Genomic DNA, 72,089 nt, shown 5'->3' on the forward strand with positions numbered 1-72,089 from the left:
TGGTGCATCAGCAGGCAGATAGATACAATAATATGTACAGTGATATAAAGACTTCCAGGTCAGTCTAATAAGATGTTAAGCAATACAACACCAGTGATAGTAACGTTGTAGAGGGTGTAAGAACAGTACTCTAATAACAGAATGATCCACAACATAGTAATATGAAACAGAATCTGCAGTGATAGAGTTACAAGCACAGCAAAACTATCAGCGCCTCTTCCCATCTGTGTAGAATCGAGAGCCTTTGTCCATTCATGCAGCCACAGGTGCCTCCATCTGGGCAGACTGTGGACCCAGCCGGGATTTAACTTAGTTCAGCTCTTACTTGTAACGCAGATGCTCCAGAATTGATTTAAGTGTGCCGATTGTTAGTTTGGGCTGAACTCAGATTTTGCTGAGGATACATTCACTTCTGGATCACTGGAGAGCCATCTTGGTTGCCTCTAGGATAATTTTGTGAACCCCTTTTGTAGACATTGCAACATAGAATGTGACAGCGGATAAGAACCACTCCGCTCGTCTAGTTTGTCCATTTATTTCCTGTTATAAGAGACACAAGCCTTTTTTTGGCTTCCGGTCTTGTCTTATATTAAGGATAGCCAGGGCTGGTGTTAGCACCTGGTGTCCCAGGCATCTGAATTGTACAGGTGACAGGCAATGGCATAGTCTTCCTAAGAGAGAGATCAGCCCTTGGGCCATTTTACTAGTGGCAGATTTCTTTATTGGGACAAAATCTGCCTCTCTTACCTATCCTGATGTCGTTCCTTTCTAAAAGATCAAAATATCTTGTGTAAACTCACAATGTCTTTGTGAAAACATAAAGCTATCTAATTTTCAGAAAAATGCCCCTGCCCCCTAGATCTTTTTTTGCATTGAGATCCTAGAGGTGCCTTTAATAGCATGATTAGTGCATTTCATTACAAACATCCAAAGCTTGTGAATGAAGAAGGTATGATGTGATAAACTCGATGGCACCCATCTGGGGAAGATGCAGAAAGAAGGTCATGTGGAGTTCGATAGGTTAACATGTAAGGTCCACTGAGCAGGGGTATCATAATCTAATTTTATATTTACTCCAGGGATAACTTGATCAGGGGTCTCTCAGGGGAGGTTTGTAAGATCCACCATCAGCTAGGAAGCTGCCATCTGCTTTATTTGTAAATAATAAAACACAATGTCATCCTGATCTTTTCCTCCAAACTTTTCCCCAGAAATAATTATTTAATAATCATTTACGTTTGTTGTCAGAGGTCCTTAGTCAACAGTGATACCTGTTATTGGACCAGCATGGGAAAAGATTGTGGTGTCAAATAAGCTTTTGGGACCCTGGAGGTGTCTTCATCAGATGAAACTGAAACTCGTTATAGATGATGAAAAAACGTATAAAAATATCTGTAGTGTTTTACTTGATTAAACCCTCAGAAGAAATAATAAACGTTAGCAGATCGGTCATTTTATTTTCTTAACATGTTGGGGAGAGCGAATAAAGTTTAGTGGAACAGCACCTTTAACTCTCCTGTGTGGGTTAGAAACGATTCGGTGTAAACAGAGTGAGTCAGTCGGTCTATCCCCATGAGCAAGATGTTTTCCAATCAAAGTCATTTTTGGATTAAGAATGGTGCTGATGGACCTGAAGCCGAAGATCATACAATATGCCCATTGTCTTTCTTTAAACCGTATGTATCCATGTGAAAGCTTCAGTTGGATTCCCTTTAGAGCCAATCTAATCTCTGTTTAAGAGTTGTCGCCTGTCCCAATTTCATCTACGCAGTCCCGAGATAAAGAGGTTATTCCTGGGAAATGCAAAAGGCGTGATCACTGCTGCCCTCAAAAACCAGGATGACCAGGAACAGTCCTGAAAACTGGGACTGTTGGGAGGTATGATTTCGCTGAAGGTTTAATCCTATCAGCATACCCGGGAACTTTCTCAATGACCTGTCCCTGCAACGTCTGAAATATTAACCCTTTAGTAGCCCACCGTGAAGAGCCTAAATAGTGACTCGCCAAATGTGTTAACCAAATGTCTCTAATACCGGTCCTGATGGAAACCTCTATATGTCATTATTATACTCAACCGAGTCACCTGTATTTACAAATGAGGCAAAGTTTTACTTTTTTTTCTGAAAAATAATTTAGGCTTTAGGAATCAAAGGTGTTAAATTTAGCAGGGTAGGTGGAACGGCACCTTTAAATAAATACCTCCCAATGTAAAAGGCTGTCAAACTTGTCCCATAATCCTATATTCCAAAAATATTAAATACACTTTTGTGTTTATTTTGGCAAAGTTAAGTCAAACTCTGCTGAGGGAGACGACAATTCCAGATGAATTCTTGTATTTTCCTATTTAAGTATTGAATGTCCAGTTTGGTTATAAAGAGAGGGAACATTTGGATTTGAGACAAATACTTAAGGAATGATACCATTTTCACTAAGTTTAGCCTGCCAGTAAGTGAGAGTTGGGTTTCAAGCTTTGCAGTTTTCCTGTGAATTTATTGGATACACTGCATATACAATGGAATGTTCATACTGATTATCCACTTTAAATTAACATTTTTATTTATTCATTTGTTTTTATTTATTTGTGTTGGGCATTTCCAAAATATGTTATTGTAATCACTTTTGTGAGCTCTTGGTCTTTTATTGGCTTTTCTTCATTTTGTAAATCCCCCACTTCAGTTTCAAAGAGCTGCTGAATTGGGTCTCTTGGACTTTTCATCAGCTTCTTCAGTATAGATAACATAAGCGTTTTACTATCTTGGGCTGAGTGATGGGACATGTACAAGGAGAAGACCAATGCTTCTTGTCTGCTAGAACTAATAGCTAGAACTAATATCCGTCTTGACCAGGTTCACACCCCACAGAAGTTCTTCACCCAGATACACTTACCAAGGGGTTCCGTCTCAAGATAAGAGGACAGGAACTGCCATGATCCATATAGTATATAGAGGCTCAGGTATAGGCATATATATTGGTACTGAGTAGTGGGTGGCAAAGCACTTGTTGGAGGTGTCAGTTCCCTGTATAGGTAATGCCACAGGTAGATGCCCTGGACAGGTACCACAAGATGCCAGGTCAGGTATGCAGTACAGGTAGTTAGCCAATGCCCAGTTCGGTACACTAAACGGGTAGTCAGACATAGCCAAGGCCGGTAAACAGACCAGCTTTCAGGAAAGGATACGTAAAACAGGCCCACATGCTTCAGAATAGATGTCCCAGGTTTTTAAATTTGGCGCTGCCTGACACACATCCAGCCTCCCCCTCTGCGGCCAGCATCTCCACTGCATTAAAACCAGTGAGCTGGCAGGAGGTGCCACTATGAGGTTTTTCCTACCAAGCCAGTGTATGCGTTATGGAGGCGCTAGAAACAGTTTTTTAAAGCACTAGTGGTAAACAATGAAATACCCTAAGGGGGCGTCTGATCTAATGGGGGGGGGGGAAGCTTCATCTGATCTGCCAAAAAGTAAGGGGTTGTTTTTGAGAAGGTGTTGGAACGTAAATATCATGTGATTACCCACAAAAGCGACCCCCTTATCAGGAGACACGCAAAATAAATGGAAAACCTGAAAAGTAAGAAAAATACATCTTTTAAAATACACATTGCTATACTACACAGTATCAAACGTTCATAGAAAAATACTAGATTGCAAGCTCTTTTCAGCAGGGCCCTCCTCACCATTTGTTTCTGTAAATCCAAATTGTTACGCAATACACTACTTGTTATGTCCTATTTGCCCATTCTACAGCACTGCAGAATATGTCGACAATTAATAATAATAATGATAATAATAATATAATTAATAATAATTTTCCCGTGGCTGCTGGATACTTTATAACCTACTAACCTGTGAGTTTTAGTACACAGTTATATAATTGTATTATATAAAGACAATGTTGCAAGAGTTTTCGTTTATTTTGTCAATTACTAAACAATACGTTTCTTATGACCATGCGTCACTAATCCGGTTTTAATGTACCGGTATGTAGTATTCCCTAACACGAATCCAGGCCATTTCTTAACAATGGGAGTGAGTCCAAGTTCTGTAAATCACTAAATAGCTATTAATTCCCTTAATATATGCATGCCAATAGTAATGTTGAACTTGGATAGATAGAAGCCTCCCATAGTATCAATATATATAGACACACATTGCGCAGGTATGCCTGTAATCCATAGGTGATGCAACTACTTGTGAAATGCTAGGAGTTACCAGTTAACCCTTGGTAGGATGAATGGGCATTCCAAAATTCAGATTCTTATATAACCGACCAAAGACATACTATACTTGTTCCATGACTGTGACTTAAAGGCAAATTGCCACTGTCACAGCATTTAGCATAAAGGAATGTGTTTATTTAAGATATTATTAGCTTCAGCTCTTTGTTTGTCATTATTCTGTACATATTTAGTTTTAAATTTATCTCATAGAAGCTGAGATTATTGGCAGCCTGTGGCAGAGCCAGCATTTCTATACCTTTTTAAGAAGAGGGGTGAAAAGGGGCCTGGGTACCTAAAATGTTGTGGGGTAGGGGGTTCTGTGATAACAGCATTGTATAAGCAAAGCTGAAGTATGTCCATGATGGAAAATAACTTCTATTAAAAGGAGAAAAGGTTGTTTTTTGAAAGGTTTACTGGCTCTTTAAGCATACCCGTATTTCCATGAGGACCACCAGCTTTTGGATACACATTGTTACTATCAAGTCAATATACGTACTACCCAGTCTACATCATATGACAAATGCAACCTAGCCAGTGATCTTCACACGGTATGGACCTCTTTATCAACCATGCTGATGTCAGGTCCTCTTTGAAGAGACAAAAAATAGGTAGAAATCCACAGGATGTCTTGGGGTTCTCCTTGTTTCTTCTTATCGGTTGAACCCGATGCCAAGTGCCCCTTTCTTTCTTTAGTTGATTGGGTTGCCTGCTTCTCTGCAAGAAGGCTTTTACATTTCTTCTAGGTATCTTCTATCTCAAGTAACAGCTCATTAACTAACATAAAATAGAAAGCGGAGCAGGAAACATCTTTTTAGGAAGGCCTCGTCTAGAGCATGCTGACTGTCCTCAAGGAACCTATTTCCCTAGAGACCTAAAAAGAGTACGGTCTGAATTTACAAAAGTGTTCAATTATGTTTGTCCCAGACAAAAAATAATAATAATAAACATCAAAACACAATAATATACTGCTTCATTCTGAATTTCTATGATTTTGTTTTATGTTTTTTACCTATGCTTTGACCCAGTAGTCCATTGATCTACAGAATGATGCAAAAACCTTTCGCTCTTAATGGGTAGGCATTCAGAGAACGATGATCAACGGGTGGTCTGTTTATTTGGTTATATTTTTTATATGTGGTATTTTTTTTGGAAACTAGATGGCTTCCTTATTCAGTAGTAATGAAGAAACAATTACTTTGTGTCATTGTATTGGGTGAGAATTATCTGGTGACGATTTACTGAAGGTATTTTGTGTTTTGTTGAAGTAGGCCTGGTATAATCACATAATAGACGTTCCACTCGGATGTTAGAGGGACCCAATGGCTTCTCCGGTGGATCCATGTATACCACAACAATGAAGGTGCAAGTTAATCTATGACTTTTCCCCAAAACCTACATTTTATGGTCTATCCACTGAATAAAGCCATGTAATCATGTTCACAAATTCTCAAGATCTGTACGCTTATCCAGCTCCCTATAAGTTATCCCTCCACAAATCTCAGTTTCCACTTATCTCCAAAACAATTTGACTCATTTTAGTTATGCGAAAGGGGGGGGGGTGACATTTCCCCTTTAATATTTTATATCACTTAACAAACCACATCCTCAAACTCTTGGATGGCAGACAGAAGTAATAAAAGCTTGGAATGTGCAGAATGGGTTGACTAACTGGGTCAAGTGGATCTCCTCTGCTGCTATTCAATGGACCATGTTTATGGGACAAAGTGCTAAAGGGAATTAGTCAGAAGGCGATGAAGTATGGAAAAAATGGTTCAACGTTCAGAAAGTCATCATATCGCCCTAGTAATCAATAGAATGGCCTTGCAGATTGGGCCATTCCATTATTTCATTCCATCATCCTGGTTTCTCTGGAAATTAAATCAAAATCTTAAAATAGGCAGAAATGCTCCGTAAAGTAAAGTTGTTTTTGGAAATTTAATACATTTCTTCTATGATCTACAATGCGGGGAACCAAAATGTTTTTGGCTAACTGTTCCCACAAGTCGTACCTGTTTTTCAAGGTTAATCTCAACTTTAAAAGAATTTTTAAAGGGTGGCTTTGCAGAAACATAAATTGCTCTTTTATCCCGCCTCCCCACATTTTAAATGCCTATAAAAGGATATTTTTGCAGTAGAGGGTGTGGTTAAACATGTGGCTAGGGGCGGGGCTTTACCAAGACATTTTATGGGACTTTGTGATCTATTGATGGCTATCTACACTGATAGTTTTCACATTTAGATGAATATTGTATTTTTATTTACACAATTTCATAAACATGGTTTGTGATTCCTGAGCTTGTTGAACACAGTCACAGACCCACCATTCTAAAGTCCTAATAAAGAAGGAAATCAGGGGACGAAACATAAACACTTATATGTAGGATGCAGGAAAAGTGATGGATGTGCTTTAGCCTGGACTTAAGTAGACAAAGCTCTGGTCAGGATCTCGAGACTTTAGCGTGACCCTGAGGACCTACCCTAAACTTGGTCCAACACTTAGAATTTACAGGTATTCCCTTGTCAGACACAAGCTGATGGTCCATACACGTGTCTAACTAGGGTGAGATATTAGCACCACTTGACAGCCTGTGTGTGGTTGTCTGCCTGGCATGAGCAGTAGTAGATGACCTATGAGGCCATATTAGTGATCAAAGGGGGCTTCCAGGGTGTGCGAGACAGACAGACAGACAGGCTGGTCTTTATATCAAAGCCACCAAACAGCAGGTGATTATCTGCTAAGCCCACATTTTGTTTTGTGTGTTTTCTTTCTCTCTGCAGTCTGCCAGTAATCTCTTTATCTTTTTGATGTCACCCTCTCTATTGTCTGTGCTATCTCCCTGAAATGTCAGTCTGCAAAGACTGTAACACTCGCAGTGATGTCATGTAATACACCGAATTCTGTCCTTGTCCCTTAACCTAACCCCATTCCTGAAATTCCTCACTTCCGAGTTCCTTGCCACACTTCCATGTTGGCGCTGACATAATACTTGGTGAGCAGCATCACCAGTGCAACATAGTAAACAAGCCACTCTCTGATGTCATTCACTGGATATTCTTGTCCTTCTGTTAAGTCGATTAAAAACGCGTTATGGTGGTATGATAAATGTATGCTGACTGACGTGCTCGACTGGTTAATCCTATGCAGACACAATGTGACTTTATGACAATAATGTGCTTACAGGGGTATTAGCAAGGGACAGAAGTGGAGAGGGGGGAGTGAGGCAGGGGTTTAACGCTAGAGGGAGCATTCCTGTTTCGAACATTGCATCACCTGTGGAAATTGAGACTTTGCTTTACTCATTGGAAATATGTTATAGCAGGGGCGTCCAACCTGCGGCCCTCCAGCTGCTGCAGGACTACATCTCCCATCCTCCTCAGCCAGTCCCTTAGCTGAAAGAGCATTATGGGAAATGTAGTCCTGCAGCAGCTGGGTGGCCGCAGGTTGGACGCCCCTGTGTTATAGGGTCTCGGTTTTGTTTTTAGTTTACAGAAGGGGATTGGGACAGGGCCGGTCCTAGACCACATAGCTCCCCAGGCAAGAAGTTGCCCCACGTCAGTATACCCCATGTTTTTTTTTTAATGCCAAGGTAGCCATAGATCTATGGTGCTTGTCCGTCACACATTATGAAGGTCTCCATTGCACCTTCTACACCAGGGGTTCTCAAACTGCGGCCCTCCAGCTGCTGCAGGACTACATCTCCCATACTCCTCAGCCAGCCCCTTAGCTGAAGGAGCATTATGGGAGATGTAGTCCTGCAGCAGCTGGAGGGCCGCAGTTTGAGAACCCCTGTTCTACACATTAGGGGCAATTTCTGGGATGACGGTCGGCGCCCCCTGGACTGGTCCTAGAGGGGGGTGCTATTGGATATTGAGGTTGTCACTGAATATGCGATATTAATGGGATATTGTGATGCGTATTAATTACTAAATCATAATGATTAATACCAGGCATTCTCAGTATTAAGGCTGCAGAATATGTGATATTCTGTACAGGTTTTGGTATTCTTATTCCTGCTGGTCATACTGGAAATGGTGGATGACCTGGCCTTGTGATTTGCTTTAGAAGTTGGGTGACCTTTTAAATCTCCGCAAGGTGAGTGTGAGATTTGGAGCAGAATAAAGATAGTGAAGTGTTTGTGGAGAGGAATAGGGAGGGCTGAATAGTGTTGGGAGGGAGTGTCAGGGAGGGAGGAGGCAGAGAGAGAGGCTCGCACAGAGTGAGTGTAGAGACTGCTGGGTGTGTCAGACTCACAGGGCTAGAGGAAGAGACAGACAGGGCTTCCAGCACAAGGTAAAGCATGTGGGGAGAGAAGCTGGGGCTGGGCAGGGACAATCCAGGGATATCCTGGATCTGAATGATACAATCTGATTTATATTGTATGTCAACAATACCCAGTGTGGGGGAAATAATGCATGTGAAAGATACAATGTATCATATACAATGTATCACATGGATGTGTGAGTGTTAGGAGGTATAACTCTCGCAGAGATCAGCTGATGAGTTATTGCTGACAAGCTGCCAGTGCTCTTTAACATTATATATATATATATATATATATATATATATGATAGGTCAGGGTGGGGATTGGACACAGTATGAGAGTGAGGGGCAGATATCCCAGTCGCAATAGAGACAGAATGTATGTGAGAGAGACTGGGGGAGATAAGGAAACTCTGGGACAATGAATGAGACAGCCTGGGTGTGGAGGTCAGACACATTCTGCACTCAGTCTGTCTCTCTGGGACACAGCCAGACCTCTCTCTCCCCCCTTGGTCTATAACTTAGTCCAGCCCTTTCCTAACTCATTTAACTCTTTGAGTCTCAAAATGGTGAGCAGTCCACTACTGTAGTATTACAAAAAATGTTAACCTTAGTGTGTCTGCCACTAATGCCATCTCTTGCTATGTGGTTCTTATCACTTTAATCTTATGCCAGCCTGCATGACACTTTTTTAACCATATGCATGTGCATTATATCCCCTTAATCATCCCCATATTACCCATGATTGCCAATTTTACTTCTTTATCTATTTCTGACCGATCATGCCTCTCACCCCTTCCTTTCTGACAGCACTCTGTTCTATTTTGTACTCTACTGGCCGTGTCTGTCTCTCCGTCTACACTCACATGCCCCGTCTCTGCCTCATGTTCCATGACATCTCTTGCTCTATACCCGCTCTGCTCTCTCACACGCCCTTCTCACAACAATCTCTGCCTAATCCCTCCTTCTCTCTCACACCCTCTGATCTCAGCACTGAAGTCTCTTTTATTCTCAGCTGTGTGTCACAGGCAGGACCTGCTGCGGTCTCATCTGGACCATGGGGGATGTAATATCGAGTCACCTGGATGAAAGCAGACGCCACTATATCACAGGTAAGACCCTATAAACCTTCGCCGCCGTATGTACATAATGTATGTCTTGACAGCCATCAGCTCATGTTCTGGGTGGCATCCCTCGCTGTATAGTCTTTCTAGAAGCAGATGCCTCAATGCAGAGTATCCTTCTAGAGGAGAAACTTGGGTTGAGAGCATCTCCCAGGCTTAGGACCTTTGGCCGTGGTGTGTTCTAGGCTCTGTCTTTTGTGTTTGTAAATAAACAAATCGTTGTGATAAATAAATCCTTGTCTTTCTCAACTTGAAATCTGGCATGCGTAGAGATAGACTAGAATAGCACAACCTAGTTTTATTTGTTAATGAGAGAGTACGAGAGAATAATAGCATTTAGCGAGGTGGGGGTTGTATAGAATGGGTTTACATCTCTTTACAATTTTGTTAGTTTACAAAGCACCTACATGCTTAACTGAGAGACAAAGGGAATCGAGAGAGAGAGAGAGAGAGAGAGGTCTCATTCAAGATGCGGCTTCGGAAATATGGAAAGGAGAGCTCGGAAAGAGAGAATTATTACATGCGATCATATTCTTTATAATTTATTTATTATCATTATTTTTGCGTTAAACATAATAGGATCCAGAAAAAGGAAGACTTAGAAATGAAACCTGCTGATTAATTAAATCCTTCCCACCTATACCAGTTACAGTTTCTGTAAAAATTAATCATTATAGTTTCTGTTTTCTGGATTAATTTATCTTTTATATACCCCCCCCCCTCCCCCTCCCCAGCAATTTTTATTCAAATGTATTTTGGCTGTCTACATATCTTTATTATACGATCGCTCTGTGTGACCTGGAGAACAAGGTTGCAGTAGTCCACGTGGGAAACAACATAATAGTGTTTTGACAGCGATCAGAAAAAGAAGCTCAACTGAACATCATCCTAAAGTGAATAACCATTTACGTTCTGGAGCAATTACACCCAACTTTGGTCCTTAATCAGGAACCGGCATCAGAATTGAATCTGGCATTAAAAACATCTACCGCTTGCGCAATTTTTAATGAGTGTTTTTTAAGACATGACCAGGGCATTGTATGCAAATTTCAAAAATTTCCCATAATCCTCTTGAATCATATTATCCACCCACACATGGTATTTTCATAGCACCGGCGCTAAAGATTGTTCACATCCATGTTGTTGAGCTGGAGATTACTGTACCTTTAAGAGGAAGAATACAAACTTTGTAAGTGATAATCCGTGACTTTAATTGAAAGATTTTGGAACACTTGCGGTGGTGAACTAGCTGTATTCGAGGTGTGATAACCTTTAGCTTATTGGTACATGCAAATGTGGGGGTTTTTTTTTGTTTGTTTTGTTATATACCTTTTAAAAATGTCTTATTTAAATTGTACAGCTCTACAGAATACGTTGGCATCCCACATGTGATGTCTAGAGATGACCATTAAACAGCATGAATATATATTAAAGATTTTTGTATGTGGGGTGAGAAATAAATTGTGGTTGTAACCCCAATGCACCTATAGAGGAACTTTACGATTATGGATCTTTATTTAAAGCACCCACATATTCTGTAGAGATGTACAACAGGGGCTTTAAAAAGTATGTCAAAACTAACCCCGCGCTTACATACAGATACAAGAGGAGCCCCTTACGAAAAAATTACTGCAGTTTTTCTGAAGTAATACTGCTGTTTTTTGGACATGAAAAAACTGCAATACTGCACTTTTACTGCACATTTACTGCAGTTGTACTGCATTTGTACTTCACTGTACTGCAGTTATTTTTGTACGGAAGTACAAATGCAATAAAGCTGCAGTACATTGAAGTTCAACTGTAGGTTTGCAATAAAAAAAAAAAGTGCAGTAAATGTGCAGTAAAACTGCAGTACAGTGAAGTACAAATGCAGTACAACTGCAGTAAATGTGCAGTAATACTGCAGTAAAAGTGCAGTATTGCAGTTTTTTCATGTCCAAAAAACAGCAGTATTACTTCAGAAAAACTGCAGTAATTTTTCGTAAGGGGCTGGCGGCCCTGCCTGACCTTGCAGGGGTTATAATGCTTTAGGGACACCTGGGGAATGTCTAATCCTCTGTGCGGATGTCAAGTCCCATCATAACTAAGCTGTGGGAGCGACTGATGTGCTTAAAACTTCTCTCTCTTTATCCCTTTTTAGTAATATGGGGGTTGGTGGAGAGGAAAGTACCACGTAGTCACTGAGAGATCGCAGAGGGAGGGCGGTGTGGGGGGAGAACGACCGAGCCAGTTATTTTCGCTGGTTATGGCAGGATGCGGAGGACGGAAATGCCGGGGGTATGGACGGGGAGGGGGTAGTAACAGCACTGTGAACGGCTCGCGTCTTGTCAGGTGCAGGAGCTGCGGGTAAATATCTGTTATAAATACGTTGTGTATTTGGTGTCTTATCCACAGACACAGCGGGATTTAGTAGATCGTGCCCCATGCTGTTGGTTTTTGGCTGTCCGATTTCCCATGCACTTCCCGCTCTGTTGATGAACGTCTAGGTGGAAGTGCTAATAGCGTAATACCGGCACAGTGGTCAGCTGCTGGTAGTGGGTGTGGGGGGTGTGAGATGTACTCGGCTTTATAGTGACATAAAAGCACATCGTCGGTCTCTGTAGATAATTTCGTTTGTATGGAAAGGTGTCTTCCGATTAGCAGTATTTGGTGTCCCAGGGTGTCCGCGTTGCCCTGTCCGTCCGCCATGCGCTGCCTCGGCGTGTGGAGTAGCGTTTTCTCCGTTGCTTGTTGAGTCAAGGGCCGTTTCTCTATCGTGCCCGGCATCAGGATGCATGGAGCACAAATGTTCATATCCTCAGGATGTGCCGGGCCTTGGCAAGGAGCTCCGTCATGGACATAGCTGGGAACTTTCTTAATGAGCAGAGCCTGAGGAGACTTTTTAAATACTAACCCTTTAGTATCCCAAATTCTCTTTGTGTTAATCAAAAGGCTATAATATCAGCTCTCATGGAAAGCCTTATTTAAATATACACTTAATTAAGTCACTTGCATTCAAGCATGGATATCACCCATGACGTACTTATAGGAAAAGCACAAACTGGGAGTCTGTATGATCACAGCAGCGTAGAACGGGAAGAAGTCAGGTCCAAACTTTGTGACTCTGAGAATAGGCCCCTTAACCTTAAGATTGGGGCAAAAAACCCTGAGACTCGGATTCAAACCCTGAGAGTTCCCAGGTATCGTCATGGGTTGTCCTGTGGCATGTGGCTCCTTTGCATGCTGTATTTGGATAAGTAGCTGCGTTACGAGTGGACATGTAGCACCGGGATACACTGCGCCTGGTCATGTAACTCCAAGGTGCGCTGTAGCAGCTGCATTGTGCCCTGCGCCGGGGCATGCACTGGTACCAAGCAGTGCCAGAGGTGGGACCGGCGCATTCCACCGCAAGCTCACACTTTACTCACCATGATAGACCATCACGTTAAGGAACTCCGGAGTATCCGTGTTAGATGTTGTCTCAGCAGAAGCTTCGGAGGCCTGTTGGTATACCGTCACGCATGTTTTGACAAGCTTGTACACTTCTGCAGCCTCGCAGAATGCATACACTGTATCAGGACAAACCTGGAAGGACTTTTGGGTCCATCTTCACTAGGCGATGATTGTCGTCGTGTGCTTATAAGATGATTTGGACGCAGTGATATCTTTATGTATGTGCAGCTGCTTTGGATAAGGAAGGTAGATTATACTTTAATGCTTATGCTGTTTCCTGCGTGCTTTCCTCTGCCAGTAAATGGTTAATTCTGGTAGTCTCGTGTTTGGTGTAAACTGGTTGTGTTTGTTTTGCGAGTCCTTTAGATATTTGGGGGAGGTGACAGTCCTGGGTCTGGCCCGCTGGGTCTGTCACAATCCTTGGTGTCACAATGGCAGCTCTGTTGCAGGCGAGAGCTGTGTGTGAATGTATGGCCACGTGAGATAAATCATTCTAGAGGGCAGCCGTATAGAATGACTTAATAGACGCATTATCTAGAGATGTACAGTATGTTGTAGCGCAGGGTGAATTCGGGAAAACATACCTCCCACCCCCGGCGAATCGGTAGAGTGTCTGCGCATGAGCCGTATGCATTCTCCGATGTCCCAGACAGAATGAAATCGGGACCACTGGATTGTGGTCCTGAATTCCAAAAAGGGGACGGAGGCAGAACTCAACAAGAAGGGCAAAATTAGGACTGTCCCGCACAAAGTGGACTGTCACTAATGCAAAAGCCCACATTCCTCTATAAGACATTTCTCTCTCTCTTTCTCCACACCTTATGCTTCTCTACACGCCATCCCCTCTAGATTATAAGTTTACGAGCCGGACCCTTTTTACCTAGTGTATCGGCTCTCTAATTATTTAGAAGGCCTTCTTCCAAGGTCCACCTAACGTTAATGTTCCTTCAGCCCCTAGTTTTGCACCCAAGTGTTAAGCTTCTCTTGATGTATGTTGGTGTTATACGTGCCCCGTGGAAGGATACCCTTCATGGACAAACACAATTGACATTTTCTGACTCCCGAATCTTGGAATTTGTCTCGAGGTTCTCTGGCCTTTTGGAACACTCAGGACTATGGAAGCCTCACCTTTCTGGTTGTTCCTTCAGTATTATATTAAATAGCCGTCTCATGAAGTCACGTTATTTTGCTAGGTAGAAGGAATTTTCCGAGGACAAATATTAACTGCGAGGAGTTACAGGAAACGTTTGTACTGAAACATAGGAGGCGTTGAATGAAGCAGTGAGAGGACTCATAAGGATGCTTTATGTTCTATGTAGGGTTATATGGAGCAGCAGGCGTAGCTTAAGGTTGGGTTCCTGTAGTAGTAGACATTAAAGGGTGAGGCTACACATCCGTATGGTTTCTCGTTGGCCGTAAGTAATGCCCGTTGAGGCTCAGGAGGAACGAGCCTCTGTTCTGTCTGTGAATTGGGAACGGAAAGCATGGTTCCCGTCCTCGAGGCTGGGCGTGCGCGCTAATTGAGGGCTGTCGTCATTTTAATGAGCGGGCGTGTGTTTGGGCACCGGCACACAGTGTGCTTTTCATCTCTCCCTGACAGGATTCAGGGTGGAGAGCTGATCTTGGCTGCATATTTATTTATTTTCTTCCTGGTCTGGTTGGGTAAGATTCTCGCTGTGCATGTCCCAGCGCAGGCACATGCATTGCGGGGCATCCGAGCCGCAGACGCATGCTGTGTATTACACACATGCTGTGTATTGTTGCATTTCGTGAAGACGCCGCCATAATCGTGAACGTGCATGCTGTTGTGCTGCACGCAGTGCCGGATGGGCCTGTTTGCACATATTTGAGATTTAAATCATCCATTGGAATGCTTTCCGCCTGTATTGGTCGGAGTCTTTAATGCCAATGGCTTTACCAGCTTACCACATGTGCACACCTATCATAAGAATGCAGTCGGGCGGCTTACATCCTGGTAACACATACACACTGGTGGTGCCAGCCCGTGCCAGGTATATGTTATTCTGCAGGTATGTGTTAACAGAAGAGGGACAGTTGGGCTCATCTCCACCCAATATGCACACAATACCTGTCCTTGATCCCTGCAGTACTGGCACAGGTACCTGTGGTTATGAGTGCTCTTAGTATTAGTAATACATTCCGGCATGATCTGCAATGCTGTGCAGCTGAACAGTATAAACAAGCCATGGCGTAATGCATCAAAAAGCCATTGTAAGCCCTTCCCATGGCTCTGCTGCACTATGGATGGTGTTAGCGTGTGTAGCGGAAGGCTGGCAACATTCAGCTTGGGGGTAAAAACAAATCTTCAGATCCGAGCAACTGGGGGGCAGTTGACACCCCCTACCAGCCCTTCCCTGAGCAAATCACCCTCTTCCATGTCTCTCTGGGCCTAGCATCTCCCGTTCTGCCCGTGATGTATTATGCCTGCCAATATATTAAATGGCCGATATTTTAGGGGGTGTGGTTAGGGGTGTGGCTCAGGGCGGGTTTTACTGAGACTTTTTACATGACTTTGTGACCTATTGCTAGGTATTTATTCCAATGTCTGGCATTTAGATAACCCCTTTTTTTTACGCAATTTAATTTATAAAACCCAACCCTGCTGTTTCTATACATGTTATTGTGACTTTTTGGCCTGTAGAACGCTGATAGAAAAGAGGGACATCAGAGGCGGAATAAAGGACAGAGGGATCAAGGTCCCAAACAGGGACTGTCCCATCCAAAGAAGGATGCTTGGAGGATAAATAAGTGGCACACCTGGCTCCTGCTGGATTATCTGCTGATCTCTCTTGGCAGTGGGTCTCACTCTGGGGTCTGGAAGACACACACACACACACACTCTCACACGCACCATTTCTGGCTTGTTTCTATGTACTGCGAGTCACACCCCAGGCAATGAAGGTGTTAAGAAAGCTGTAAATTGTCTCTGTCCAGACAATCGAAACAGGTCTGGACCTGCGACAGGGGCTGGCGGGGTTGGTGCTGCTAATGGTTACGTTCTCTCATTCTGCAAGAGAAACAAAAAAAATCACAATAGGCTTATTTTACCATTTAAGAGTCTATAGGAGCTCCGCTTATGTTAGCACACCTCGTCCTTGTCCCGGCCCCTCTTCTACCTGCTTCATTGTATGGTGGAAGTGTTGTAATCTTAGTGTTGTAATAGTTGGGAATTACTATGTCCTAAGAACCGTGCATACTATCAGCATTTATATCTGGCTTCTCAGCAGCGTTTCAGTACATTTCAGTATTTGGTATTCTAAACACTGTTATCCTAGATTATGTTTCACTCTTATGTATCAAGTTTGGGGGGAGACCTGCCATACCCCTCCCTTTACTGTATGTTTAATCACATGTCGCATTGGCTTTATGTTTTCCTTTTAAAAAGTTTCTATGTAACCGGTCGGGGATTTACCAGCTCATGGAATGCTTTTTAAACACAATGGGTTGGAGGGCATCACATCCACAGTTAATTAGAGTTGTTTCCGTGCGCACTCGCTTTTAACTTCTTTATATGGCATGTGTGACACTGATTGCCCCTTTGTTTGTAATTCCTATCTGCCCCTTTCATGTATGCGGCTGAACGAAGGTGTGTCAAGGAAGTATATAACTTCTTCTCTATATACTTTACGATTGCACTTGATGTGGCTTTATATGTTAAAATGTCCTTAGACTGTGAAGTCTGGCATCCATGCTGTGCTATGTGTGGTCTTCAAAAGGTTTCTTCACCCACACGTTCTACTTCTTCATGAGGTTAACCCCACCATTGAGTGTTGCCCACCATCAAGTTCTAGGTCACCATGAGGATCACCACACTGTTGGGTCCACCTCTCCGCAAGGTGTTACCACTCTTAAGATAGACCCCAGACTGTCGCCTTGAGTGTTTAGCGAACCTTAGCTTTTTTCTCCCTCTTATTTAGACTCATTCTAACCTTAAGTTGTTCCTTCTCAAAAGGTTCATCCACACCTGAGGCCCTCCCACTACATGAGGTTCACCCTCGCCCGAGGTCCTCCCTTTGTATTTGGTTCACTGCAACCTCAGGCTCGCATATTTGCGTTTGTCTTATTTACAAACAGTAAGAGTCTGTGTTATAATCAGCCGGGCTGGTCTCTGGAGGAGAACTTGGGGCAACTGTCCACACCCAAGTTGATGGCACGCTTCCACAAATTCCATCTAAGAATAACATTTCCAAGTCTTTAGCTTTAAGCTCAAATGGGTCTGTTTCTCAAATGACCATGCAGAAGAGATCTCATGAGGCTTTTTTAAAGGCGCTAACTCTCATCAGGGCAACTCTTGACCCTAGTGCATCAGAAGTCATCTGCATAAGTCTGGGTTTGGAAGGAGAGTGCCTGGGCGCTGAATGTTTATCTTTCTTCCTTGAGGCCATATCCTTGCATTTGCATCAAATGATTCTTTTTAAAGATGGCTGCTTCCTCCTCTCCTGCAAAAAGGAAGAGTGACCTCCCCCTGTGACTTTTGTGCAAAACAATGTTTTTTCCCCCCCTGCTCGGGGCTCTGGAATTAAGGAATGTGTGCACGGTGTATTAAATCATTCTATTTATTAATGGGCAGGAAAGCTGAGTTAACCCTTTTTTTGCCAAAGGGTTTTGCACTGCGGTGTGCGGATTCTTCTCCTGAAAGGAATCGGGGAGCATGACTTTGAACAGTCAGACATGACATTTAAGGATGAACATGCATAAACAATACATGGGACTAACAACAAATAATAACATACAATAAGTAATAACAATTAATAATATATATTATTAACATAATGAAAAAAATATATAATGATAAATCTGACCATTGTATGTATGTGTGTGTGTGTGTGTGTGTATATATATACACATAAGAATGTAAATATACCAGTTTGTTAAATTACTTATTTACAAATACACTTCAGCTTTTTAATATTCAATATAATTTTTTAAAGTTATTTTAGAAGCTTTTTGTTTGTGTATTTTGTATTCTGTTTTCCGTCCCATGTGACAATATTGTGCATACAAACCTCAGAAATTGTGTTTACGAATGGAATTGCATAATAAGATACTTTCTTCTTAAATAAAAATAGGCTGCAAGGTCATTTTAAGTGCTTCGGCCAACCATAACTATGTCCTTTTGGTCATGTATTGGGAGGTATGTGAGAGAAGGCCTACATATCACTCGCATAAAGAACGAAAGTACAGTCATTGCTACAAATTGGACTAGTGGGCGGTGCATAAGTGGAACAGCCTTTCAGCAGAAGTGGTAGAACATGCTATACTGAATCTAAGACAAGAACAACAACTGATTAAGTCTTTACATCCGAAAAAAATGGTCTTGAGGGCCAATGGGGCTTATCTGCCATGAGATTCTGTGTTTCTAGCGACATTCACCTCTGGTGTGTGTTTATTCGGCCGGCATAGAATGCTGTCTTTTTTTGACCTTTTTGCGAGTTTGAAGCATTCTTTACATTCCTTCTTCTGCTGCCGTCCCCCCCCCTATACTCCACGCACACTTCCTTACCTGTCCTCAACCAGTTTCCCACCCAGTACCGACCCATGCAGTCCAACACACTGAAGTGTATTCACGGGGGCCAGCTGAGCTCTCGCCACATACAAGCCGCGTGTGTGCCGTGTGTCAATATGCTCTGTGTGTGCTGGCTGAAGGTAGAATGTGCGATTATGGAGTGTTTGTGATACTGTAGACTGTATGTATCAGGGGTAAAGGTGTGTTGCTGAGACTAAAATTGGAGTGCTGTTAACTACTACATGCCCTCATCGAGGGTCAACAGGCGTTTTATTCTTTGCTATTTGGCTTTTAATTTCAAACCGCTAAACACTGTGATGACCTTATGTCTGAATGTGACATATATACCTGTGCCCTATGACATGTAGAGCCATCTGTTCCATGTTGTCTAAATGTAACATGTCTATTTTACCTTGACATGTACAAGAATGTGCATGTAAGTAGGATAGGTGTGAATTGTTGTATATAGCACCAGCGTATTCCGCAGCGCTGTACAAACGAGCAGTGTATAACAATTTGACTTACAGAAAGAAGGGGTGAGGAGGGCCATTTCTACACGGCAGATCGGGGATAGACAAATAAATATGGAAGTGGAGAGCACACGGAGAATAAAGGCATTGTTATTTAAATAATAACATAAATGCAGATGCAAAAATCCAGTAATACTGAATCTAAATAATATGCGAGGAGAATGGATACGCTCCCTATATAGAGGGGACCATGAAGTGTGTTAGACACCGGCGTTTCGGTGAAAAAAGTGCTTTTAAACAATTGTGTTGGGGATAGACATGCGTGCCAAAATTAGACAACGGCGAGTAACACCCTGGCAGCCCCACAATCAGCATCTCGCACGCTGACGCATGTACCGCAAGCCGTGTGAAGTGGCTGTTTGCGTTACTTGTGTTTTTTTGGCAGAGAACGTGGTTGTATCGGCATCGTGCATACGTATCATGGGCTTATATACAAAGTACGGCATTTGCTTTGCAGACAGAGCGAGTCCATGTGTCCGTACGCGGGCAGCGTGTGTGTGTTGTGCACGTTGTGTCGTTGCATATGTATCGGAATGATACAGGCCCCCCCCCCCCCCCCCCCCCCCGGCTCGTTGGCTGGTCATAGGATTAGGAGCAGATGTCTGGATGACTCAGATCGGGGGTGTTGGTGAATCACTTGAGGTTCCGTAACTCTCTTCCTGCCTCGCTGATGCCCTCGCCGCAGAGCCCTGTGTGTGCATCAGGCAGGCAATGAACAAAACATTTGCTTTCTGCCAGCCTGTTTGTTTATCTAGATCTGGACCCCGTGATAATCCCTGGCACATACCCGGCTTCAGCAAACAAATGTCAAAGGAAGATGACTTGCGCCTACCATGAATCACAACAAGTGGCTACATTATTACACTGGACCAATACTAGATGCATACATTTCAGTGTCTTCTCTTTCGAAGTGAATGGCGATGCCAGGTTATGTGGGCCAATCTCTTATTCACCAATAGTGCCAATGGAAGAATTTGGGGTATATAGTTCCCATTTGCCTTTGGTTAGTTAATAGGAGAAGGTTTGGAGAGGGGACAGAGCTGGCAGGGCTGAACCCCCTGAGTTATTTACCGTTATGTCCTATGGTGGAGCCTGGGATTTCTACAAGTATTTCTATTTACCATTAACCCCTTAATGACAAAGCCCGTACATGTACAGGCTCAAAATGCATTGTTTTCCATGGGTTTAGGAACCGCCCATTGTCCTTGAGGGGTTAATATAATGACGTTTATTATTTAATGTCAGCATTGCAAGTACCTTGTTATCTTGGATTCCAAGAGTACCATTCCAATCAGCTTGCATTCTTAAATGATCCACAAGTAGATAAAATGCCAATTTTTAAATAATATTTGTCTTTACAGTGCATTTCAAATTTTGAGAAAAAAAAGATATAGCCCTTTAATGCTAAATACCGGCCCATTCCAGGATCACTAGCCTCCCTGACCCGAGTCGTACGCTTTGTATACCCTACTGTGGTATTCTTCTGATACAGAATGTTATTAACGCCTACTGAGCCTATTCTCTACAGCGTTCTGTCCTAAACCTAAACTAAAACCGCCTCTATACATCTAAAGACCATTCCATGCCGCCCTTACATTAATGCTAACTACATTGACGTTCCTTAAAGGGACCCTCAGGCTATCATATGGACTTTAATGCATATCATAGCTGAGAGGTTCTTTTAAGTTCTCACGTGGTCCCCTCTGCAAATGCATGGGGGGATTCGGCTAAATTCCCCCCATATGCACTGGCTGGGCTTGCAGGAGTTCTGTTGAAGAACGCACAGGTTGAAGAATTCATATTAAAGTGCTTTAGCATGCGTTCTCCGTTGGCGAGGCTTCCTGGGATGCTGTAGAGTTTCTTAAAGGAAGTGCCAAGTGACATCATTAAGGAACTCGCTCTTCTCTCTTCCTTCTCATCTCACAATCTCACCCACACATGAGATCATTCCGTCTATAAAATGTACTCCTTTATTTCCCTGTTTAGCTTTAATCCTGTATACATTGCACAACTCCTTCTCTCCGTACTCTGCACCCCCTACCGCTGTAATAACGCTGACTCCTGATTTTGGAAATGTAAGCAGTGCTTGGACGGCTTCGACCGTTTCCAGTTCCCACACATGGGGGGAATTGGTCACGACATGCAGGCTGTTAACCTGCTCAACGTAGGCTTATTGTGTTTATAAGTGTGCAGCACTTATCTCTCCGACGCTGTAGCCAGATTAAGACAAACGAGAGCTGAAAATTTAACCCATCACCAATGGATGTCCGTCGGTAAATCATTTAACGCCCTGGGCCATAAAGAATGAATACAAGGAGCTATAGATGGCAACACAATGACTTACACAAGGGCTTTGAATATCAGAAGGTCACAGAGTCACCTAAAGTCTTCTAGACACACCTCGAACCAAACTCATCAAAGCAGAAGTGTCCACATATTGGGAGGTGCGATATTACCGGGTACTAGGTGATAATAAGTTGATCTCCTTATTGTAACAAAAGGACATCTATCCTTTCAAAATGTTCAATCCATCAAACAAAAATGACACGTCCATAGCAACTTAGCCGTGTTTATCGTGTAATAGTCATGGGACAGGGAACGTGACCATTCCATTCCTAGTGTTGTTATGCGCAGCTCCATCACATTCTGTTCCCTAGCTTTCAAAGGCTTTGGATCCTGCAGGCCCCAATTGGATCTACACTCGAAGTTAAAAATAAAATTAAGCAAACATGTCTAAAAATAAGTTTTTTTTCTATTTGTGATCCAGTGCACAAAAACACTAAAAAATAAAAAAAGATTTGGAGTGGGTTCACTTTGGAACCGTGCTCCTCGGCAAATATTTTTTTTAAATGCGTTCTCATGGCCTGAATTCTAGTTGTAACCCTTCCAGTTTTTGGGTTTTTTTAATATTTTTTTCCACCAATGACACAGTTTCAGAATATAGTCTGAACAAAATATTCATCCACGTAGTGAAAACTTAAATGGATTAAATTCTTGCGTGTATATAACGTCTGAAGCCGATGAGGTTAAGGACGGAATAACCATCGTTTTTTGTTTTTTTAAGCTACCCAAAAGTTTTTGATCCAAATAAAACACAAAGCCAAAAATTCATCATGAGCTCTCCCGGCACACCGAAGGTTAAAGGTGGGGTTAGAATTGCATCATATGTGAAAATAGAAATTCCTTACCAACTCCAAGCAGACATTTGGATCGCTTCCTAAATCATTCCTCTCTAATGTTTACAAGTATTATACCCATGTATGTTCCCCGTAACGCTCTCTTTATGTTATGAGCCGCATCGGTCAAACCGACTTCCCATACAAGGGAACCCCCGCGATTCTTAACCCTAAACCGCCATTCTTTTTTGTGATACGGCTTAGAGTTGGATTTACAAACATCTTGACTTTGACCGCTAATGCGGAAAAAGCTATAGAGTCTTATTTATTGCCAAGTTGCCCACTTGTGTTTAAAATCCTATTGAAATGTACTTTCCAGTATCCCTCCTGGTACATGGGAAAGACCCTACTGGGGAGTAAGCCACCGGGGAACACCCAGCCTGTCTCACAATGTTTGGTAAACCTTTTCTGGTCATTTTTGTACATGATGCATTCTTCAATTATAAGGAGGAAGATTTTTACTGAGCAGTTGCCTTTTGAGTAATATACTAACTCTATACCTGTTGTACTTGGTGGATAAAAACGATCGATAACTGCGTTTGCTTTTCAGTGTCAACGGCAATCTTGGTCTTTTCTGTAGAAGAACATGTTGAGGTCCACCACAAGTCCCTGTACGGGCAGCTCTCCGTCGAGAGCTTCTGTGGATTAATCCACGGAATATTAACGTGCTAAATCATGGAAGGTTATCTCATAATTGGTACGAGAAATGGAGGAGATCCTTTTTTGATAAATGCCCAAGTCTCCCTTTGAATTTTCCATTGAATATACCATTTTATGGCACTATATAAAACAATAAATCATAATATTAGTAAAACTTCCCCACACAGCCTCAAAATATAAACTTAATTGCCTAACTAAATGAGAGTGTGCAGCTGCAGAGCAGCACCCCCTGGAAGGTGCAGAGCTGATTTTGCATATGGGCACAGAACCCTCGTTGAGTGGTGGCACTAAGTGGTGGCACTGAGTGTTGGCGAGTATACCACGTGGCCATAGGCAGCACGTATCCTGCACAGAAAATAGCAGGTTGGTGGGGAAAGGAAATGTTGAAGGGACCTCTTAGCGATCATGTGCATTAAAGTGTACATGATGGTGTATTGTTTCTTTTAATAAGATCGCCTCAATATGTTATGCCTGTCGCTAAGCAGCCATAATTTTTGGGTGTCAGGGCAACTTTAAGATTCTTACGGCATTCGTAACCTGGGCAGGGTGCGCTGTTGCTTGGTGTGAAAAGCGAGAGAATTTTTGGAATGACTAACATAGTATGGCCTGTATGTTGTGTGCATAACAAAGCGGTGATGACTGTCAGTTCTCGGCAATTGTGCAACCGAAGACGATGAATAATGGCATAGTCATTGACTTGAGAAACAAAGAGAAGAATCTCTATCTTTAAAATAAAGTCTAAAAAACACTCCGGTCTTTAGGTGTGGTTTCTAAATGTAAAATCAGAGAACTTCTGGCTTGATGCCCGTCCTGAGAATTGTGTTTTGCTTCCATATTCCAAACACGGGTATGTTACGCGGGATAGCAATTTTACTTTTTAACAGTTGGCAGTCCTTTTAGAAAACTATATTCTTACTTTCTAATAGCTGTCAACAGTCCAGAATTTCCGTATACATGCAAAAAGGTGAGGAGCTATGACATCATACCCAACCGACGTGACACAGGCAGAATCATGGACTCGCATACAACATCACATACAATCCAGAGTCCTAGTGTGGGATGTCTAAAGACTGAGGTCAACCGGGGTAACACGGGCTTAGTTTTGAGGGCCAATGTTAAAAATCGCATCAGATTAAATAGTAGTCTACATGATATACTCTCATAAAGGGGCGTTTGGGGCTCTGTCGGCCAGCTGGCTATTGTCTAGTGTGTCAGCCGGCCAGTCTGGGCCCTTCCAATAAAATAAATACATTAAAATGTATGCCTGATGATTCCACTCGCAATGTCTATTGTTTGCTTATCAGCGTTAGACAACTAAGTGTCCAAATATTCTTCTGAAGGGTTATGGGCAATAATCGCACACAGGTTGACGTGAGGTTTGAGGCTCCTCTGAGACTGCCATGGTGCAGGCGGCTATGTGTTTGATATGGAAAACGTTATATTTTCAGTAAGGCTACATTTTACATGGCTAAAGAACTATTTTTGGAAGAGGTTTGAGGCTCCTTGTTTTGTGACCACCCCCCCCCAACCTGAGCCTTAGGCCTAGGCAGAATATGTCACCGTATGAATGTATTTAGCTAAATGTATTGGAGACATTTGTGGCCCTACACAGTTTGCTAGAAAACATACAGGAGTAAGTGTTCAGCTGCAGCCTTCATGATGTATACAGATAAAATCTACAAAGATGGCTGCCACGTAGGCGATGTACCCCACAATGCACTCAGCAATTTAATTGCACAATTACTCACGGAGGAGAGTGAGGGGCGCCGAGCGAGCGCTTGGCGCCACTTTCTCTCCTTTGTGCCAATCAGTGCTCCCTCGGCACCAAAAAAAAAAGAAAAAAAGAACGTGTTTCAATCCAACCCCCCGGCCGACGCCACTAACGCAATCTGGGACACGTGGTCGCCCTATTTGTACCTGTTGTTGTTGTTGTTATGTTTTGTTTTATATAGCACAATCATAATCCACCGCGCTGTACAATGCGGGCTGTCATTTCCGTTCATATAACACTTGACATTTTTATAATTTCCAGTTTCTCGCAATTATTAAGGTTCCAACCAATGTGTGCGTATGAGGATTTTATTTTGTTCATATGACATTTTCTTTGGGCTGTAATGATGATGTTTCTGTTGTCTGTAGTTCTTTAAATCAGTTGTTAAATCTTACTAAATATCGAGATCCATAGAGGTTTCACTTTACTGCCCTTCCGCATACAGATAGAATCACCATTCTCTATTACAAAAATAGTAGTTTTTTTATCTGTGATAATTAAACGTTTAATGGAGTTTTGTTTGCTCGATAATGTTTAAGAAAAAACACCCTGGAGTCCTCTATTATCACCCCCCCTTAATTAATTGGTATCAGATCTGTTTATATACAACGGCTGCACAGACAGACACCGCAAACTAATAAAACGGTTCCAAGAACTCTCATAAAGCAGCCGGCCAAATTCAGTGTAACATGGCACATGCGTAAACATATAAGATACACAGAAAACACGTGAATTCTCTGGAAACATTGAGCGATACACAAAGCATTGCTCAATAGGTAACATAAGCATTGTTTTCTATTATCTAACTAATAAATGTGTACTGAGGGGTGGGGAGGAACAATAGGATGATGAATATTCAAGGGACGCTCCAGCCATCTTATGCACTTTAATGCATGTGGTCCCTTTACATTTCCGTGGCGTCCCCCTTGCTAATGAATGGGGAGGGGGGGTTCTGAAGGATCCCCCCTTGTATGTATACGTTCCTTGCCCACTCCCTGACATGCATGTGGTTCGCTTCCAGTCAGCCCTAGAGCTTTCCTGCCTGGTGGTGGTGGGTGCCATGGCTTGGTGCCAGTAATGGTGCCATTTTGTGCACGTGTCTATCCGATATTGTTTGCATCTTTTATTTTTATTTTTTTGGTGTACATTGAGAAATGTCACAGTGGAGCCGGGTCCCCAAAGACTCAGCTTTTTGGGTGCATTTCCCCAGTCATATTTTAAGCACAGGAGACCGGTAACGTGTGCTTTCTCAGTGCACTAATAAGGGGTTAAATGTGCACGTGTACCTGCACTAATTTGCAGTGATTTGCATGTTACGGTACATGTGGCTTTCCGGCTGGCTTTAACCGAGGGTTCTTCGAGATCTTTGCATTCGCTGCTTTTCTAATGAAGTCCCTCTGACTTATTTCCCTTTTACTTGTGGCCAGAAATACTGAGACCTTCTCCTGCAGATTTCTGGTTATGAGTTATACAAACACGCCAAGGGTAAAAAGCGACGCTTGGATAGAAGCGTGTAATATGATTACTAATGGCTTTGGAACAGAAGAACATCCGAAAGAACTTTATAATTTTATAAAGGCATTCAAACTGTGTAATGAATGATGATGACCATGAGCAAGGAGGTAGACAATCAAGCGTCACTGAACTGAGCCTGTACAAGAACCACAAATTAATGAGTAATGGAATACGGGGAGAAACAAATAATCCTCCTTCGCTGTAGAACTTTTCAGTTTGTGTAACAGTGATTCATGTCCCTCTCAACCATCTGTTCAGGGGGAGCTTCTTCATCACATCGGATGTCCTCCTACCTACTCCCCAAATGACTGAATCTTACTTGCTGCTAGGCTACCAGATAACGTTGTAGATCAAAAATAGAACCCAACGCTGCCAATTTAAAGAGGACCTGTCACTCAAAACAACTTTACATTAACCAACGGAGCGTTAAAAATTTTGAAAACCACTGGACCGTTTGAGAAATGTGAATATTTCTCATCTTGGATATTATTTTGAAGATTTTTCAGTAATGTAGTTTGGGATACTACATTTTTTGGTACTAAGCTAGTAATCGTGTAGTGATTTTGGTTCGTCGTCTTTCTCCCCATCTCATTTAGAAAAGAGAGTAGGTAGACCGTCTGCAAAGAATTTACACTTTTGGATCTTCTGGAACTTTGACACCAGGTTTCTCTTGTGTTTTAGACTGCACAGGAAAGCTGCTGACCGAATTTGGGAAAATCTACGAGGAGCAGTATGGAGTTGCGCTGTTCAGTAGCGTACGCTACGAGATTGAAGGCAACGGAGGCCCTCAAACACAGCTATTGCATCGAAAGGTAAGCAGCAGAGCGTGGAAGGAGATGTTTTGGTGATGCCTTAACTACCGTATATCATAAAGATGTTTGTAGCGTGAGGTTAGTTGGTGGGATTTTGTCGAAACCTGGTAAAGAAAGTGCAGACGGCTGAGCACAGATAGGGCAAGGGGATACAAGTAAATATAAAGGGATATAGACATGGCAGGGCCCCCTATGTCTCTTTGTGTATTTTTTTATTACATCATCTTTTGCTGTGGTATCCACACACAGTTTACTCATCCCCCCCCCACGAATCTTTTCTCAGGTTCCTCTTAAAGATCGGGTGATATTTTCAGGGAACCTTTTCCAATACCTGGATGATACCAAGAAATGGAGGAATCGGTTCTGCCTCGTTCCTCATCATTATAACCCTATGCTTTACGATAACAATCTGGTAAGTATACTGCAAGAAGCTTGAAAAGGGAGGTATTTCTGCCTCCTCACCTCTTTCTGATACATTTTAGCAATTAAATCACGTTGGTGCTGCTTCTTCCTGCGTTATGTAGAGTTGGAGGTGTTTCTGTCTGTTTGGTTGCAAATACCATAGAGATGTCTCTTAAAGTTGCACAATGTACAGTATTTATGAGGCCCTTAGATTATCTCTATGATGCCTTCTTCTTGGACAGCAGGAGTGTATGGCTTTGTTGTGCAGAGACAAGGCGGCAAAGAATTTTTGTTGGTCAAACTAGAGCAAGAAGAGCTACCGTAAAAATATATACAAAAAATTAACAAAGCCATTTACCTAAGAAACACTCTCTTTTATTTTAAGGGTGACTCACACATTGTTTTTTCTTCTTCTCTAAGGCATATGAACGTGGCCTGCAGCCAAGGGTTGGCATCAACTGCGCCGGGTACAAGGTCCTGACATCCTTGGAGCACTATGTTGAGTTACTGAACGCCAGCGTACCAGGTGTGTGTCCTATGTACCGTTTGGGCTAATTTTTTTCACTACTGTGCTCCCCGTGACTTAACGCTCCTTTTTCTTTTCCATTTTATGTTCAGGTGGGAAGGTGAAGGCAGGCAGCGGGCAGATGAAATGCGCAACTCAGTTCCCAGTGATCCTGTGGCATCCGTACTGCCAGCATTATCAGTTCTGTGTGATGAATGAACGCGAACAAGACAAGTGGAGCGCCGTATTCCAGGACTGTGTGCGCCATTGCAATGACGGTATTTACTAAAGGGAGACCGCGTAATGATAAGCAAAATATCATGCAGGGATAAGGCTCTTGAAGCCATCAGTAATGCCCAAATGTTTCTGGGTATTAGCAGGGGAAACATGGCTTTTCCCTTTAATTTATTACCAAGGCACACCAGTTATTTAGTCTACCACCAGTGCTTACTGCCGCTTGTACTGGGCAGGCACACGTAGGAATATAGGGCACAGTCCCAGTGTCTGCCACAGTGCTAGGGCAGCCTACTAGAAGGACCGGTGAGCTCTTGGAGTTAAATTAAAGGAACACTAATAGAAAAAAGACCAAAGAACGGACAGGGATGGTAACTGTGGAATGTTTATCACAGGGATAGGAGGCAGGGTGGTAATGTTGGATGGGTAATATAGAGGAAGATAGCAATGTGCTATTGGTGTGGGTAACAAAAAATGGGCAGATATTGTGGAACCAGTGAGCAGGCCTTCAGGCAGGGCAAAAATGTGATGGCAAATCCATGGCCTTCTTACCATCCCGGGATCAAAAGCCTAAAATGGTATCTTGGGCTCATGGGTCCTGGCGCTTTAAATACCCATGTTATCAGATATAACTGCTATTGGCTGATGGAAGTAGGCACCTGCGTATAATGCGTTTAATGTCTTAAGGCCCTGGAGAATTTAGGTTGAGGCCCTGTGCCAACCACAGAAGATCTTATTCTACTTTCCATCTGCTTATCTGGAGAAGGTGTTCTTTACCTATTAATCTTGAGCTGGCCATTGGCGTTTATCGCGTGCCACCCACCTGCCTCTCTACCTCCTCTATCGCAGGGCTTAGTCAATCGTTATCAAGTCCTCCCTTTATATACATTTATTAATCAAATGTGTCTCATGGGAAGTAACGCCCTAGTATTCTGTTTTTCAGCAAGATAAAGTGGCTTTAGTATTCTCTAGCAATTATGGAGAAATGCAGTTTGGGCACTTGGGGAGAAGAGGGTAGTTTTCTTTTTCATTGCCCACTGTGTAGGGGAGAAAAGTGACCAAATCCATGGGTTTTCTCAAGCTATTGCTCCCTTCACCCAAATCCATCCATCCAACCCCCAACCTTTTTTAAACATGAGGTTGGAGTCGTGGATGAGGTGGGTCAGATATTAATGTTTGGCTCTCCACTCATCTCTGAGGATATATCTGCATAGTATAATTATGTTTATAGCGTTCTGGGGTTTACCAGGTTTTATTACACTATTATGTTAGTCCAGGTGTCCAACCAAAGCTTGCAGTACAATAAATAAAACACAGAAAAAAGTACCAATTAAAAAATAATGCCATGTGATGTCCTTTTTAGTAGCTGTAAGTAAAGCTCTTTTTACTACTGTTTTTATCTTCTGGTTTTCAAATGTTCCTGTCTTTGTGCTTCTCCATGCTGCGTTTCTATTGTTGTTCATTTTTCACTTATAATCCCTCTGCCCCATAATCTTCTCTCCCCGTTTTGTGTTTTCCCTTCTCCCTATTGTCCTGCCGTGCCCTCCTCAGACAGAAGAAGTATTCCGCCTACACACAGACACACACAATTGCACTTATGTAGAGCACACCTGCGTGTCACACCTGCGGTGGCTTTTAATACCCATCTTAGTGCCTGAGATGTGTTTGCGCAAGCATGAGGGAGAACACAAAACATTATTTTATGATAATAATGTGAAAGATGGTTTGGGGCGCTGTGTAGGAGCTGGGCTGCTGGTTGAGGGAGTGATTGACCTGCTATGACATCCAAACAGGCATCCTACAGCTAGGTCCCACCAGCTGCCCTTTCCCCTTCCCATCTGGCCTCTTACATCAGACTGCATGTGGGGGCACAGAGTGGTGCAAATAGCAGCAAAGGCGGTAATAACATAGGAGGGAATTGGGGATGGCAACATAGGGAGGATGGGGCAGGAATGTTGAGGCACAAAGTAAGTGGGGTAGCAAAGCAGTGGTACAAGTCTGGCTTGGTTTTATTTGAATAATTCCTAAACAGGGTTTGATTTTAGGCAGAAACATAGTGCCATTAGCATCCTAGTGACATTATTCATAGTTGGGGCTAAAGACTAAGAGCTCAATGTGTGATTGCAGCAGGAAGGACTGGTTTTGGGGGCAGCCCGGGGAATATAGTATTTGATTAGGGGGGCAATTGATGTGGTTTTGCATAGGATCTGAAGGAGGCAGCTTGTGTTGTATTCCAAACAGTCCATGAACAACTGTGTCTTCCTGCATATCAGGTATCCCAGAGGACCCTCGGGTGGAGTCGGCAGCATTTACAGACTCTGTTCGGCTCTACAGACAGGCGCGGGATCACTATGGGACCTGGGACATGCTGTGCGGAAACCAAGTGCAGGTCAGTGCTTCTGAGTGTACTCAGACTTCTCCGCTGATGAGGGACACTTCAAGAAGATTGCATTTTGTTAGCCAGAAGGGATTTTTTAATGCAGCGCCACAACATTAATTTTTCATGTGTCCTTTACCCTGATTGTCCTGGAGCCCAAACCCATTTAATGCATCCAGTTTGAGAAAATGTCCCAGGAAATGATGCCCCCATATCTCTTCTCTCCCCGTGTACTGCGCAGGTCCTCAGTAACCTGGTGATGGATGACCTCATTCCCGATCTCAAAAACGCCATTTGTCCAAAGCTGAGGGGGAAGCCCCAGGAGAAGCAGAGATCTTGGCTTATGGTGAGTCACAGTGAGGGATGTGGACACACAGGAAACTGAGGTTGTCTATGAATAGATGCAGAACGACCGAGACCGCATGGTGTCCAGATGACTCCTTAGATGTGTTAAGGATTTTTGTTCTGCAGGCTAAAGCTTTTTATGATGTTGGCGTGTTGACAGCTGGAAGGGTTTCATTTCTTCTGGTTGTCTTATGTGATTTCAATGTTTAAGAACTGTGTCACTTATCGTCTCTTGAAAAAAAGGACAGGCTGTGATAAGCACAAGGAAAACACTCCATTTACAAGAGCCCTCCAATTAGAGAGCTTTGATATGGGCAACTTGAAAAGAATCTGCTGTCTGCAGCCCGCTGTCCCCCCACCTAAAACTGATACTGTTACAATCAGCAGATGACTTTATACACTTCTGCAATGGCACAAAAATGGGCTTAATGACTATCTGACAGATCTGGGCACTGGTTGAAGAACCCCTTCATCTTAAGTATGTTACATTATTGTTTTAATTGGCACCACAGCATATGCTAAGGGCCAAATCTCTCTTTTTTCTGCCTATTGAGCACCCTTGTGGTCATGAATGGTCTGGTGAGGTCTGGTGATATGCCTGCTCTGTGTTAGAATGCATGCCCCTTAAGGCAAGGTACCTTAGTGCAATTACCCTGTTTCCCCCATCAGCTATCTTTTATGTAGGCTTGCACCATACAGGGGTTATGTATAAAGTGCAAGTCTGGGGCAAAGCTCTTAATTGAACAATCCTCTAAAACGCTAAGCTGGTTTCCATGGTAATTGCTCAGCATCGTTGGCACAGAATTGCTTTTTAAGCTTTCTTCTTTCAAGTGCAGAACATTTTATGTAATATTGCTACACGCTTACCCCTACATGCTGGCGTGTCATATTATTGCTGACAAATCCCAGTTCTCACACTCGGCTCACCAGGTTTTTAGTATAATACATGTCACATTGTCTGCTGAGAGGCTGCGTTAATGGTTTGATTACATAATAATAGAAAAACCCTGCAAAAAGTTAAGTTCCATGTACAGCTGGATGAGCAGGTGTTGGGTTTAACCCAACTTGTGGATTAATTCAGTCTTGTAAACAGAGGAGATGTACAAGATGGAGCCGAGCCAGGCAAGACCCTTCCTCTTCTCTGTTTTGATACGGACAACAACACTGACTTTTCCACCCGTTTCCAGCATGTCCTTTTCAGCTCATGTATGGTTCTACGAGTCTACTTGTACCTTGCAATGGCCAACCATTCCGACTCTACTAGCTAGCTAGCTACAGGTCCACATAATGGGTATAATATAATAAAGCTATCGAGGCAAGATAAGGAGGACTAAGACCATTTCAAGGTTGTTTTCATGAATGTATGTGGACCTTCAGTACTCTACAGTCCATGCATTCTGGGGCATTGTGGCTGTCTGTGCCCCCTCTAATGGAACACACGCAGACTTCACATCTTGGGACCGTTCCTTTCACAGCTCTCTTTACCTCCTTCATACTCCCAGCTGTGAAGGATTCATTCCTAAGGCATAACGGGCTTGAACCATCATTCTGTTTTTCCAGAGAATGCTTTAAATGTTTGTACTAGAAAGATCTTTTACTAGAACTGTTCCCAGGCTTCACTCTCTCTCCCTGTAATATGAGAACCTATTCAGTGTTGTTATTACGCTGACACTCTATATATCCTTGTGTTTATTTACTGTCAGATATTTACATAAGAAGTCTTATAGCATGACTTGCTCATCCGAAAATACAACCCTCTAGGAGTTGGACTAGTTCCTCTGCTTTCTTTCTTTAACTATTATTGACTATTTTTTTAATAGTATTATTTACTATAACCCATAGTTCATTATTAAAGAACGTTGCTGCAACAAGAAACCGGATACTTAGTGTTAGCACAGACCTCAATACGCTTCATAGCTTAGTGGGTGGTCAGGAGAGATCAGAAGATCTCCCCAACTGGTGCATGATGCTCATTGTTGGTAAAATTGTGACTGCCCAGTGGAAAGCGGGTCAGATGGGAGTTATGTAGCAGCTGACAGCTAGAAGAGGCAGTCGACATGATTCTAAAACATAACTCCTGCCTCCTGTGTCTGTTTACACAGATCACTTGGTATATCCTGCTTCTCTGATTATTCATGGCATTATTTGCCTGGTAGAGCCTGTTCCCCAAGTTTTGCATGCATATATTGCATATTGACTGATAATGTTTCTATGCACAATATACTGCACCCCAACGCTGCATCTTCCAGTATGTTAAATGAACAATCTAATGCCCCTTAACAGCTTTGGCCAACATGAATCCAATTTCCAAAAATGTATATATGTGTGCGTGTGTGTATGTATATGTATATGTGTGTGTGTATATATATATATATATATATATATATATATATATATATATATAACACATATATTCTGTTTACATGTACCAATAAAGCTATACATTATATATATATATATATATATATAATATATATAGGATAGAAAATATACCCTGCTTTTGTTTACTAGTTATATGCTGCTCCATGTAAAGCAGTACACTGCTTAGAATACACACCCCTTCCGTTATAAATGCACGCATGGTTAAGTTTGTACACCTACTGCGAAGAAGAAGTCATCAGACATCGAAATATCATTTCAGTCAAAGAAGTGAAAACAGGAAAATGCACGCTAAACAAACCAGAGAAATAACTGAAATGCAGCACACAGGTGGATGTTCTGCTTCCCCTTTCTGTGAAGTAGTTCGTGCATTCATTCACAGTTACAGGGGGTGCATTGGGCTGCTTTCTGTGAAGTAGTCCCTGTATTCATTCATAGTTACAGCGGGTGCATCAGGCTGCTTTCTGCAACGTAGTCCTGCGTTCATTCACTGTTACAGCAGGTGCATCAGGCTGCTTTCTGCGACGTAGGCCTGCATTCATTCACCGTTACAGCGGGTGCATGGGACTGCTTTCTGCGACATAGTCCTGCATACAGTTACAGTGGGTGCATCGGACTGCTTTCTGTGACATAGTCCTGCATTCATTCACAGTTAATGTGGGTGCATCGGGCTGCCTTCTGATGCCCCAAGTTATGTTAATCAAAATTAATTAGCCAATTAGAGTAACATACAGGCGGATCTACACAGCTGAGGCAGTTGAGCTTTCTTAATAAGCTTTAGGTCCACCAGGAAAATATGGAGTAATGAAAGGACATTAAAAGGAAAAGGAAAAAAACAATGTCCTGACTATATGCTAGAACAACCCAAAAATATGTCATGTACTACTTAAAGCTCATCTGGATATTCTTTGAGGCATAACACTTAGTGTGACCCTCTATCCCATCCAGAAAAAGTAGCAATTTAAATATAACCCAAACGTATTAAAGTGATCCTGGTGCAAAGTTTGCAGAGTGGTTCCTTTACCACATTTCTGTTGATTGGAGTATTCCATTGACTTTAATGGCACTTTTCAAATAACTTGCTCTAGAATAATTTACATTGTTTTAACTTCGTTCCCACGATAGCCCATTTTCCATGTACACGACTGTCTCAATATGTTGCTGTCAAACTATTTTATTATTTGATGTATGCCCTTGGTCCCTTCATACATTTTTCTGTGAGTGATATTGTGTGCTTTAACAGGAGCAAATAAAAAAAAAAAAAAAAAAACCTTCTCACGTTCTTCCAGATTTCAGACACCGTGTACAGAATGGTGCATGAACAGGCACGGCAATTTTATGAAGGGCTGGAGAAGAGATGCACGGAAAAGAGGGCAGAAATGGAGAGTCAGATCCGAACTGATATGGACCAAATTATTTCATGCAAGGAACATGTATCCAACAAGATCCGAGGTGAGAGCACGGATGGGATGGGGGCTTCTGATGTTTTTGTAGCATGATTGCCATGGAGATTAAGGGTAAAGACTCACATTCTCTACATGACAGTTCAGGGGTAATATTTTACAAATATGCACAATAACAAAAGCAAATGTATGAAAATAAGATGGCGAAGCCCCTGAGAAAGAATATCAGGCTGAGACTTAATAACTTGCTAGTTTCTTCTTTCCTCAGCTTCCATGTTGCCAAAAGCTGAGCTGTGTGTGAGGAACCATGTACAATCTCACATTCCATCAATCCTGGAGGCCCTTATGCTGCCAACCAGTCAGGGCTTTTCCGAGGTTCGAGATCTTCTCTTCAAAGAAATCACAGAAATGAACATGAACTTGGTGAACGAGGGAGGGCGAGACAAACTGGGAGAGGTGAGGTTTTGGCGGATTTCTAGTCCAGTCCAGTCCAGTCCAGTCCAGGCTAGGCTAGGCTGTAGGCACTAGAGGCTGCAGGACTAACCAGTCTGGTGTAGATTTTTTCTGCATTGATATCCTACAGTATAGGTTTTCTTCGTCACCAGACGTGAAATACTTGAGTGTTACTGGTGAATACCGCGGAGCAGTAAGGAGAAAGTTTGAGGACAACGTTCTAAATGCTTATTTCTTATACAGCACATGGAAAAGGTGTCGCAGTTGGCCTATCACCCTGTGAAGATGCAGCCCTGCTACGCAAAAATGGATCAGCTAAATCTAGAGGGTCTACAGCAGAGGTTTGATGTGGGAAGTCCATCTGTTTTCAAACAAAGAGCTCAGATCCTCATGAGAGAGGTGAGAAAATGCCCATCAACAGCTGTGTGAATGTCTCCAGCCTGTTCTCACTTGTTCCAAAAGCATTTTCAGGTCCGAGCCTTTGTTGATACCCTTGATAGGCCTGCTGGTTTTAACTCTGCAATTGACTGGAGAACAATAGTTTATTTGTAAGATGTATGAGAGCCTCATATGTGACACATTTTAAAGCCCAGAGATAAGTGTGAGATGATGGTGCCCTCTTGCGGTAGTTATACTAACTTTATATTAAATTGGTATTGCACAATTAGCGATTCTTGCACAATGACATGGCAGACTTTATGGATGTGGCACGTAAACACTTAATACATCGTAATAAGAACTTCAAGCTTTTATTGGGCTTGCAAGTACTGATTTGAAAATATATATTCCATGCTCTATAGATATCTTAACTTTCTAAGATATAAAAAGGGGTGTATGATTTATATTATATTAAATTCTTATTTTTCCAGCAAACAGACAATGCAGTCTTCACATTTGAGCAGATGGTGCATCAGGAACTCAACAAGCCTGAAGGAGAAAAGAACGTTTGTAGAGATATCCAGCGAATATTAGAACGTGTTCTGAAGGTACAAATAGATAACTCATGTGAGACTCAGCCTGTGTAAATAATATAATTAATATAGAATATTAAGTTTAACAAAGTACTGCATTTTCTTAAAGATCCATAATTGATCTTTATCTTTTATTCTGATTATCCCTAAATATTTGACAAAAATAGTCTTTATTTAAAGAAAAAAGCATCCTACATGATCTGGTTTGATAAATCTGGGCCCCTCTCAGCAACCTTTTCTTACTGCATTTATAAATTCTGAAACACAATACATTTCAGCCATTTTGGCTTCTCAAGAAATGCTGTTTATGGTTGCTTTATCATATCTGCTCTTCTGGATCTGATCTGTAGTCAGTGGGGAAACCTATTAGTGTTCTAGATAGCGAATGCCACTTGAGGATTAATCTCGTCCCTTGTGAAAAGCATTCCTATCCTTACATATTTCTTCCTGTTACCCCAAATTTTTATTTTTTAAATCAAATGTCGCCTGACGCTAACAGACATCTTGCAAACTTTGCAGAAATATGACTATGACAGTAGCAGTGTTCGGAAAAAGTTTTTCCAAGAAGCATTACTGCAAATCATCATCCCATTCCTGCTGAAGAAACTGGCACCCACTTGTAAATCGGTGAGAATCACATAAATTACACTATCTAGTATGTTGAACCAATAAACATTGTCAAATCTATTTTATTTTTTCCTCTGAAGGTTTTAAACAAAACATAAGCTTTTTATTTTCCAGTGCATGACATTTGAGAATAAGGCATATTATTACATGATTCATTATTTTTAGTTCTGGGTTTTGCAGAATTCAGTTGTAAAAACGTTTAATTCCATAAGCATATTTCATGACATCTTCTAAATCCAGAGCAGTGATGTACGCAGGATGTTAACCTCAAAGGAAGATAGATGCTCTTGGATCTTATTAAATTGTGAGTCTTTTTTCCCCAGGAGCTACCCCGTTTCCAAGAACTTATATTTGAGGAACTGTCACGATTTGTGCTGGTGGAGAACATTTATGAAGAGGTTGTGTTACAGAGTGTGATGAGGGACATTGTGCAGGGTAAGAATACCATAATATTTGATAATAAAAGGAGGGATAGCTTTGCCACAAGTAAAGACAGCATCTCAAAGTATTTTGCTAACTCTATCAACCCCGTTTCTCCTCTCTTGCAGCGGTCAAGGAAGCAGCAGTTCAGCGCAAACACAACTTGTACAGGGACAGTATGGTGATGAACAACAGTGACCCAAACCTACACTTATTAGGGGATGAGCCATCCATTGACTGGAGTGAGCAGTATGCTAATCCTAGTGAACCCTCGTCTGAAGGCCGGTATGGTAGAATCAGGCAGGTGGTTTCAATTATCCAAGAGGATGAAGGTGTTGAGTCAATAGAGTCCTGCCAGGAAGCACCAGCTAATAGGGTTATCCCAGAAGAACCAGAGATCAATGACGTTGCCAAAATCCGAGGTATGTTGGTGAAAGAATTTGACGTGAAAGTCCCAGCCAAAGATGTCCATGTTGAACAAATATCAAAGGCACCAGTGGAAGAAAAGGTTATCCAGACACAAGAAGAGCTAAGACCTGTTCATGATCACCGGTCACAAGGAGAAGGGGCTACACATGAAGAGACTTTCTCACAAGCTCAACAGATGACACATGAACATGAAGCAGATTATACCAAGACAAGAACAGCAGATGAAGTGGGGTTTCAGAGCAATGCACAAGATCCCCATGGCACAGCTGAAGAACCAGAAAAGCCTGTTGGGGGCTACCAAGAAGTTTCAGAGGTTTTGAACTCTAACAACCAATCACATGATACCAGGCAAGGGGAGGCAGAAGTCGTGGCACACGATGATCAAGACGTGGCAAATTACGTTCATGCGGTGGCCATGGAGGCTGTAGCACATTATGTTCAAGAGGTGGCACGGGGTGATCAAGAGTTAACACTGGATTATATATCACATCAGCACCCCGAGGAGACACCAGAATACTGCTCCTCGCAACAAGGTGACAGTACACAATGCAGTGCTATGGTCTCACCTTGTCAGATGCAAAGCGAAGTTATTAACAACCTTATTATCCCTTCAGAAACAGAGAAGCAATCCTTACCTGCACAAGTCATACATTCCACGCCAGATGACAGCGGATTTCAGTCTCCGATGAGTGAGGAGGAAGAGGAGAGTGAGGGATACAGAGAAATTCCAGTGCCCGCTCCACGAAAGAGAGACGAGATCATCACCCCGTTCTGAGCCCTTCAGATTTGAGACTTGATCAGAGTTGGAGGTTGTGTAAAATAAACTCCTGTGGTGGGGAGACGCGACACCAGATTCTCCCTCGATTGGCAAAACAAACTACTTTATTTAAATGCTTTTGTGGCTCTGCTATTCTTCGCTATGCCAGGGCTGACGTCTCTGTCCACTGCGCACATTCCTTACTAATCCAGATTTAAAACGTTACATATCATTGCGGAAATATACTATTTCAGACTCATGGCACATGGTCACCGTACCTCGATCACTTTCAACTTTTTCCTAATCCCACTTCTGCACCTGTCCTTTTAAAACCGGCCACTATTGCCGATTCACTGACACCCCGCTGTGTTTTCACCTCCCCCTGCACATTTTCACGCTAACTTGTAAATACCCTAATGTCATGCCCCACCGATATCTTCCAATACTGCCATGTAACACACAAACGTGTCGCTATTCCTCTGATACTCATATGTATATTACACACGATCACATGCAGCAAAACCATAACACTAACACAAACATTCACATTTACCTTTGTCTGAAAATGCAGATCTTTGTGGCAGATTTGGGGCCTTGGCTTTGATTCTCCAACAACAAAGGACCTTTCTTACCTGACATTGTTCAATCTAATCTATGACTGTACTATAGCCCAGATGTTAGTATTTATGTAGATCTGAATGACTCCCTACATATTTGACCCCCCAAATGAAGCAGTCCTGCCTATGTAGATGTAACACTCTAAGACCACAAACATAGCTTCTCCTTTTGTCTTAGACAAACAGAAAGTCCCATGCACGAGACTTGTCTTGTTCACGCATTTCCCATTGTATTGCTTCATTACCGTGTGCTATGCAAGTACGTGACATTTTGAGACTGCTCAATCCCCCATCATTATGAGACAGACCAAGGAATCCTCGTTCCGGAATACCTTGACACTAAACATTCCAACGCAAGACCTTCTTAGCACATGATTATATAGGGTTTACGGCCCTCTTGAGACCAAACAGTGCCTTTATCCCCCATAACCAGATGTTTTGTTCCCCCCCAAAAAATATATTTTATTAAATCTTTTAAGTTTTAAAAAAGAAAAAACAAGCTTTTAATTCTAATAAATAAACTTTATTATAGGAAAACAGGAGATGTGTGAGGAGCTTATTGCGAGGTTGGTTGAGGAGTGAGGGGAAAGAGTCCCCAGGCCTGTTAAAAACGTTAAGGCAATGGCTGACGTTAGGAATACTTTGTCTTTTCATCAAGCGATGCTGGTATATCATAGAAGAGTACATCCTATGAGGCTTCTAACCATGTTCTTTTGTGGGTCCGCTGCCTCAGTTCCGACCAAGTGTTTTGAAAGTCCTTCAGCCGGTGTAAATGGCCATCAAAACCATCATGGAAAAGTGTAGTCTCTTTAGAATATTTCAAATGAAAGCAGTGCTTCAGGGGTCCGGTTTCACAGGTAGCAACCTTTGTTGCAAACAATTAATAAAAATCCTCAAAGACGAGAGCTTTTAAAAATCCGGTTGAGTTCTGGAGTAGCTACGGTGATAATTCGAGTGTTCTAACTTCTAAGGCTCCTTGATATCAGTTGATCAGATCATTCCCTTTACTGGTATAAAAGGGAAATTTAAAGGAAAAAGCCCCATAAACAGTAAAAACACCCAGAGGGTTTTAGGAGGTAGGAGCGCTAAGACAGAACAAACAAGTTGTGGATCAGCAGACTGTGACACAAATTATATAACTATTAGGAAATGGTGTTCCTCTTGCTAGGTTTTACTGTTTTTTTTTCCAGTAGGGAATCGTAGGTGGGCTCCATCTTTGGCAGACCAAACGCTGATAAACGTGATTTTATCTTACAATACATGAGGTTTGGAGTACTTAGAAAGAAATGGAAATGCCATGTAGTATCCTAGTCCGGAGCCAATAATCACCGCTATGAAGATGGAGGCGTTGTATGACATCACACACAACATAAGCATGTATCCAAGAACGATTTGGACCATATGAACAAGAGAAAGTGAACAGTGCAGGAACCACCACCTGTGTACAAAAAAACCCAAAACATGACACATTTGTAAATTGGTTCAACATGCAAACTTATGAAGAACAGGCTTATATCCACCTTTATAATCGGGGAAAGTTACCGTTTTTAGCATAACTAATAGCTGGCAACTGCCGTGTAATTGTTTTGGAGATATTTGGTTTAAAAGTGTGAGCTTCTACAGTTAATCTTAGCTATAGTAGAAGATAATCGGAGAACCACCATTTTTAAGGATAAAAGAGAAGCAGCAGCTTGACACAAGTACAGCCAGTGTGGTGCGTGGCAATTAAAACCGTCTCACCTGCAGTTTGAGGCTACGTGGCCCACATAGAGAGACCCTGATGTTTCTGTTTGCTGGTAAGAAATGGTGTCTCTTTCCTGCAAAGGGTCTGCAGTCACAACCACAGCTGCCTCCGAGTCTGAGGTCAGGAATGAGGAAGGAATAGGGTCGTGAGTCACTGGGAAGGCCAGCAGGGTTCTGGTAAGAAGGTTAGACTTCCAGACCTTTGAGACTTCATAGAGAATGGTAAGGAGAAGGACAACCAGGAATGACAGTATGAGACCTAGAGGGCAAGAGAGTAGACAAAAGTTATATGCAGACTTCCGTTTCCCCATTTTTATTATTATATTATCTATATCTATGGCCAACAATTTCCGGAGCGCTTCTTACAGTCCATACATTAAACTAGACTAAACAGTCTAAGACAAACATTAGGCAAAGGGGACCCTGCTTGCAAGTTTACAATCTAGAAAGAATGGTGTATAGAAATACACCAGATTGAGAGAAAAAGGGACCGATAGTGCCATAATATATGAAGGCTGATGGGGTTGGGAACAGAGAAATATACACGGGTGGGAGGTATTGGAAAAAAGTCCTTGAAGGTTTTTGCCTGGGGTATTAGGTAGAAACCGGAGAACAAAGGTTTGAAATCCAGTTATGTCGGTACCCTCTACAGGCTGATGCCTTGAAGTGTAGTTGGGTCAGGCCCTCAACTTTAACTTTTTACTTGGGTTCAACCAATACACTGGCAACAATTGTTGGGCTTACTTACATTTTAATCAAATAATCTCATTATGGTTTATGTGGAAGAACTGAGCTGAAGACCTAGAACAAAAAAGTCTTCAACCCCCATAAAACATGAAATGGAAGTTAGAGACATGAGGAGGAAAATTAAATTAGGATGGTCTATATAGAGAATGATGAATTGCATACATATGATGAGTATTTCTGGGTTTGGGAGTTGCCAAAGAATATAATGCATGCATGGCAAGAGACATATGACCTCGAAATGGAGACAATGATATCTGCATTATTATCAGGGTATAGATATCCAGCTTCACTGTATAGTGTTAGTGTGCAGACAAGCACCGTCACAAAAAGACTGAGGACCCTTGATTATTTCTTGACCTTCAGTCACCATTAAGATTCACCCAATGATGTTCTTTTCTGTTTTTGGCAAGGGGCAAGGGGCAAGCTATGTCAGCTATGGTATGATTTCGTTTGTGCTAGCCAATTGGCTAGCAAGTTTATATGTACATTTTCTTTCTGTCTAGCTGTAGGTTTGTGTGAGCAGATGTTCCAGGTTTGTATATATGGAACTAGTTTATAGTTCTACCATTTGGAACAGGGGTCCCCAACTTGCATGAACCACTGCTACCTCTCTTATCTCTGAATGATCATGAATATATCTGGGCACTTCCTAGGGTTGGCCAGCTGGAGGTCCTCTAATCTGAGTTCATTCGGGTTGTGGGGCCACAGGTAGAGGCTGGGCTTGCCCAACTTAGACTTTAATGGGAAATAACTAGGCTTGGAATGGTGGGTCCTCTCCCCAGTGATTGAAGAACATTACCCCAAGTCTCAGGGAAGGAGTGCTTATACCTGGGAGCCATCCAGGTTTTACCCAGAGACCCTCCAAGTAGGGGAACAGTGTTTCTCCAATAAAGGCTGTCTGGAGCTACTACCCCCTTACACAAACCCGCACTTCCAGAAGAGGGAGAACTTCAGGAAGGTTCTCCCTCTTACCTCCCAGAAGTAACCCAACCCAAGAAGTTCCCAGGTGTGCACATGAGCAACCAGCACACTCCACATCTACACGAGGAAAGCTGTGTTAGAACAGAAACTCCCTGAAAGAAATAAAATTAAAAATGTTTAAAATGCATCTTTAACCCCTAAAACACCCCCAATACATTTACATAGCAGCTCTTGAAGTTGTTAAACTATAAGTATTTCCAGTTAAATAACTTAGGATAAAGGTTGGAGACCTCTGTTCTTCATAAACGGTTTCTTAATGAATGAAGAACTAATGAGATTCCACCAAAGATCTATTGCAGTCATAGTAAAGATTGTAATAGTTTTTCTTGTTGTTATTATAACCCCATTCCTTAATTTTTCTTGCCTGCGAAATAACCACGTGAACGATGTCAGCTTCCGCTTTCGGAAAAATCTACATTGTCTTAAGAATTTTTAAGGTAATTTGGTTATAATTTTGTAACCAGGAAAAATCATTACCTTCTTTGGCTTTCCATTGCAATGTGAAAAAAAGAACATTGTAATATGTATAAACTATAGAAAATAAATCTTAATATAGAGATTTGGTCATTTTAGTTTATGTTCAGTAAAATAGGTCAATAATTAAAATTCATAATAGCATTGCCCGAAGATTCATCAAGGGAGGAGACGGCCTGCCCGAGGCCAACGATAATACCAGCTAAACTGGAAAGTGATCTGCAAGTGTTTACTTGAAAATACAGGCACAGGGATCTGAATATTGGAAATAACATTTCACTGAGATTGTAAAATATACATGACATTTTTATTTTGCTTATTCTTTAACGCTATTAAATTGGTTTATTTAGTGGACTAAACTGTAAATCTGGAAAATGTGGCAGGTCAATTCACCATTTATTTACCAACTGTCTTCTGGTGACTTTTACAAATTCTACAACGTTAATTTATAATAATTTTTTTTTATATTAACCAATATTTCCCGTGTCCTGGATTATCTCAATCTCTGACACTTCTGTATCTTCCAACATTATTCTAGCAGCAACCTGGGGATCTTAATTTGTATGCCTTTTAGGTCGTGTGCTCTCCTTTATCATACCTGCCAACAGTCCCAAATTTCCCGGGACAGTGCGTATGAGTTTGGTGAGTATACTTTCGGTATATTTTTTCACATATTGAAACATTTTTTATTGAATCCCCCTCTACCTTCAAAGGATATAAGAAACAGAGCAGGACAATGGTGGTGATGAATGGCCATCGCCACTTTCAAGGGCTCCAGTCACATCAGAGGTAGAAGCCGTAACTATGTATTTATTAATAGCGTTTGAAATGTTTCCTTGAGTAACCGGTGTAGATCTCGCTGGTGTGAAAATACTTCAGATGGATCACTTTGTGAAACTGTTCATGTTAAACATTAACCCAGAACACCTATCGAGGTTAGAAAGCCATGGAAATTTTACTTTGGAAGATATTACAGCCTTCTGAGCTCTCCAGTCCTGGAGGCGTAAATTAAAGGATTAAAGAAAGGTCAAGAGGAAAGTATTTTTAATAACAGGAGATTAGCTCTAGGACTACAGGACATTATATGAAAAAGCGCCGTTCCACATAGACAGAACTTTAATTGAGATCTCTATTGTGTTAAACAAACTTTAGCAGACCTATTATTATATGCTTTCCTCAAAAGGTTTAATGACTTAAAAACTACACCAACTTTGTTTGTTTTTTCATCTTCTATGGCAATAGCCTATCAGTGCCTGCTTCTCTGTCACATGACAATTAAACATCCCTTAAAAAACCTTCCATTGTGAAGAGTTTGGGAATTCATCGGTATTTCTAACGCTGTGTTTATCCAGGCTAAATAATTTGCTTTTTAGAATGCTTCGGAGGCGCCTACACCCATCTGGAAACCGAATACTTTTTTCTCAGCTGTTTGTGCTGTCACGGTCTTTAGAGAAATAAGTCTGTATCGATGGTTTGGAAAGTACATTTACAGTAAGAGCTGGGGTTCAGATAGTTCACCCCAGAAGGTTATGCCACCTACCTGCCAGTGTGTGGACCGTCCAGAAATCAAAGAGTAGAGTAACATTCTCGGAGAAGACAAAATACATCTGTAGATAAAGAATATATGTGGACAATGGGCTTTATACACTGTATAACCCAACCCCTGGCTCCCACTCGTTCTCTCGTCTATTGTTCCGGTCGTTCTTTTGTATGTTTTTTTTTTGTATTGTACATATAGCCTTGGTGAGCCAGGTTGTGAGGTGGCAGAAAAGATGAAACACATCCATTCACCAGAATAATTTCCAATTTTTAAGGGCCAAGCCTGGTGAACTTGTCTAGATTTTGCTTTGCATGATGCATAGTTAATATGCAGCGGTCATTGGAATGTCACCTCGCCGTCTCAGCAACGCACTTTATGGGGCCAGCTCAACCCTCCTTGGAGAATATACTCGGTAGGGTTGGCCCTTTACTATGGATAGTGAAACGGGAGCGTGAAACGTTTCATCTCACCGCAACTCAAAGTTTAGGGGGAAAAAACCAGGATATATCAATATCCTAAAAAATTCTGTTGCAGAAAAGGGGTTAATATCCTTTGCGATAGGTCACAGAATGGAGAACTAACAGGGAAGAATTCCGCATTTCTGCAAAGAAGAGGGTTAATCAGTAAATTACTGATTTAATTGGATAAGTCATTTCCTAAGAGATCTGTTGTTGACCAACTTCTGCTTGTTATCTTTATGCATAAGGTTAACCCTTGGCTGCCAGAGTATGCAAAACACAGTAGGTTACCCCTATAAATAATTCAGCCCAGGAATACTAGCATTATAGTCCATAGGATTATTCTGGGTAATTTTTATGCCAGCCGAGTTGCAGCCTTAGCAATGCACAGCCAAATAGAATTTAAAATAAACAAAAGGCTTCCCAGTATGTCTTCTCGGGGACTGGGTTATTATTATTATTATTATGTATTGTTTTATATAGCACCATCATATTCCACTGCGCTGTACAATTGGTTAATCACTTTTCTCTTAACTTTACTTTGCAAGTTTACCCGTAACAATGAAAAGATTAACCTCTGATGTGCAAACCTGTATATTGCAGGAGAAACAATAAAGAAATAGCAGAACTGTCGGTGAATGGGTTAACTCACCTGCATGGCATCTGCTTGGAACTTCTATGTAAGGAGGAGAGCCCAGGAGATCCTGCACCACTACACTACATTTGGTGTCGCCAAATCAGCTGACTGTGTCGGCTCGCTGGTGCATGCTGGGAAGAGGGGGGGTTATGTCTCCATCGGTTTCCACGCCTACACTTAAAAGCTTATTAACATGTTCACTGCCGGAAACACTGTTAAAGGGACATTGCTGTATAAAGATTACGAGGTCCCGCCTAGATGAACTCTATGAACAATTAAATCTACACATAATCCTGTCCCAACATCTATAAAATAAATACTCTATAATAAAAATATATAAATAATATTAACCATACCTCGTAACATTTCAAAATGTGAGAAAGGGACATTTTTTTTTTTAAATCGCTCTCACAGAACTCATCAATACAATTGCACTTTACAATGCCGCACTTGCATCGCTACTTAAAACACGCTACATTTTTGTCAGCATAGTCAAGCATATTAAAATTAAAGAACACATCGAATTCCCATGAGGCTCAACCAGACATACTACTTCCATGATGCTGGCTGTGCATCATGGGAAGTGCACTTAACAGTATATGTTAGCTGTGAATTACAATTCCCATGATGCTCAGCCAGCAAGATGTCCACATGACTAGGCATCGCGGGAGTTTAAATTCACAACTAACACCTGTCATATCATCTGCTGTTAACTACAGTTCACATGAGGCTCAGCCAGACATACTGCTTCCATGATGCAGATGCTAGCTGTGAGCTTCAATTCCTATGATTCTCAGCCAGCCAGGTGTCCACCATAATGGAAAGAGTAGTCAACAACAGCAGAGATTTTTTTTTTAATAATTAAAAAAAGGCTAATGTTAGCCTCCCTCCCAGGACCCTTACACACATCCTTTACACACACCTGCCCATAAACACACATATACACATACAATGCCCTTATACACACATATATACACGTACACTGCCCTTACACACGCCTCTCCATACACAGCCCTGCACTATGGGTAAACAGGACATAAGAAGTACATAAAATGTAGACTTACAGAATCAAAAGGGCCCTGCTGGAACGAGCTTACAACCTACATACAGAAACAGAACTTTCACTTATAGTGTGAGTGGTTATATGATATAATCTTATCTAGCTGTTGCTGATAAAATGCTTTGTTTTTGGCATTTCAGATAAGCCTGCGGCATTACTCTAAGGCTGCAATCATTATTATTGTCAGGAGATTAACTGTATATGTGGTGGAGATGTGAGAAATGCATTGTTACATGCCTTCTTTAAAGCAGAGCAAAGCAACTCTCAATGTTTCATAGGGTCAGGATTAACCCCTTAAGGACAATGGGCGGTTCCTAAACCCATTGAAAACAATGTATTTTGAGCCCGTACATGTACGGGCTTTGTCAAGTGGTTAAGGACCTCGGGGGGGGGGGGGGGGGTGGCTCTAGGCACACACACATACTTGTAATGTTACCCTTAAGAGCACCCAACCTCCAGCTACAGTAGGCCACTGCTACGTGGACTGCGGTGGGTTCTGGTAGGTTACTCATTAGTGTACCGGGGTCCCTTTAGAGGTTGTGTTCCTAATGGATGATAAAAGGACACTTTTGATTGACAGGGTGCGATCAAAAGGTGGGCGAGCGACAGGGCAATAACTTAACTAGATCAGTGACTATCCTAATGACTATGACACCTAGACGTAGAATATTGTGTTTTATTTCCATGACTGAATTGATTGGACTTTTAGGTAAAGGAAGGTATATAATGAGGCTGTGATAATGTTCTATTGCACTATGGGAAATGGATAGTTTGCATGTAATGCACTGGCTATGGCTTTGGTGATCGTATATGATATATATCCATAAAATACACACGTGAACAATTTGCCTACATCAATTTAAATTAAAGTAACAACACAAATGATACATTTAGTGGCATATTCAATTATAATGTGTTGTGGACATGGATTGCGTTGTCCATTATTAGTGATTCACGTCACAGACACAATATCTGTACCTCCCTTTGGATAAACCACTCCCCTAACTGTGGCATATATTACAATATCAATTAGTTCTATTGTTTATACTTCTATTGTTTAAGAAGTGCATTACCTCTACCACCAGGTAGCACTAGAGAGTGAGTGATGTGTACATCTATTGTTTATCTAAGACCATAGATAATGGCTACCTACATGAAAAGCCATGTGGGCTATGCCAGGAACAATGGGATATCAGGAACTTCAGGAAGAAGGGGGGGCAGAGGAGACTGGAAGGAGATGAAGGAAGCAGCATGGCAGAAGCTAAGGGAGCTGTGAAAGTTTGCCAGAGAAAAAGTATGCAATAGAAAGCTGCTCTTCCATCTTGGGCTAGTTAAGTGCCAAGAAGCTAGGACTAGTTTAGTGCCTAGTATTGTAACTAAGAATTAGAAAACAACTACTGAAAGAATCCTTTAAAGTCTTTTATATGAACCTGGTGTCTAGAGCCATTTTGGAAACTGAACACCAAAGGAGTCATTTGATATGCTGATACTCTCTGAAGTTAAGTACATATGTTATTACAATGTTATTAGAATATAATTGTTGACTGACTGTAACTTTGTTATGGTAACCTTTTTTGATATATTGTTTTTACCGCTAGAGGTATTAATAAAGTATATCATTATATATCATAACATCTGTTGGTATTCGTCTTTACATAATTTAACTGTATTCCTGAATCAAATTTATTGTTGTATTGTTATATATGTTTTGTCTTAATTGTGTATTTAAATATTAGCATAATTTTGCATAAAACAGGCCACGACCACAACATAATGTTTTTTTCCGTTAACATGCATTAATTTCTATAGTATGTTATGCATTAATTTAGAGATTTCTTGTTTTCCGAATCATTATCTGCCGTCACTTTTTCTTTCACGTTTCCCATACTTACCGATAATCTGTTAAATTTTAAACATATATATTGGCGTTTACAGATTTATAATATGCAATTTATATTTAGCGGAAACTCGGTTTATGTATGGGAACAATTATCCTAATGTACTGTTCCCAGGATTTGGACAATTATTATTATTATTGGAAAAGTGAGTGGACAATAGTAAGGGGAGTAGGACTGAAAGCAATTAGTTATCGAGTATAGTCCCTTAGCTAGCAAGTATCTCAAACATAATTATAGTGATTAGAAAAATAAAACACTATTAGTTTTAATAAATACATTTAATCATAAGAAAATCATATGTAATCTTTGTCTTTATGATGCTCCCTAGAAAAAAAAACATAAGCAGGAAGCATTTAACCATTAGTTATCTGAATTTGCCTTTCTATTATATATTTTTTTATCAATCTGCTGTGCTAAATATTATATTTTACCATCTATCATGTAATTTTGTACAAAATTCTTCAAACAGAGGTGGTCCACTTTCAGAGGTAGGAATACAGCGGGGTCGGGTATCGTAACGTTACATGACCCAGCGGTGAAATCGCTTGCTCAGTCTGCGAGGCAAGGTAAGGGTGCGAGGTAGTGAGGTGTGGTTGATAGTGTGGGGTAAGAGGGAGTGAGTATGTTTTAGTGTACATATGTTTGGGTGAGGAAGTGTGTATGTATTGTGTTACGGTAGCTGTGTATATGTAAGCGTGGACAGGCAGGGGTTAACAGGTTCTAGGATACAGAGATGACACTTTCACTCGAATGAATCGTGCATAATATTTAGTAACCACATTGAAATTCAGGCATCATTACCAGACAAAAGAACAATGGAACAGATTATGCTTCCCAGTGCGAGACGCGCTGCAGGGCTGCGAGACGTGCTTCAGGGCTGCGAGACGGGCTGCAGGTTAATTTGAAAATGCTATGCTGTCCTGGCCTACCTACAGCACGTTGGTACCTCGTACTGAATAATATGCCTTCGGGGGGTAAATGCGCTAAGCAGGTCGTTTTCTTGTTATCCATTTCTATGGTCTGTAGCGCTCAATCATATGGGAAGTAGAAGCACCAAAAAGGTTTTATCTGCTAAACAAATGCAGGAAGAATGGCCAGAACAGAATGTGCACATAACATAACATGTATGTAAGAAGGCGTCCTCTTTAACATGCTTCGTATGTCCAGGGATTTCTTTTTTGTGCACACGAGGCGTGAGCAAGACATGGGACATGGCAGAACTTGATCAGACAAGAATGGGAGTGGGTGATGCCAGCATTTATACGACTCTCGGCTCTTCTACCAAGCATGATAAAACGGCGGCTGGCATGAAGGCTAGATTTATATTAAAGAGGATATTAGACACAGAAATAAAGGTTGGAATACAGCACTCAGTTGTGAGATGGTGCACGAGCCAGGGTACCACCAGGTTGAGAAAGACCTGTGTGTCGAAAAGTTGCCCGTGTGAAATAAACTCACCTTACCATTTGAGTGCTGAGCCTCTGCTTCTTTATTTTGGATTTAAAGAGGATATTAGACACGGTGACAATTGTAAAGTAGGACTTATATTCAGGCCTAGACGTTGCCTGAACCACCACCTCCATCTTCACATGGAAGCCAGGAGGGTTGGAGGAAGACCTGACGGAGGAAGACCATTACCTAGTGAATGAGGAAGGAAAAGGAAACGTGCTAGAATTAGGTAGAATTGGATAGTGAATAGACAGGGGTCAGAACAATCCTCTGGAGGCCTGGAAATCAGACAGCGCGACGGATCTTCATTTCCGAGTGCTTATAGGAATAGTTATAGCCCTTGCCTGTCTTCCAGTTGATGCCATCTGCGAAAGTGCTGTGCTGTCCATACAGATACTGACCATTCAGATTTGAACAATGACAGTCCTTATACCACCAGGCTCCTTTGTATATCTCAGCACAGTGTCTTTTATCATCGTCGTTGTCCTGGTCTTTGGTGGAGAACTTCTTGCCATTTTGATACGTTAAAGAATCTCCTGTGAAACAAACACTGGTCACATTTCTTGAACTGTTGTGGCTTTTACGATATTAACCACAAGGGCACAAAACACACATTTTAAGAGCCCCTTTTCTTAAGTGCACAGTAGGATGTGGAACAAGTGAAATCCTTCCACATCTTATTATCAAACTTCAAAAGGGGAATGATGGTTGCTGGCTGGAATTTCTCCACTCCTGGTGTAGGTATAGACAGGTATTTAGAGAGTAGAGTTGGCCGAAAACTTACCCCCATATTCTGAAAATGGAGGAAAATTTCCTTTTTACCCACTGATTTTATTTCATTTATTTATGCTTGAATTTAACATCCTGTTAGAGTTTTATCACAAATATTTTATGTACTAAAATTATGGGTTTCTTTGTTTTTCTTATTCTTAAGGGTATCCTGTAACATAGACTTTCTCACCTGCACTCCCTTCATTGAAAGCTCCAAGTAACAACTTGTACTTCTCAGACTCTCCCAAAATTTTAAATGAAGAGTATTTGGCAAAATATCTTGTGTTTTCAAAATCCTCGAGATCGACCCGTAGCTCCCATTGGCCTACGATTGGAAAGTTTATAAACAAAAATAACATCTTTAATATACAAATTTGGATTCACAATGTAATGTATATTTCTTATTATAACCCAAGACATTTGAAATGCTTGTAAATAGTAACTTCTGTGTGTGTCATCATCACCTGATGATGTTAACATGTGAAGGTTATCGTTCCCCAACCAAAACCCATCCAGCCGGCTGCCAAAACCAATTTTGTAAGACTTCCAGTCACGGTAGAAATCCACTGAGCCATCCCGGCGTCTCTGAAAAACCTAAAAAAACACACAAGAAAGAAGAGATCCCTATTAATAAAGGGCAGCTGCATACACGGGCGTAGGAACCCCTAAAAATCTGGGGGGGGCAGCATTTTCCCCCATCAGATCCCCACTTTCTCCCCATCTCTCACACTATCTACCCCTTACAAAAAAATTACTGCAGTTTTTCTGAAGTAATACTGCAGTTTTTTGGACATAAAAAAACTGCAATACTGCAGTTTTACTGCATTTGTACTTCACTGTACTGTAGTTTTACTGCAGTATTACTGCACATTTACTGCACTTTTTTTTTTATACAGTACAACCTACAGTTGTACTTTAATGTACTGCAGCTTTATTGCATTTGTACTTCCTTACAAAAATACCTGCAGTAAAACTGCAGTACAGTGAAGTACAAATGCAGTAAAACTGCAGTAAAAGTGCAGTATTGCAGTTTTTTTCATGTCCAAAAAACTGCAGTATTACTTCAGAAAAACTGCAGTAATTTTTTCGTAAGGGACCCCCTCTCCACCTTCTCACACTATCTACCCCCTCTCACACTTTCTTACTATCTACCCTCTCCCTACCCTCCCTTCTCACACTATCTACCCTCTCCCTACCCCCTTCTCACTAGCTCCCCTCTCCCTACCGCCCCCTTCACACTAGCTACACTCTCCCTACCCCCCCTTCTCACCAGCTACCCTCTCCCTACCCCCTTCTCACTAGCTACCCTCTCCCTACCCCCCCTTCTCACTGTCTACCCCAGGGGTGTCCAAGTTTTTTCTGCAGTGGGCCACTTAATCAGAATTGTATACGTGCGCGGGCCGCACTCATTTTTTACTGTGAGAAAATATGGAATTTAATAAAATATGCAGATTAAAATAAAGTAAATGACACAAAACCTTTACTTTTCCTCTCACTGATTTCTGGGCCTAGAAAGTTTTGTGACTACAAATTCAGGACTCAGGATAAGTAAAAATGAAATAGTTCTATTTATTCTAGGGATGCACCAAAATGAAAATTCTGGACCAAAACATTCACGGTTCACTTAGCCAAAACCGAAAATAACCCCCTACCTTTAAAAATAATAATAAAAACTCACATTTTTTATAAAAGCAACACACCACAACTGGACAAAAAAAATAGCAATATGACTTGGCATGATAGGAGTGTGATTGCTAACAGCAATCACACTCCTATCATACCCAGGCAACCAGTACAGGGTGGCTGTAAGTGATGTGCAGACCCCATATTGCTGGCAGCATCAATACACAAGGGGGGCAGCTAGCTAGGTTTCAGCATGTACTGGCTGACTTGGCATGATAAGAGTGTGATTGCTAACAGCAATCACAGTCCCATCATGTCTAGGTTCCAGCACTTACACATCCAACTAGTAAATGCTGGAACCTAGGCATGATGGGACTGTGATTGCTGTTAGCAATCACACTCCTATCATGCAAAGTCAGCCAGTACATGCTGGTACAGGGTGGCTGTAAGTGATGTTCAGACCCCATACGGCTGGCTGCATCAATACACAAGGGGGGCAGCTACCTAGGGGGGCAGCCAGCATGTACTGGCTGACTTGGCATGATAGGAGTGTGATTGCTAACAGCAATCACAGTCCCATCATGCCTAACTTCCAGCACTTTCACATCCATGCTATCACACACACACTCATTCATTCATATACTCATTCAGAGATTCATTCCCTCAATCACACATACTGATTCAGACACCCTCCCCACCCCCTTACCTGCACTGCAGCTCCTCGATGCCGCTCACAGACTTCAGCAGAGGGCGCGGCCTCCCTCTGCGTTCTCTGGTACTGCACAGAGGAAGCAGGATGTGAGGTGATGTCCCGTGAACTCTGCTGGGTTCCGCTTCCTCTGTGCAGTACAGAAGACCCTCCCACAGGTAAGTAGCAGGGCTCTTGTTGTAGCAGGGCTCGAGGTGCGGACCGCGTAAGATCGGATGCCATGGCTGCCGATCTTATGCGGGCCGCACCTCGAGGCCGCATTTGCAGCGTTTCTATTGGGGGGGGTTCCTACGGCCCTATGGGGGATTTCTTCATTATCGGTCCCCCCCGCATGAGTTACTGGGGGGGATCTGTCCCCCCCTGGTTCCTATGCCCATGGATGCATATTAGCCATATGTATGTGTTCTAGCTCTATTTTCTTAGCCTTATCTACTAGATGAAGACCCTGACTCCTTGTCATACTTCCTTGTGGTAAACAATAGAATAGCTTAGTCTTAATCACCCTGATACTGTCACACTGACTAATGAAAGTCTATGGAGGAAAGAGTTTCATTGCAGAAACAGGACTTCATTAGCATTGCCATAAAGAATCAGCTCAGTGTGGTGACTGAGAAGGTAAAGTCACCCAAAATATCACATGACTGACATTAATGGCAGCCTCCAGGTCTGCAGATAAAGGAAGTTTATTGGGACAAATTTAAATAAAACCATGGGTTCATCAGTCCTAATCTACATTTAGCATTAAGTAAACCAAGAATGTTACCAGGTGTGGGGAACATCCCTGATGCATCATATTAGACTTAACTATTTATTTATTCCAATGTGTTGAGTTTCTATGTTTTTTTTATAATTTATTGTGCCATGGTGGCTTAATATGGGACATTGGACAACCATAACTGTTTAAAAAGTTTATTTGGTCCTTAATATTTCATTGATTTTTTTTTCTTTTTATTCAATTTATCTAATTTCCCCTTGGCTGATTTGAATTCCCCAAAATCCTAAAAATTAGCAACATTGGGATTTGATCTTTCCTATACAACAGCAGCAGGAACATGGACAGGAACATGGAGAGGGACTAGTGAAAAAAGACTAGTATATGAATGAGGAGAATCAGACTTACTATCCAGCCTCCTCCGTCGGTGTGCATATTACACAGCACCTTCAGTGGGTTTTTGCCGTCTGGGTATATTGTGTACCAGTCACTCAGAACCATCCCCTGATCCAGAAGCTCCTTACAGTCCCTGGCAGCTGCAAGAAGAGCGATAAGAAACAATAAATGTTAGTGTCGCAATGATACCAACAATCTTCACAGGTTGTGTTTTAAGTAACAATACGGTGGGTGACACATACGGTACGCTTATTTTATTTATTATGCACCACACTGGAAACAGTCAGTGATATATCTAGGCTTCAGCGTGAGATGTAACATTATGGGAAATTTTGAAGCCATGGAAAAAAAAACATATTTTTTTTTGGGAGAGAATGGAAATTTTCAGAGTGGAGTAGTTTTATAAAGGTAAAAATTATTTTGTTACACTGGGAACATGAAATGCAGTGTATATAAATGTATCATGCATGAAATAGTAGTAACTTTTATTCAGTAAATAATAACTAAATTTGCTTTTAGTGGCAAATGGAACAACAAGGTCTGTATATTATTCCAGAAAAAAAATGGCTTTGGAAAAAAAAACAGTTTTTCCATTTTTCCCACCAGACCTTCACATCTCTAGGGTAAAGAAAAGGAAAGAAAACTTGAGGGCAGGAAGTTGATTAGATGATGCTGGCTCTGCCACAGGTTGCCGTTAATTTCTGCTTCGATGATGGGAATTTTAATACCTCCAGAATAATTATACTGATTGACAAATCAAAAATGCAAACTAGCGATAGTTTATATTAATTAATATACTTATGCTAAAAGCTGTGATGGAACATTTCCTCTTTAAAGTGGAGCCATCACAGCGTTTAACGTGATTGAAGGGAATAAACTCACCATATGTTGACGCACGTGCTCGAATGTCTCCGTTCTCACCTTTCTCTCCTATCGGTTAAAAAGTATCAACATTTGTACCTTATAATATATGTACATGTATGCTACATAACACAATGCAGGCTGTATATAAGGAGCAGTTCCAGTGCATAGTGGTAATACTAGTGCCATTACTATAGCAACCATTGGGCTACTCTCACTGATCCCTCCATATCTTTTCATTAGTACCAGAATTCCCCAAATTAAGAAAATCTGCACTGGTTTCCATTTTACATGGACTCTATTGGTTTTTTGAAACAGGCAAATCCAGGCCTGCCCCATATTATTTTTTTTAAAGGCCAAAGAGGGAAACTTCTGTTTTTTTAGACAGTCCCTAACTGCAATATGGAGGTATGTATGTACTCATGTGTTTTTTTAGCCTCGTTTTCCTCCCCCCTGACTGTACTGACTGCAACACAACGTTCCACACTCACCTTTTGGTCCTTGGGGACCAGCCTTGCCTGGGTGTCCATCATGTCCTGAAAAAAGAAAGTTGGAAATGTATACAAACAACATATTATTATTATTTATTGTTTTATATAGTGCCATCATATTCCATAGCGCTGTACAACATATATTTATAAACCATTGTAATCTTATATTCAAAGTGCCTTCACCGGGATAATGTTAGCCACAACTCACCTTTTACACCTGGTGGTCCAATGTCACCTTTTATTCCAGGAGATCCCGGTATACCAGGGCATCCTCTGAGTATGGTCAATCTGTCTGAGCCTCCAACTCCAACAACTTTCACTTCTGTGAACAAAGACAAGGTGTTAAAGAACTGGAACAAGATGTAAAGGAAAGGAGTTGATGGAGGGACATAACTCTAAGAAGACAAATCTATCAAAAATATAACCAATGAATGTATTCACTTAAGTGTCGTTTACTTATCATTCCCTTTTTTGAGAATAAATGTTAAACCAAGAAGAAAAGCTCTGCTACAAACATGTCCGTCTTCTGGTCATCAAATACCAATGTATGTTAGAAGGAACTTTGAGACACCTAAAATAAATAACGCATAAAGAGAAGACACTTTTGTGTCTATGAAAGACCCAAGTTCTGTCTTACCTGGACACGAATCATCAGCATAGCAGAGCCTAGCGGACAACCAGAATGCCAGGAGAACGAACCACCGCATTAATGCTGAACTTCTGGACCCCTGAATACCCAGAGCTCAAAATACCATAGTCTGCGCACACAACAGAAGTTCCTTATAAATAAAAGCCAATGAAGCCGAACCGTCTGTAAACCCACCCACTTAGTATTTTCTATCTGTAATAATTAATTCAATGAAACATTGTGTAGACTTTGTTCGTATGGCAGAAGTTAATACATTAAAAATTACAACCTCTTCTTTGTAAGATGTATGATTGATGAAAAGTAATGTTTTACTTATCACCTACAGCTAGTGGAAAGTATGCAGCTTCATTAATGATGTGTTAAATCCTGAGAAAATGGATAATGTTTTAAAACTTGAAGATATGAAGATATATATATATATACTTTGGATGATAGCAGAGAAAGGGAGGATTAGTGGAAATACTACATAAATCGCAGTGTAAATTTTAAGTTATTTTTCTCTTAAATCCCAGGGTGTGAAACCTGTAGGGCAAATGCAGTATAGATCACAATTTCCAGTTTGTAAGGTAATAACTCATGCAAATGATGTATTCAGGTTTAGTTTTCAGACTATAATTAAGAGGAAGAGTTGTTGGCATCAGTAAATCCTCTTCTCATGTCTTTTATTTCTTACACCATTGAAAAGTTGCAGTCGCCTTTCCTTAACTTGTGAAGCCATGCTAGCTACTCAATGTCATAAGAATGAAGATGTGTGACAGTCATGAGGTCTACTGGGACATTGTTCTTAGGAACTGTTGTATGCAGAGGCGTATGTAAGGTATGGCACCTATGGCTAGTGTCATAGGGGGGCACTTGTGAGCGGCTTTTACACGCTGTCTTTTTTTATGTGGAGGAGAGAGGGGTGTCTAGCAACCGCTCGGGGAACCATGGCTTAAAAATTTGTCCTTCCCTCTGGGAAGTATAAATTAAAAAAAAAATAGTATAGGGCTCATACCTTTCTTATTAGACTAACGTTATTTTAGGATGTTTTCTCAAAATCCACCACCCATTCCTGTGGTATGAGTTTTGCTTTGAGGTTAATATACTAGAACGCTCGTCTTATCTTTTTTTAAAAAAAACAAATACAAATTTGCCTCTAATTCAATTAGCAATACAAGTAAAAATGCTATTTTTTTATATATATATTTAAGGAAATATTGTTTTATAAAAGGATGTCACTAAAAAATAGTGTAAAACATATGGGTGGAAATAAAATACCAAACACAACCAGTCTTAGCATAAAGGTAAAGTATTGTTAAGGTAATCACTAAAAAAAGTGTTAAAGTGACTAAACTATCCTTACACTATGCCGTTTGATGCTATTATAGTGCAATATATTTAATAATTTAATTTAATAAAGTAACAATATATCGATCTTAGTGGAAACTCACAAAAACAATTATTCACAATTATTGAATTTCATTTTTAATAATAATATTTATTATTATAATTATTTTATATATAGCACCATCATATTCCACAGTGATGTACTATGGGATATATATATGTTTTCTTTTCTTTTTTTTTTTATCAATTCCGTTTATTGCAAAGAGAACCACAACGGTACACAGTCACAAAGTGAGTGAACATACGAGGAACACAGGTACAGACATACCCAGATATACAAAACATGATTTGAAACCACAGCAGAATGCCATAGGCAAATAGGCATGCAATACAAAGTACCCGTAACCTTAGCAATAGAATGACACCAGGGAAGTAGTACAATATGCGGTTCAATTGAGAAAGCAAGAGCAGTGTATGCAAAGGCCTATGAGAATCGAGTAGGTACTGGCAATTTTCGAGCGCACACCGCCTCAGCGCGTAAAACCACAGAATGTGAGGCATTGATCAGAACAAACAAACAATAAACGACAAAACGTGAGCGGCATCGACAATAATGACAAAAATGAAAGGAAAAAATCGAAAACAATAAGGGGTAAGTAATCAAAGGTGCAGGAGAGTGGGCATATGCAGAGTAGGGAGAGCAGAACACTCAGAGAGACGGCGGGGCATCCACACCCACTATGGCAGGGAACCTCGGAGACAGGAGGAAGGTCTTCCAATGAAACCAGCGCAGTTCATGCTTATGCGACAAGCCCTTAGAAGCCATAACCAGGGACTCCATCTGGCAAAGAAAGTTAACCTTCTGCACCCACAGCCTAATCGGAGGTGTGGAATGTGATCTCCAGAGCTGAGGAATTAGGGCCCTGGCTGCGTTCAAAAAGGGTAGGGTCAAGGAACGCTTATAGCGACCGATCGGAATGGGAGGGGCCTGTAAGAGAACCAGCTGAGGCGTCAACTGGTAATCCGGGTCACAAACCTCTTTAATAATCGCAAACACCACAGACCAGAACTGGCGTACCCGGGGACAGTCCCACCAAATGTGAACATAGGAACCCGCAGACGACTCGCAGCGCCAGCACAACGCAGAAACCTGAGGCAAGAACTTATGGAGTTCCACAGGGACCCTATACCACCTGGTGAGTATCTTAAACGCCAGTTCTTGCGTCTTACTAGAAATGGACCCCTTGTGTGTAAGGTAAGCAATGTTGCCCCACTCCTGATCCGAAAACCGAAGCCCCAACTCACCCTCCCAGAAGCTATAGTAATACGGTTTGGTCTTACAAGTGGTGTCCAGCAGGGCAGCATACAAAAGAGACAAAAGATGAGGGGTCTCCTTGCCAACATCACACAGAGATTCAAAGGTCGTGAGAGGACGCAGCACCCGGGGATCGCGGAGCAAGCCTGAAACAAAATGCCTAAGTTGGACATAAAAAAAATTAAAGTGCTTAGGAACAGGACGGAGTTTGCAAAGGTCAAGGAGCGGGCGCAAAGAGGAACCCGCGAGGACATGATGCAGCCGGAGTACAGACGACCCGGCAGGCAGCAATGCCCCCAGGTGTGCCAGAGACAAACCCGGGACAAAAGCCGGGTTATGCGAGACAGGCGTGAGGGGACCAGGATGAGTAAGGAGATGACCCCTGGATAGGACTCTCTTAAGAACCCTCAAGGTAGGTGAGACGGTAGGGTGACGTGGGATATGCAGGTGGCGAGATGGCTCAGGAACCCAAGGGACAACTGAGATATGTTGGGCAAAAATCGAATGCTCCATAACAACCCAGAGTTTAGGCGCAAAGATGGACCACTCTACAAGCCGCCGGAGATGGGAGGCCATCCAATAAAGCTCAATGTTAGGGAGCCCCACACCACCCGACAACTTCGGTCTAGTCAAATGAGAATAAGAGAGCCTAGGGGCCTTACCCCTCCAAACATATCCAATAAAAAGCCTCTGGCAGGCCCTAAAGAACGACCTCGGCAAGAAAATGGGGAGGGTCTGGATGGGATAGAGTAACCTAGGGAGGACATTCATTTTAAGGACCCCCATTCGACCAAACCAGGAGAGATGGGGGAACGACCATCTCCTCAAGTCAAAATCAATGGAGCGGAGGAGTCTGATGAAATTAAGAGAGGCGAGGTCGGAAAGGTCAGGGGAAAGAAGAAGACCAAGATATTTAATATGATCGGAACGCCAATGAAAGGGGAAGGAAGCAGAACAACGGACACGGAGCGATTCGTCTACATTAAGACCCAGGACGTCTGACTTTTGAAGGTTTATCTTATAATTAGAAAGGGTCTGGAATGCGCGCAATTCAGCAAGCAGGTGAGAAATGGACATAAGTGGATCTTGTATGAAGCAGAGCACGTCATCTGCATAGGCCAGAACTTTATGATCAACGCCCCCTATCCGCAAGCCCAAGATATTGGGGTTAAGACGTATAGCAGTAAGCAACGGCTCCATGGACAAAATAAACAATAAAGGGGAGAGGGGGCATCCCTGACGGGTGCCATTCGACAGGGCGACCCGGCCCGAAAGGACACCATTCACTCTAACCTGGGCCGACGGATTGGTGTACAGGGACCCAACGAGGGACAAGTAAACGGGACCTAGACCCACCTTAGCCAGCACCGCAAATAGGAAGGGCCAGGCCACCCTGTCAAAGGCCTTTTCCGCGTCCATAGATAGCAAAACAGAGGGAGTTTTATGGTATTGAGAGTACGCCATGAGATTAAGTAGACGAATCGTATTATCCCGTTCCTCCCTGCCAGGAACAAAGCCCACCTGGTCAAGGTGGACAAGGGAGGGAATCAGAGGCTGGAGCCGAAGCGCAAGTATCTTGGCCAGCAGCTTCAGATCAGTATTTATGAGCGAAATTGGCCGATAGCTGCCACAACATTCATTATCCCTACCAGGCTTGGGGACCACAGTGATCACAGCAGTGTTGGAAGAAGGGTGTAAAGGGGATCCATCAGACAGAACCCCAAAGAGCTTCAACAAATGCGGGCCTAATACAGGGAAGAATTTGCGGTAATAGACCGGGGAGAAACCATCCGGCCCCGGGCATTTGCCCCGCGGCAGGAGCTTCAGGGCCTGATCCACCTCCTCCAAGGTAATAGGGGCGTCCAATGCCGCCCTATCGTCTCCGGAAATACGGAGCCTCTGATATTTGGATAAATATGTATCTATGGCATCACGAACGGAGCTGTCCGAAGAGGACGGCAGGTTGTACAACTTTTGATAAAAGGATCGAAAACATTGAGCGATTCGCTCAGAATGGTAGTGGAGGGTCCCCTGCGCGTCACGGATTTTAGGTATATACGTGGCCGAGCGTTTATGTCGAAGAGCCCTGGCCAGGGACTTACCGGGCTTATCCCCTAGCTCAAAAAAGTGCTTCCTCAGAAGCAGGAAGTTACGCTTAACTTTATCATTTAAAAGGGTAGCCAGGTGGTCGCGAAGTGCCTGCAATTGGAGAAGGAGAGCATCATCCCCAGTGCGCTTATGGCGCAGCTCCAATTGGGCAATACGTTGGTTAAGACTTAAAATAGAAGCCAATTCCAACCTCTTGTACCGAGAACCCAATTTGATCAGGTGGCCCCGAATGACCGCTTTATGGGCCTCCCACACAGTAGGGAAGGGGGTGTCAGGGGAGATGTTTTCCTGAAAGTAGGCACGAAGATGACCGGACAGGTCCGCAACATCCTGAGGATGCCCCAGAAGGTTGTCATTCAGGCGCCACGACCAAAGTCTCGTAGGCAGGCTGGGGAGGGAGAGGGAAAGACAGACAGGGGCATGATCACTTAAGGATTGGATACCAATGTCTGTCTTAAAAAGAAGGGACAGGTGATGGTGGGAAAGAAAAAACATATCAATTCTGGTGTAGCGTTTATGTAGAGCAGAAAAGTAAGTATAATCACGATCCCGGGGATGCTGCGCCCTCCACACGTCCACCAGCTGGCCAAGGTGCAAATGCCTCTTAACCTTATTAATGCTAGAAAAGGAAATGTGAGAAGTCGAGGCAGAGCAATCCATGGCAGGATTTAGGACCATATTGAAGTCTCCCCCCAGGACGGTGAGGCCCTCTTGAAAGGCAGACAACTTAGTTAAAACTCGCACTATGAACGCAGCTTGATTCTGGTTTGGGGCATAGAGGTTAGCCAAGGTGACCTTTTGTTGACCAATAAAACATTTAATAAACAGACAGCGTCCCTCAGGGTCCCGCCATACCTCCAGCTCCTTAAAGGGAATGTCTTTGTGAATCAAGATAGCGACTCCTTTAGTTTTGGAGTCCGGACTACTGGCGAAGTAGACCGAGTGGAAATATCTATCAGACAGCTTAAACTGTTTGGAGGCCAGAAAATGCGTTTCTTGAATGTAAGCAATCTTAGTTTTCAGGGAGCGTAAAACATATAACAATTTGGAACGCTGCTGCGGCTTATTGAGCCCCCTAACATTGAGAGAAGTAAAACGGATCAACTCAGGAGACATGGAGAGAATGGCAGGGACCCCTCAGTAATGACGTCGACACCGCTCAACAAAAAAAAAGTGAGGAGAAAACAGAAACAAAATAACAAATAACCAAACCAAGACGAAGCAATCGTCAAATGCAATCGCATTGAAGAATGAGCCAGTAGATCGAAAAGACGATCCAAAACCAGGACCACCAGGCAAGACGCCCGGGGACGGCAGGCTCCGGCAGGGCAGCAACGGCCAACAAACAAACCAAGAGTAATCATAATAAAAAAAAAACAAAAAAAAAAAACAATACACATTCAGAGCAGATACCCTCATGAAAATATAATAGGAGGATAGGAGAACCACCGAACAGGGGAACCGAGGAAAATAAAAAAAAATAAAAAATTGTAGTGTAGTGTGGTGCGAGTAGAGTACTGCAACCGCCAGTAGGGGGCAGTACATACGTGACGGAAGCGTGAGGGACCAGAAATATGGCCCAAGGGCACTAAAGTGTATAGGGAGACATAAGTACAACAGAACACAATCATGTAAACAAAACAAAAAAAAGGAATAAAATAAAAAGGTAAACAAAACAAATAAAAATCAAATAAATAAAAAGAAGAGGGCACCAATACAGGGAGGACAAAAAGACCTCCACGGCAACATGAGACGCAACCTACCCCCACAGGGGTGCAGTATCAAGAGCTAAACGGACGGAACGGACGAAACGGATACGGGACGAGACGGAAAAGCAAAACGTCGGAATAAGGTAAGTCAATAGAAATAATAATAAAAAAAAAACAAAAAACGAAGCGACGCGGAGATAGTCCAAGTCCCGGCAACACCGACAGCAACGAGGCAGAAAACCAACAGAGAGAACTGGAAGCTGCTCCGAAGGAACGATGAAGAAGAGGTCCTTCAAGCCGGTGACGGAGCCTTCTGATGGCGCTGACGCTTACGTCGCTGGGGGCCCGGAGTCCAGGCCCGGGCAGGATCCGACAAGCGCGGTGGTGCTGAAAAGCTGTACTCCCAATCCTCTACCTGCACCTGAGGGAGGTCCAGACGATCAAGAAAGTCCGGCACATCGGACACCCGCCGAATGGAGAAGGTACGGCCATCCCTCCGAACCAGCAGAGCCGCAGGAAAACCCCACTGATAGGGAGTCGCCGAGCGACGGAGCAGGTCAGTAACCGGGCGTAAATGACGCCAAAACTGCAGCGTTTGCGGTGAGAGGTCAGGAAAGAGCAAAATTTTATGGCCTTCCCAGGAGACGGAATTCGTTGGCCGATAGCGTGCCAAGATGGATTCCTTGACAGGGAAGTCATGCAGTCGGCAAATGATGTCACGAGGCGGTTGTGTATCATCCGATCGCGGTCGAAGGGCCCTGTGAGCCCGGTCAAATTTGATATCAGCGTCCAACGGACGTTGCAGTAGGGTGTTAAAAATCTTACGCAGAGTGGGAATAATGTCAGGTAGCTCCACAGTCTCAGGGACACCCCGCACTCTCAAATTATTTCTGCGGCCTCTATTGTCTATGTCGTCGAGGCGTCGAGTAAGACCAACAATAGTACTCGCCTGATCCTGGAGCTGGGCAGATAGAAGATCGACAGTGGAGGAGATCTTGGTTGTGTCCGTTTCAAGCGTGGCCACCCGGTCGCCAATGTGCTTCACATCTGACCTGATCTCAGTGAGCACATCGTGAATACCACGTGTCGCACGGTCGACGACCTCCATAAGATCTGCTTTCGACGGCAGGTGTTTAAGAGCCTCTTGCCAAGGTGAGTCCAGAGGAGGGGTAGAACGGTCCCCGGGTGGAAGAGCCGGACCGATGTCCTCTGATACGCCACTCTGCGGGCTACCGGGAGCGGAGAGAGGCCTAGGGAACGAGTCCCGCGAGTCTTGGTCGACGGCCCCTTGAAAATAGGAGCGCACCGAGGTGAGTGGTTGCTTGTCCTTAGCCCCCTGCGACCTCGGCGTTGCCGCGGACCTGTTAGGCTTGCCCATCCTCAATTAAATGACCTGAACGGTGGGATTATAAAGTGAGGGTACACGGAGCTCACAACTCACGCGTCCATCTTGGAGCTCAGTTGGCCACGCCCCCCCCATATATATGTTTTCTAATATGTTTTATATTATGTTTTGGTTGCTTTTTTACAGAATGGCTCTGGATACAAAAAGCTTCCCTCCACCAATTGGTGTACCCAAAACAAAAGTTCTTTGTGAAGACATTCTGGATGTTAGGTACCCAGCCAGACATGTAGAGTATGTTCTCTCCTCCATACACAATGAAAGTTTGGTACATGTCAGAGGCAAGGGTGATGCACCGTTCCCAAAACCACAGTGTATTATCAATAACAATAAAACATGGTGGGGTATACCTTTACAATCAAAGTCAACAGCCCTACCTAGTTAGGCATTACCACAAAAGTTGTGATCTACCTGACCCATAGGTGCTTTAAGATAAATTTGGAACTGGAACTACATTTCCAGCTATTTTGAGAAACATCCTCTGATCCAAAGAAAAAAATGTCATATCTTACTGGTGGGCATTTTCCTTGTACAACCCCCCCCCCCAAACACACAAAAAGTCTGCTATAAAAAAGGTATTAGGACAGACTCCTTAGGTACCACTGCCCTTCCTGTCCCTCTCTACCATGACTCTGTATTGAGAATTTTCTTTCATGGAGTATCATACAAAAGTACGGAATTGGAAATGTTTCCAATAATATATTGTAAAAAGGAAGGCATGATTGACAACCAACTGCATGCCAATGAAGTGAAATAGTGTTCTGATGCAGAGAGGCACAGCCTGAAGGTGTCCAGATTTTACATGCATTTTGAGCATTTTAATAGCGCTTAGGGAGGTTTTATATATATGAAAAATATGGGGTTTTAGTATTTTTTATAATATTACTCATGCGTAATGTTTAACTATGATGTGTGTGAAGATTTAAATGGCTTCTATACATGAGAAAAAAGACGCACTGATGCAACTTTGTAACCTTTTAAATTCATACATTGTCCTTTTTTTACACCTGTGCGTTGGTGTTTTTTAATGAAGCATGAAATGCCTGGCCCTAATGAAGCCAGCCCTGCAGCTCTTTAGCGTACACACTGGTTGGGCCCCATCCATTGGTCTGGAGAAACGCTGTTCATTTTTGTTATTACATATGGTTACAGCTACATTTAGTCAATAGTTTTAAAAACCACAACAGACAAAATGGTCATTTAATTGTATTTATTTATTATTAATTACAACATTAATTAATTAATAGTCCAATTAATTAGGCTACACAGAGCTGATCATGGTGACAGCTACCTCTGGACTCACGAAGAGTCACCTTTCAGCACACAGGAGAGGAAAAACCTCTGGGGAACCATGGCTTGAAAGTTTGTCCTTCCCTCTGGACACTAAGAGGTTAACTGTGTACTTATACCTGTAGATAAGAAATAGGAAAATGTAATAGACAAATAGCTCAACACGGAAGCACAAAACCTCAGTGGATGATTATGCCTCCACCGCAAGCTCATTCCGTTGAATAGGCTGCCTTAACATCATCAGTTCAATACACATGGATATAGCATTAAACAATGACAAAGCATTACACATGGACATACCATTAAACATGGAGATAGCATTAAAAATGGAGATAGCATTAAGGATTGACATAGCATTACACATGGGCATATCATTAAACATGGACACAGCATTACACATGGACAAATCATTAAACACAGACATAGTATTAAACATGGACATAGCATTACACCTGGACATAGCATTACACATGGAGATAGCAAGCATTACACATGGACATATCATTAAACATAGCATTGAACATGGAGATACCATTAAACATGGATATGTAATTAAACATGGACATATCATTAAACATGGAGATAACATTAAACATGGACATATCATTAAACATGGAAATAGCATTACACATAGACATAACAGTAAACATGGACATAACATTCAACATGGAAATAGCATTACACATAGACATAACAGTAAACATGGATATAACATTCAACATAACAGTAAACATGGACATAGCATTACACATACATATGGCATTTAACGTGGACATAGCATTACACATAGATATAGCATTAAACAAGGACATAGCACTACTCATGGACATACCATTAAACATGGATATAGCATTAAACATGGAGATAGCATTATACAAGGATATAGCCTTAAATATGGACAGAGCATTACACATGGACATAACATTAAACAGTGATATAGCCTTAAACATGAACATAGCATTACATATGGAGATAGCATTACACATAGATATGGCATTAAACATGGAGATAGAATTAAACAGTGATGTAGCATTAAATATGGACATAGCATTACACATAGATATGGCATTAAACATGGATATAACATTAAACATGGACATAGCACTAATCATGGACAGAGCAATACACATGTATATAGTATTAAACATGGACATAGCATTACACATAGAGTTAACATTAAACATGGATATAGCATTAAACATAGACACAACATTAAACATGGACATAGCATTAATCATGGACAGAGCAATACACATGTATACAGTATTAAACATGGACATAGCATTACACATAGAGTTAACATTAAACATGGATATAGCATTAAACATAGACACAACATTAAACATGGACATAGGAATAACCATGGACAAAGAATTACACATGAGCATAGCATTTCACATGGAGATAGCATTAAACATGGAGATAACATTAAACATGGATATAGCATTAAACATGGACATATCTTACACACGGAGATAAGAATAAACATGGACATACCATTAAACATGAATATAACATTTAACATGGACATAGCACTAATCATAGAGACAGCATTAAACATGTATATAGCATTAAATATGGACATAGCATTAAACATGGAGATAGCATTAAATATAAATATAGCATTAAACATGGAGATAAAATTAAACATGGCTATAACATTAAACTTAGATATAGCATTACACAAAGAGATAACATTAAACATGGACATAGCATTAAACATAGATATAGCAGTAAAATGGACATAGCATTAAACATGGATATAGCATAACACATGCATATGGCATTTAACATGGACATAGCATTAAACATGGACATAGCACTACTCATGGAGATAGCATTAAAAATGGACATAGCATTAAACATGGACATAGCATTAAACATGGACATAGCATTACACATGGATTTAGCAATTAAAATGGACATACATTATACTTAGAGATAACATTAATCATGGAGATAGCATTAAACAAGGACATATTAAACATGGACATAGCATTAAACATGGACATCGCATTAAACATGGACATCGCATTAAACGTGGACATAGCATTACACATGGATTTAGCAATTAAAATGGACATACATTATACTTAGAGATAACATTAAACATGGACATAGCATTAAACATGGAGATAGCATTAAAAATGTGTATAGCAGTACACATAAAGACAGCATTTAACATGGACAGAGCATTAAACATGGACATATCATTACACATGTATATAGCATTAAACATGGCTATAGCATTAAACATGGATATAGCATTAAACATGAATATGGCATTAAACATGGACATAGCATTAATTATGGACATAGCATTAAACATGGATATAGCATTTAACATGGACATAGCATCAGTGGCGACTCTAGAAACAATATAAAGGGGGGGGCACACAAGATACCACAGTCAAACTGGGGGGGCATTATTAATTTCCACCATTAAATCATACCACTGAAAAAACACACACACACACATATATATATATATATATATATATATATATATATATATATATATATATTGCCAAAAGTAATGTGCTATGGAATGATACTTTTGTTACTGGACAATACAATACTTGATCATTCAACATGGGAAGCCTGAAGCCACAATTTAGTACGACTAATCCTTGAAATCCTTTAAACACAATACCTTAACTTTTCCATTAAATGATTTCAGGGCCTAATATTAGTCCCTGCTGCCGATATATATATATATATATAAATATATATATAAATATTAGACCCTGCTGCCGATAGCAGGTATAGATCAACACATTAACACACAAACCCAGCTTTGCATGTATAGATCAATTGAAATTCACTTGTGATCTCAGCACTGAAGGTATATATCAAATAAACAGAATCCGACATACAACTCCTGTATTTGCAGGTATACAATAATAATATATGAAATGTAGCATTGCAGGTATAGATCAAATCAATACATGGAAACAGCATTGCAGGTATTAATCAACTGAACAAGACATACAAACCCTGTATTTGCAGGTACACATAAATAATGTATGGAAACATAGCATAGCAGATATGGATCTACAGAAGAACACACAAACCAAGCTTTGCAGGTACAGATCAATTGGAATTCACATAAAAACACGGCAGTAAAGGTATATTTAAAACCCCCTAAATTACAGGGATAGATCACAGGTTGCACACCCCAACCACGCTGCCCACATAGAACCTGGCCAGCACCCAGATAACACACATAAGATTTGCCATCTTTGTCCCATATACACCCTGCCTGTGCCATCCTGTTCCCCAAGGCTCAAACATCCTGCTAGTGCCATCTTTGCCCTTCCACAATTATACATCTATGATACACACAATCACATTAACTCATGCTCACCCTCATTCAGACAAATCATCAATTTTAAGAAACTACACCCCTTGGAGCTTCAAATGAGGGGCTACATGTATTTCTAGGACAAAAGTTGAGTGCACAAATAATGATGGAATATGTCGCTTTGGCTTGAAAATATGTTTTTTCTAACCATAACGACATGTTCATTTGTGTCTTGCGCACTCCAGGTTTGTACTAGAAACACATGCAGCCCCTCATTTGATGCGCCAAGGGATGTCGTTTTTGCAAATGTGTACTTTTTGTGCCATAATTTAACTTCCTACGTGAGCAGTAATGCCACGTCAAGGCTTCAACCCTAATTACTGATCATTCACACGCCTTTCATATCTCCATTCACTCGCAGAAGCACACACCATACTTTCCATACATTCACTCACAGAAGCACACACACCATTCTTTCCCCTTACAATCCCAAAGAAATGATGGTAAAGGGAGAAGAAAAAATCACTTTTACAGCAAAAATAAGTTCTGCAGTAAAAATGCAAGGCGCTCCAGGGATGATATGGTTACTCACGTACCGCACAGGCTAAATGGCTGATTTTAATAATATTTGCAGTTCATCAGGATTTCAAAAATTGCCTCCCTCTACCGTTGGCTAAATTTAACCCCATGATCAAAGGGATCATAGGATTAAAACTTTGTATCGGCCATTTTTAAAAAGGGAATGTGACTTTTTATAGCTATATGATCGCTGTGGTAACATTGGCTACCACAGTGATCATTTAGCTAGAATACTTAAACTTTTTTTTTTTTATAAAGTTAAACTACTTTATGTTTAAATAATTTAATTTGGGGGTCTCTAGGCAATTTTGATCTTTTTTTATCTGCCTTTAGAGACCCCCAAATCATTTTTTTTACATTTTTATTTTTTTTAACTTAATATTTTTTATTATTTTTTTATACTCTATATACCATTGGAAAGGTAAGGCGATTACCTTTCCAATGGTATAAGTTGGGGGTATGTAGCTGCTTAGATGCCTGAGATACAGGCATCTAAGCAGCATGCCCCCATACCTCTTTAACTGACAATTGTCAGTTGTTAATAAAGTTGCGCGGTGACGTCATCGCGTCATTGCGCGAGACGTCACCGGGCAGATCGGGTGGCTCCGGTGATGCCCTTCAGTGTGAGGGGCAGATCGCCGGCGTAGGTGATGATGGAGGTCCACAGACCTCCATTAAGGTAAAATAGTGCTAGTGACGGCATGGTGCCGTCGTTAGCACCTGACTGGGACTGCTAGCGACGGCACCATGCTGTCGTTAGCAGTCAAGGACTGTCCTGGGTGGTTACAAATTCGGCGGGGGGGCAACAGGGGGGGCAAGGAATAACCTAGGGGGGGCAATTGCCCCCCTGTAGCGACGCCACTGCATAGCATTATACACGGATATGACATTAAAGATGGACATAGCATTAAACATGAATATAGCATTAAACATGGACATAGCATTAAACATGGACATACCACCACTCATGGACATAGCATTAAACATGGATATAATATTAACCATGGAGATAGCACTACTCATGGAGATAGCATTAAACATGGATATAGCATTAAAACTGGATATAGCAGTACATGTAAAGACAGCATTAAACATGGACATAGCATTACATATAGAGATAACATTAAACATGGACATAGCATTAGGCATGGATATAGCATTACACAGAGATAACATTAAACATGGACATACCAGTAAAAATGGATATAGCATTAAACATGGAGATACAATTACACATGGATATGTCATTAAATATGGACATAACTTTAAACATGGACATAACACTACTCATGGAGATAGCATTAAACATGGATATAGCATGAACCATGGATATAGCATTAAATATGGAGAAAGCATTAAACACAGACATAGCATTACACATAGAGCTAACATTAATCGTGGACATAGCATTAAACATGGATAAAGCATTAACATGGATATAGCATGAAACATGGCCATAGCATGAAACATGAATATAGCATTTAACATGGACATAGCATTACACATAAAGACAGCATTAAACATGGACATAGCATCAGGGCCGGCCTTAGGGGTGTGCGACCTGTGCGTCCGCACAGGGCGCCATGCCAACAGGGGAGCCTGCCGGGGACTTAAATTAAAGCATCTGGGTTTTTTTGTTTTTTTTTGTAACTTTATTTAACATCCTCCATAATAAAAAAATGTTTTTAACTTTATTTAACATGGAGGATGGTAAATAGGATGTTAAATAAAGTTAATACAAAACAAAAAAAACGATATTTCAATTTATGTCTCGGGCAGGGGCGCCGAGCGGTCGCTCGTGAAGTTTTGCAGCAACCGCTTAGCGCCCCTCACTCTCCGTGACGCCTCCCGCTCCCACCGCAGGACTCTGGCTACGAGGTAAGTAAGGATAGGGAGAAGGGGCAGAGGAGGGGGCAATGGGAAGGGGAGGGGGCAATGAGAAAGGGCAGAGGATGGGGGGGCAGTGAGAAGGGACAGAGTGGGGGGGCAGTGAGAAGGGGCAAAGTGGGGGGGGCGCCAGAGGAGTAGTCCGCACAGGGCGCCAGAACACTTAAGGCCGGCTCTGCATAGCATTACATATAGAGATAACATTAAACATGGACAAAGCATAACACAGAGATAACATTAAACATGGACATAGCACTAAAAATGGATATTGCATTAAACATGGACATGGATATGTCATTAAATATGGATATGTCATTAAATATGGACATAGCATTAAACATGGCTATAACATTAAATATGGACATAGCATTAAATATGGAAATATCATTAAACATGAATATAGCATTTAACATGGACATAGCATTATACACGGATATTACATTAAAGATGGACATAGCATTAAACATTGATATAGCACTACACATGGACATAGCATTAAACATGGATATTGCATTAAAAATGGATATAGCAGTACACATAAAGACAACATTAAAAATGGACATAGCTATACACATATAGAAAACACTAAACATGAATATAGCATTAAATATGGACATAGCATTAAACATGGTCATAGCATTACACATAGAGATAACAATAAACATGGACATAACATTAAACATGGACATAGCATTACACAGAGATAACATTAAACATGGATATAGCATTACACATGGACATAGCATTACACACAGAGATAGCATTAAACATGGACATAGCATTAAACATCAATATAACATTTAACATTGACATAGCATTACACTCGGATATACCATTAAACATGGACATAGCACTAATCATGGAGATAGCATTAAAAATGTATATAGCATTAAACATGGGCATATCATTAAACATGGACATAGCATTAAACATGGATATAGCATTAAACATGGCTATAGTATTAAACATGGCTAAAGCATTATTATGGTCATAGCATGAAACATGGATATAGCATGAAACATGAAT

The 72,089-nt window shown here is 41.6% G+C and overlaps 2 protein-coding genes across 2 annotated transcripts; one reads left to right on the forward strand and one right to left on the reverse strand.

Annotated features, from left to right (window-relative positions):
- Positions 1 to 23,880: 23,880 nt before the first annotated feature.
- On the forward strand, positions 23,881 to 38,344 carry LOC149284909 (protein Niban 2-like). The gene is made up of 14 exons (XM_089496051.1): positions 23,881 to 23,890; positions 26,894 to 27,024; positions 27,308 to 27,436; positions 27,847 to 27,952; positions 28,045 to 28,209; positions 30,439 to 30,554; positions 30,784 to 30,888; positions 34,556 to 34,718; positions 34,938 to 35,125; positions 35,366 to 35,521; positions 35,992 to 36,108; positions 36,613 to 36,720; positions 37,044 to 37,155; positions 37,269 to 38,344. The coding sequence occupies exons 1-14, from the start codon at positions 23,881 to 23,883 to the stop codon at positions 38,342 to 38,344; spliced, it is 2,682 nt and encodes an 893-aa protein (XP_089352177.1).
- An 11,871-nt stretch (positions 38,345 to 50,215) lies between these two features.
- LOC149284910 (ficolin-2-like) lies at positions 50,216 to 54,273 on the reverse strand. Its single transcript, XM_089495979.1, has 4 exons — positions 54,154 to 54,273; positions 51,166 to 51,295; positions 50,892 to 51,026; positions 50,216 to 50,466 (listed from the first exon to the last, which is right to left on the reverse strand). The coding sequence occupies exons 1-4, from the start codon at positions 54,244 to 54,246 to the stop codon at positions 50,216 to 50,218; spliced, it is 609 nt and encodes a 202-aa protein (XP_089352105.1). The 5' UTR covers positions 54,247 to 54,273.
- Between the last annotated feature and the right edge of the window lie 17,816 nt (positions 54,274 to 72,089).

The sequence above is a fragment of the Sceloporus occidentalis genome, unplaced genomic scaffold, assembly GCF_023333645.1.
Source record: "Sceloporus occidentalis isolate IW3139 unplaced genomic scaffold, rSceOcc1.0.p SCAF_87, whole genome shotgun sequence".
NCBI classification, from domain to species: Eukaryota; Metazoa; Chordata; class Lepidosauria; order Squamata; family Phrynosomatidae; genus Sceloporus; species Sceloporus occidentalis.

Excerpts from the sequence above, each read along its gene's own strand:
- LOC149284910 (XM_089495979.1), bottom strand. The coding sequence starts at position 54,246 with ATGGTTCTGAGTGACTGGTACACAATATACCCAGACGGCAAAAACCCA. Across the intron at positions 51,296-54,153 it reads CCGACGGAGGAGGCTGGATA|GTTTTTCAGAGACGCCGGGA; the intron begins GTAAGTCTGATT and ends GTGTTTTTTTAG. Across the intron at positions 51,027-51,165 it reads TCACATGTTAACATCATCAG|GCCAATGGGAGCTACGGGTC; the intron begins GTGATGATGACA and ends TTCCAATCGTAG.
- LOC149284909 (XM_089496051.1), top strand. Across the intron at positions 30,555-30,783 it reads TGTGCGGAAACCAAGTGCAG|GTCCTCAGTAACCTGGTGAT; the intron begins GTCAGTGCTTCT and ends TGTACTGCGCAG. Across the intron at positions 34,719-34,937 it reads TGTATCCAACAAGATCCGAG|CTTCCATGTTGCCAAAAGCT; the intron begins GTGAGAGCACGG and ends TTCTTTCCTCAG.